The 72,089-nt window shown below is 42.5% G+C and overlaps 1 long non-coding RNA gene across 1 annotated transcript; it reads right to left on the bottom strand.

Moving 5' to 3' along the window:
- Positions 1 to 55,291: 55,291 nt before the first annotated feature.
- LOC113016699 (uncharacterized) lies at positions 55,292 to 56,021 on the bottom strand. The gene is made up of 3 exons (XR_003271288.1): positions 55,795 to 56,021; positions 55,615 to 55,727; positions 55,292 to 55,505 (listed from the first exon to the last, which is right to left on the bottom strand). It is a non-coding gene; the product is annotated as an uncharacterized LOC113016699 (long non-coding RNA).
- Between the last annotated feature and the right edge of the window lie 16,068 nt (positions 56,022 to 72,089).

Genomic DNA, 72,089 nt, shown 5'->3' with positions numbered 1-72,089 from the left:
TCATTCCAGTTCAGTTTGTACAGTAGACATACAAGGCAAATAAGAGTAACAATATACAGCACAATGAAATAAGAAGGATGAATAAATAAAGGGGAAAAAAAGAAAAAAAGAAAAAAAAGGGGGGAATGTGACAGACTTCATAACAACTTTGTATTTGAAAGTTGTGACAGCTCATTCGTTAAACATTTCTGAATGAATTTCAATCAATGATAAACCTTTTTTATTGGAAGTTAATTTAAGAGAGTTTAAGTAATATTCAATTTCAATCAGAAACAAATTAAATGATGGGGTTGAGTTTTGAAATTTACATTTATGTATATGGAATTTCCCTAATAAGATGGAGCGGCCGAAGAGTGAACTGTCAAAAGTACTGAATATGACGTCACTTATTTATGTGCGAATGTTTAATAATTAAAGTCAGTCATATATCCACAAACACAACAAGCTGAAAGTCAGTGATATATGTATATGTGTGTATATGTGTACATGTGTATATATATATATATATATATATATATATATATATATATATATATATATATATATATATATATATACAGTGGGGCAAAAAAGTATTTAGTCAGCCACCGATTGTGCAAGTTCCCCCACCTAAAATGATGACAGAGGTCAGTAATTTGCACCAGAGGTACACTTCAACTGTGAGAGACAGAATGTGAAAAAAAAAATCCATGAATCCACATGGTAGGATTTGTAAAGAATTTATTCGTAAATCAGGGTGGAAAATAAGTATTTGGTTAATAACAAAAATACAACTCAATACTTTGTAACATAACCTTTGTTGGCAATAACAGAGGTCAAACGTTTACTATAGGTCTTTACCAGGTTTGCACACACAGTAGCTGGTATTTTGGCCCATTCCTCCATGCAGATCTTCTCGAGAGCAGTGATGTTTTGGGGCTGTCGCAGAGCAACACGGACTTTCAACTCCCGCCACAGATTTTCTATGGGGTTGAGGTCTGGAGACTGGCTAGGCCACTCCAGGACTTTCAAATGCTTCTTACGGAGCCACTCCTTTGTTGCCCGGGTGGTGTGTTTTGGATCATTGTCATGTTGGAAGACCCAGCTTCGTTTCATCTTCAAAGTTCTCACTGATGGAAGGAGGTTTTGGCTCAAAATCTCACGATACATGGCCCCATTCATTCTGTCCTTAACACGGATCAGTCGTCCTGTCCCCTTGGCAGAAAAACAGCCCCATAGCATGATGTTTCCACCCCCATGCTTCACAGTAGGTATGGTGTTCTTGGGATGCAACTCAGTATTCTTCTTCCTCCAAACACAACGAGTTGAGTTTATACCAAAAAGTTCTACTTTGGTTTCATCTGACCACATGACATTCTCCCAATCCTCTGCTGTATCATCCATGTGCTCTCTGGCAAACTTCAGACGGGCCTGGACATGCACTGGCTTCAGCAGCGGAACACGTCTGGCACTGCGGGATTTGATTCCCTGCCGTTGTAGTGTGTTACTGATGGTGACCTTTGTTACTTTGGTCCCAGCTCTCTGCAGGTCATTCACCAGGTCCCCCCGTGTGGTTCTGGGATCTTTGCTCACCGTTCTCATGATCATTTTGACCCCAGGGGATGAGATCTTGCGTGGAGCCCCAGATCGTGGGAGATTATCAGTGGTCATGTATGTCTTCCATTTGCTGATGATTGCTCCCACAGTTGATTTTTTCACACCAAGCTGCTTGCCTATTGTAGATTCACTCTTCCCAGTCTGGTGCAGGTCTACAATACTTTTCCTGGTGTCCTTCGAAAGCTCTTTGGTCTTGGCCATGGCGGAGTTTGGAGTCTGACTGTTTGAGGCTGTGGACAGGTGTCTTTTATACAGATGATGAGTTCAAACAGGTGCCATTCATACAGGTAACGAGTGGGGGACAGAAAAGCTTCTTACAGAAGACGTTACAGGTCTGTGAGAGCCAGAGATTTTCCTTGTTTGAGGTGACCAAATACTTATTTTCCACCCTGATTTACGAATAAATTCTTTACAAATCCTACCATGTGAATTCATGGATTTTTTTTTCACATTCTGTCTCTCACAGTTGAAGTGTACCTCTGGTGCAAATTACTGACCTCTGTCATCATTTTAAGCAGGGGAACTTGCACAATCGGTGGCTGACTAAATACTTTTTTGCCCCACTGTATATATATATATATATATATATATATATATATAAAGAATGTATATATATATATATATATATATATATCATAATAATGTATCATAATAATCTGACAATACTATAATATTGGCTATATTATATTTACATTACCACAGTGAGATGACTTTAGTCTCATGAACAACATTAACTAATTGTTATTTACTAACTAATCTTAAATGACTGTTCAGCACAGAAATGAAGCCCAACAATCATGTTTTACAGTCCTGTGGTCTCAGCCTCAGATACTCAACTAATCAAAGTGATGTAATGACAAAAATGAATGACTAATAAAACATGTTTCTCCTTCATTTCTGTCAAACAAAGCTGTATGTAACGTGTCTTGCGATTATTATCATGGTTGCTAGGCAACCTGAACAGCGCAACGAAGCGTATACCGTCCCATTTCACAAGCCTCTCACTTCCGCACTTCTCGTACTTATAGTACGCACCGTACGTAGTATGCGTAGTGCTCGTACTTCAAGCGTGCAGATCCTGAATTGGGACACAGCCAAAGACATTGTTTTCAAACTGTTGAAACATGAAATGGTAAATGGTAAATGGCCTGTATTTATATAGCGCTTTACTAGTCCCTAAGGACCCCAAAGCGCTTTACATATCCAGTCATCCACCCATTCACACACACATTCACACACTGGTGATGACAAGCTACATGAAGATGTACATATGTTCATATCTTCTGCACTGACATATCACTAAATGTTGGTAAAAAAAAAAAAGAAAAGAAAAAGAAAACCCAACACAATCATACACTCAAGCCCAGCTGCTACGACACGCCAGGTTACAAAAATCAACACATGCAAAAGAGGTCATGCACAACATTGGACAGAGGTGCTTCATCCAGTACCCAGCCCTGTGGGCGGTTAAGCTGGACTCAGTGGCAGAGTAGTACACTACATTTAGAGAGCAGAGAACTGTTTTTTCCTTATAATCTAGTGACCAGTATGGCTATTTACCTAGCAACAGCTCACCTCATAGACAATGTGTGCCTGTATGACTTCTGTCAAGTCAACTATAAAGGGGATTTTGTGTTTTTTTTCTGTTGTTTTTTCCTATTCCCTGCTGTCATCCCCTTCCCTGTTCCAGCTTCCACATCAACCAATCAACATTTAACCAACGTACAGCGTCATCTACGTCAAGCATCATGCTGGTGGGACTTTGGAGGCTTGAAAATCAGCATGTTTACCACTCCTCATAGGCAACTACATCTACAAGTTTACAGTGTACAGCTATAAATGAATCCTTAAGAGCTACATTTACTAAACAGGGACAAAACTGCGTGTGAGCACAATTCTCCAAATAGCCTTGCTTGTATGGTTGGTCTGCCCCTGCGTGTGAAACCACTCTGGTATGAACTGCAGCTTTTACACTGATCATGGTATTCCGCTACCATAACCACCAGTTACTTTGATAGAAATGCCGATCACATGCATCATAGTAGGCACTGCCCGTGCTCTTCTACACCCTAACATGACCCTGATAGTTTTCCATTTCACATACATCATTATATGGTACATGATGGGGATGGGAGGATCAATGCAGCATGACAATGAAATGATATAAGTCAAAAATGTGGCTCTTCAAATTACCTTTAAACAATCTTAGTAATCTTTCTTTATGTTATGACAATATAGCACATATTATTGCTGTTGTTTATATTTCATTGTAAAGAAATTACCATCATTTTTAACAAATGGTAGAAATAATCAGTATTGTATGGAATCCCCCCCGAGTATGTGATTTCATGCATTTTTTGTGATGTAAAAGCTGATTTTTAGCACATCATTTTATTCAAAAGTCACAAACAGAGACATTTTATTAGCTCACATGTGAAACATGCAGAAACAAGAGACCAAACTATTTGGTTTAGTGTGTTAAAGTCTGTCTCAGTCCTGCATTGCTCGCACGGCCGAGTCAATCTTTGTCACTTTTTTCTAAAAATAGTCTAAACAAACCTTCTCGTCTCCATTAAAAACATGATAAGTTGGTATTATAAGAATAAAAGTCTTTTGTTGTGAGTAGATAAGCTGGGATTTTGTAATAATAATGAGAAAAATGTGCCATTATAGCATGAAAGTATCTAGTTAACAAGAAATATAGTGTAGAGTTTTAGTCTCAGCTGCATACAGAGAAGTGAATTTAACAGACAAATTCAATATGAAACCGTCACCTGGACTCACCTGGTCAGTCTGTTTCTTTGAAAGAGCAAATATTATTAACATTTCGCACACCGCGTATGTGTGTAGCACTCAGGGTAATTTCCCTGAGCCATGCTGGGGCCTGGGTGGGGGTGAGGTTTGCTCCTGGATGAATCATACATGGACATGCTCAAAACATCCATGCTGGGGAATAATGAGACCCAATGAAGTGAAGAATATGAACACACCTCGTCTGCAACAACACCTCTTTCTCACGCTCGCTCCCTCATGGTTTTTCTATTCACTCCCCACCCCCCTCTCCCCTTCATATCCATCACCTGCCCCCTCTCTTCTTCTCTGATCTCTCTGCGAAGGTGTGCAGCACAGCGGCGAGGCGCCTATTTGTGGTGTGAGCACGCATGTATTATTACACACCTACCCGGTGCGATGGATGGAAGCGGCGGTGCGACTGATTCGGCAGGCACCGTTGCTGATTGTGCTTGGAAACAGAGGAGGCCCGGGTTAATACGGCTCAGCTCACGTCAGAGAGGCTGCTGGCAGGGGTCAGAGGTCGGCTGATGAGAAAGCACAAAGCTAGCGCCGGACTTCGCTCTCTGTTTGTGTCTGTGTGGGCAGCGTGGAGGTCAGAATGGTAGGGAGAGTGAGTCACTGCAACCACACAGGCCTACACGCGCATATACAACACGAAATAAGCTCACCCAAGCAAACGAATGCTGATAAAGATGCATTAGATGTGTGCACATGTGTCATAGGTTTTATTTACATAAAATCAATTAAAAACAGCTCTTAGCCAATGGGATGAAGCAACGATACTATTGTGTCAACCTGGTGTGTCTCATTCCAGACTCATCTAAAAATACTGGCATTGTGCTTCTTGAAGAATTTGCACTTTTGCATGAGCTGGAAGTTTTACTCCAATCTAAAAACTAACGTTGAAGCCGTGGTTGCCAGCCTGAGGATCATGACACCTCCAGAGTTTAAGTTAAATTTGAGAGGCAGTGACATGATTAAGAAAGGGAAAAGAATGTATTTCCTCTTAAATGTTGGTAAATGACTGCTTTCTCACATGAATTTGAGTGATATAGATCCTTCTACAGTTGCTCTTGCTCTTTTTGAGTGTATAAGGGAATTCACACTGTCAAGTTTAACTACATGAGTATATCATGGTGTATTCTTAAAGGTCAAAATGCTGAACATGGGGCAGACACGCTTCTCAACCTCACTGTTGGCCATTTTGGTTAAACAGAAGGAGCTGATGACATGACATGCTAGTTAGCTAGCTTGCTAAAACTACCCCCCTCCCCTGCCCCGGCATAAATGTGTTTAGCACAGTGTGGTGATCATGGAAATTATGCTGTCATCTTCATGAATTTATTGCCCTGTGTGGCCAAACAAAAGTTCAAAATATGCATTTTAATGCAGCAACTAGCATTGCTACCTAGCTAACCTGGCACTGAAGTTACATGTGATGTGGCATAGCTTGTTGTTTTTATACATGTTAAATTATTTTCTTTACTTTGAAAAAGTTTAGAACTATTTGTATTCCTAAGCTCGACAAGTTGGCAGTGTGAATAAAATATGACAGCTAGCATGGCAAATGTAGTCAAGGCTAATGAGGCTAACAGTAAATGTTTTTTTGTTGGGGAAATGACATCATTATCATCATCATTAGGTACACATGTTCAGCTGCACATTAATTCTAATATCTAATCATTCAGTCACATAGCTGCTACCATGTAGATGACGTCAAGATGACCTGTTGAAATTCAAACTGAGCATCAAAAAGTAGAAAAGGGCTGATTTTTACAAGATTTTACATGATTTAAGCGCCTTTGTGTGACTGTGTAGCATAGTTGTTGGTATTTCAGAAACTGTTCTGGCAGGATTTTCCCACACAACCATATCCAGGGTTTCTAGAGATGAATTTGAAAATGAGAAAATATCCAGTGAGCAACAGTTCTCTGTGTGAAAATATCTTAGAGGATATTTTTTGGCACAATTTGCATCCCTTAGCAGTAATTGAGCATCACACTCAAACTGGTTTCTTGAGTTCAATAAGTTCACTGTACACAAATGGTCACAGTCACCAGTTTAATAATGCACCTTTGGGATGTGTTGGGTCTGACAAATCTGGAGCAACTGTGCAATGCTATGTCAATATGTTTCCAGCAGATTCTTGAATCTATGCCATAAAGAATTAAAGTAGTTCTGAAGCAAGGTTTAGCAATAACATCTCCATTGAGCGTCTTTGTTCTGGCATAGGTTGGTGTTTAAGCTTAAAGAAAACTTATTAGCTGAAAGCTAATGCATGAAATTAAACAGTGCACAGCTTCATGTGTCACAGGTGCAACACAACATAAGTAAGACGTTAGCAACTCTTAGCAGCCTCTCTTTATTGCTGGTTCAGCGTTTTCTTCAGCCATATAGAACTTTTTAAAAAAAGGGAGATTATAACAGAATAATTTGCAAGAAATCATGGACTAAATTTAAAGGCGATGATATTCTGGAGTTAAGCCATACAAGTACTGAGACCCTTTAATGCAATTCAGCCCTTTTAAATTCATCCTCTCTGTCTAGTAAATGTCAGATTTTGTAATGCATCCTGTCTCTTGTAAACATGTAGCCTCCAAGCGTAGCCCACATGAAGTGTGATGAGATCATTATGACATCATCAGAGTTATTTCCTCCAGCGACACAGAAGACGTTATATGCACTTTTTCAAAAAGCTGAAATGTTGGCAAAAAAGTACACTGCATCTTTAAATGTAATCTTTCTAATGCACAGGGGCTTAATAAAGCCTCAAAGCGTTGAGACGAATATACCAGTAAAATGGTCTAAAAAGCCTATGTTTGCATGTGATTCCCATGAAACAAATAAGCAACAACTTCTTAACCTTGAGCGCCAGCATGTCTCAAATATACTTGCCAAAGTCTCTCCACTACAACGAGAGAAAAGACACAAGCTATGTTTTTCATATGGAGGTCATTTACCGTGCAGTAAACAGACCTACTCATCCAACGTAACCCCCGGCCACCTCTCCCCTCTTCGCCCCTCTGTGAGCTCCTCGCAATCATGAAAATGATCACTATCACGGCAGCAGCCTCCGCAACCGTTGACCGGACCGCAGGACTCTGCCATGCTGAGACAGTATCAGTCAGAAGCCATTTACATAATAACAGCTCATCATTCAAAAAGGTCCTATTGTTTGTGGTAGAACAGGAAACTGTCAAAATGTCATCCTCGGCTGGGTCCTCAGCACCACACTGGTAAACAGGAGAAGTGGTGTATGAAAGCTCGGTGAGGATGAAGAGAAGGAAGAGAGTGAGATGCTAAAGAAAATATACAAATGCTCTGAGATTGATAGAGTGAGAAATCAAAAGCAAAATGGATGAGAAAAGGAGCAAAGTGTTGTTTGGCAGTAGACAAGTGATTAAAAGCGGATCCTTCTCTGAGAGTCACCCCAGCATCCAGAGCCCAATTTACCCACTGATGTATTCCAACCCCAAATTAAGCTCGGCTGAGACGCAAGTTTGGGGCAGAAAGTGGTGAAACAAATTTAGCATCAGAAAATTGTCAATCTCCCGCTCTAAATAATCATTATTGCTTACCTTGGAGCTGTTTACTTGAAGAGTTTGGAAGTGAATGTTGCAATTTTACCTTGGAACTTTGAATTTATTGTGCAGGCATGTGTGTGGAATTACTAACAAATTTGGTAGATGTGGCAGAAAAAGTTATTGTTTCTTACCGGCAGACACATCAATGCATCTGCAGATATACTCTATGTATGACAGATGGCTTACTTTTGGATAAATCGGTATTAAAAAAAATCAAACAATGGCAAAATGCTATGGGTCAAAATAACATCCATGACCCACACAAGGCACTTTTAGACTTTTAGCCAATTTTAATAGTACTATGCAAAAGTCTTGAGCTCCCTGTCATTTCTCATTTTGCTTGGAAACTGGGAAATGGTTGCAGAGGTTCGTTGAAACATGTACAAACAGACATATATAAGGCAAAAAAAAAGTTTGTACAATTCTATCAAGCTTGAAAGTGAATATTTGGTGTGACCACTTTTATTCTTCAGCACAGTCTGAACTCTCTTAGGCAGCTTTCTTGCTATTTCTTTAAGTCGTCTTCAGGAATAGTTCTCCAGGCTTCTTGAAGGACATTCAAAGCTCTTCTTTGGATGTTTCTGCCTTTTGTTCTGTTCTCTGTCAACATGATCCCACACTGCTTCAATAATGTTGAGGCCAGGCTCAGGGAGGCCGAACCATGACTGATAGTGCTCCACTGTGTGTTTTTCTATCCAGGTATGATTTTACTGTATTGGCAGTGTGTTTGGGATCATTGTCATGCGAAAAATGAAGCTTTTGTTAATCAAATTCTTTCCAGATGGTGGATCTGATGGTACTTTTCTGTGTTCATAATTCATCAGTTATGAGAAGATCTTCAACACTACTGACTAAAATGCAGCTCAAACCATGACAGAGCCTCCACTGTGTTTTACAGATGGCTGTAGGCACTCACTGTTGCACCTCTCTTCTCCTCTACCAAATATGGACTCATCACTCCATCAGACCTGTTGCCACTGACAATGGCTTCTTGACAGCCACTGAGACCATTTCTGATGAGGCTTTACTGAACAGTAGATGGATCAGCTGAAGGTCCATATTCATCTCTCAGGTCCTGTGTCTAGTCTTTCCTGTTTCTCAAAGACATGGCTTTCAGATACTGTTCATCTGCAAGTCCTCTACTTGTCCTCAGAGTTGCACACCAAGCTGAGAAATGCCAAGTTTCCAGCGAATAGCTCTTTGGGAATCATCTTGTTGATGCAAAAATACTATTGTATGTCTGTCAAGCTGCATCATCTTTTACATTTTTCATAGATTCAACTAAAGAAATGAGAACAAATTATGTTTTCCTGACAGGCTCCTATTAACAAAGTGCCTGAAATATACTTTTTAAAATTGGTCCTTTGCTAAAAACAACTAATGTCCGAAGAAAGATTTTGAATATTTTGAAATGTATTGTTTAAGCACACTTTAAAACATCACAAAACCGCCTGGCTCCACCAAAGGAAATATATATTTTTAAAACAAATGCAGCGTGGTTCAATACTTTTGCACAACATTGTAGCTGTAAAGGAACTGTTCTTGTGGTAGTATCATCTTATGAGCAAAGAATCTCAATTTATGTTCAACAAGTTCTTGTTCAGTGTCAGTAAACATTAATTAAAAGGTTCTTTAAGGGAAACTCTTATTGAATATGTCTCATTTTGTTGGTTATTGCACCAAAAATGGCCCAACATTATAGTGTAATATGTAGAATAAGGCATCAATGGCTAACCAAGAGAACTTTACTAATATGCATGAATATCCATTTTTACTTATACTTTAACAGATCACGTCCTTTCCATACAAACCCTAATAATTAACTGGTTCTTTAATCTGCTACATGACACTAGTATGTCTCTTATTCATAGCTCCACTCAGCAATATCATGACCAAATATCACAGCATTCAATCTCTATTTATTATGTATCCATAAGATTTCAGGCATTTTTGGTCTGAAGCCAGAGCTAACACAGATACACTTACTCCAAAGCCACATCAGGCACATACACCCAACTCCATTTCTTCACACCTTCCTGTGCACGTGTGACAGGCTATCACCAGCAGCCACTCGACCCAGGAGCGATTTCTCCTCATCTTCGCCGCTCCTCGCGGGCCTCTCAGCATCCACTCCTTCCTCAGACTCGCTCCTCCACGTCTTTTCCACCCTCATTGCCTCTCACATCATTTGACATCAAAGGGGCTGCGACGAGTCTCGCTGTTTACCCTCCCTAGCAGGCGCTCATTACAAAAACATCAAAATAAGCCGTGCAGAGAGGCAGGGCGAATTAATGATCTCCCTGTGCCACCGGTGCCCTTCACCCCCCCACCCCTTACAAACCCGAATGGTGCCAGGCCATTTGATGCAGAACAAATAAATGTGCATGTGGAAGCCAACGTGTAGTTAGATGCATACATGCATATCCGTATACTCACATGCACACACCCACGCGTGCTTCAGTGCCAAGCCCCATGGCTGCTAACGACCATTCAATTAGCAGAAATTAGGGAAGCATTGTGAGGTCCATGCTGTGACCATTAGTTGTTGGAGAGAAGGACAAGGAGTGTGGGCCAGGATTAATCCCTGATGAGAAAGATGGAGAACCTCGCAGGTCACCTTCCAACAGGGCCTTTTGGGTTTCAAACTAATGACCCCCCCAGCTAGGGAGGAGCGTGCTGATGACAGGCCGATGCGTTGTGCAAAATCTGTTTGTTTGAAGTAGCCCTCATTACAATTACGAGGTCTGGTGCAGGTCGGTCTGCGCAGCCTGGGATTCAAACCTCTCACTGCGTTATTAGCAACGTTACGTGGGTGCAGTCAGTCGTTTCAACAGCAGATCCAACAGAAACGCTCATTAGGGGCACAGGCTGAAATTGTCGTTCCACAAAAGCAAACCTGATTGTTAAATCAAAGTGCTTTGCCAATGCATTGTGACACGACACATACATCAGCGTGCACAGGTCGCTCTGCAACACATGGTGTTCTCCATGCATGTAATGCCAGGTTTTTATTTTGAAATTAATTCCTAATCTAATCTATACAGGCCTATTAATAACTATTATAAAGCACACCCCAGTCATGAATTAATCAGGGATTGGTAATTAGTGTAAAATTTAAATGCATGTTGTAAACCCACATTGAGTGTCTGGCACTAGACGGAGGTGCCAAGCCATCGCTGTACTAATTAGTTTGCAATTATGTTTAATAAGTTCTGTGGAAGCCAATCATCTTGCAGTCGGGGAGCAGGGCTCTTCTGATACAAGCGCTGTGGAGCCAACGTGGAGGAGTCAGGAAGGAACATCTCATTGTGGAAAATCTTTGTCTACCCACTTCCCCGGGAAAGATTTGTTGAGTAATGTGTGCTTGATTTTCAGAAATGCTCTACTTCACACTCAGCTAAACCCTTTTCCTGCTGGGACCTTCCCAGTGAACTCATGCTTTCTTGGAGCCAGACACAACCATCATTTCCTGCCATTTCCCTCAGAGGAGGAGTTATGAAGCGCCTTGAGGCGACTTTTGTTGTGATTTGGCGCTATATAAATAAAATTGAATTGAATTGAATTGAATGTGTAGTTATTGACTTACCAGTGTTTATCTTTGTTTTAAACAGCTGATATCTTACTTTTACCTAAAAAGTCTTTCTAAAACCTTTTGGACTGGCTTTGGATTAATTACAGAAAGTGGCAGCAAGGTTTATTTTTTTCAACAAGCTTGTAAAGAGAGTGTTATTCTAATCATCTCACCTTACAGTCCAGATGAAGACAGTTTGAAAATGTGATTAAAATTCACTGGCAAACATATTTAGGTGTTCAAAAATGGATGAATGTGAGTCATTGCAGCAAAGGCCCCAATCATATACAGTGGGGCAAAAAAGTATTTAGTCAGCCACCGATTGTGCAAGTTCCCCCACTTAAAATGATGACAGAGGTCAGTAATTTGCACCAGAGGTACACTTCAACTGTGAGAGACAGAATGTGAAAAAACAGTCCATGAATCCACATGGTAGGATTTGTAAAGAATTTATTCGTAAATCAGGGTGGAAAATAAGTATTTGGTCAATAACAAAAATACAACTCAATACTTTGTAACATAACCTTTGTTGGCAATAACAGAGGTCAAACGTTTACTATAGGTCTTTACCAGGTTTGCACACACAGTAGCTGGTATTTTGGCCCATTCCTCCATGCAGATCTTCTCGAGAGCAGTGATGTTTTGGGGCTGTCGCAGAGCAACACGGACTTTCAACTCCCGCCACAGATTTTCTATGGGGTTAAGGTCTGGAGACTGGCTAGGCCACTCCAGGACTTTCAAATGCTTCTTACGGAGCCACTCCTTTGTTGCCCGGGCGGTGTGTTTTGGATCATTGTCATGTTGGAAGACCCAGCCTCGTTTCATCTTCAAAGTTCTCACTGATGGAAGGAGGTTTTGGCTCAAAATCTTACGATACATGGCCCCATTCACTCTGTCCTTAACACGGATCAGTCGTCCTGTCCCCTTGGCAGAAAAACAGCCCCATAGCATGTTGTTTCCACCCCCATGCTTCACACTAGGTATGGTGTTCTTGGGATGCAACTCAGTATTCTTCTTCCTCCAAACACGACGAGTTGAGTTTATACCAAAAAGTTCTACTTTGGTTTCATCTGACCACATGACATTCTCCCAATCCTCTGCTGTATCATCCATGTGCTCTCTGGCAAACTTCAGACGGGCCTGGACATGCACTGGCTTCAGCAGCGGAACACGTCTGGCACTGCGGGATTTGATTCCCTGCCGTTGTAGTGTGTTACTGATGGTGACCTTTGTTACTTTGGTCCCAGCTCTCTGCAGGTCATTCACCAGGTCCCCCCGTGTGGTTCTGGGATCTTTGCTCACCGTTCTCATGATCATTTTGACCCCACGGGATGAGATCTTGCGTGGAGCCCCAGATCGAGGGAGATTATCAGTGGTCTTGTATGTCTTCCATTTTCTGATGATTGCTCCCACAGTTGATTTTTTCACACCAAGCTGCTTGCCTATTGTAGATTCACTCTTCCCAGTCTGGTGCAGGTCTACAATACTTTTCCTGGTGTCCTTCGAAAGCTCTTTGGTCTTGGCCATGGCGGAGTTTGGAGTCTGACTGTTTGAGGCTGTGGACAGGTGTCTTTTATACAGATGATGAGTTCAAACAGGTGCCATTCATACAGGTAACGAGTGGGGGACAGAAAAGCTTCATACAGAAGGCGTTACAGGTCTGTGAGAGCCAGAGATTTTCCTTGTTTGAGGTGACCAAATACTTATTTTCCACCCTGATTTACGAATAAATTCTTTACAAATCCTACCATGTGAATTCATGGATTTTTTTTTCACATTCTGTCTCTCACAGTTGAAGTGTACCTCTGGTGCAAATTACTGACCTCTGTCATCATTTTAAGCAGGGGAACTTGCACAATCGGTGGCTGACTAAATACTTTTTTGCCCCACTGTATATTTAGAGACCAGTCAGCACCCTCCTGGCAACCACAGGCCAGGGGGGAGAAAATTAGTCACTAACTGGTTGACAAGTAAGTGCAGATTGCCACGGTTGCCCATAGTGTACATTTCTGCAAACACTCAGCAACTGTTCCCCAAGCATTCTGCAACTAGGAAAACGTAACCGTTTCCTTTCAAAGTAAAAGTTGTACCTTTTGAAATCTTTTGATTGCACAACTTTTACTTTGAAAAAACTGCTGTGGTCACTGTTAATTTGTGCAAGAGATGCCGACTTGACTGAAAATGACCGTGAACTAAATGTGTATTCTGCGGACTGGGGTTTTCCAGCATTAAGGTGGTCATGATGATCAAAGAATGTACCTGTGACAAAACACTGCATGGACATCTAGTTTGTGACTTTGCGATTTGTCACAAAACCATAGACCTTTAGAACATGCCCAGCTGGGCTGGACATCCCCTAAAACAGGCTCTGGTTTTTCATCTATTTCACTCTAAAAGGGACCAAAGTTTGCAAAATCATAATCAGAATGCATCAAATAAAACTTGAGAATATTGGTTATAGAACCATAAACTCATTAGAAAAACCCCATGAGAGTCACCTGCTGGGGGGGGGGGGGACCTATATTAGAAAGAACACAGGTCATAAGTTACAAACTTACTTTTAAGTAACTACTTAAGTTTAGTCTGATGTACAAAGATATAATTTTACTCTGTAGGTCTCAAAAATTGTAGAATGTTATCATGTATTTTAGCTGTGTTAAATAAAGAGATAAATAGAGTGTAACTGTATCACACCATTCATGCCACCAATGGGATTACAGACCCAGTCTTCATTTTAATGTCAAATACACATCTGTAAAGTTTTGTGCCTTTGTAGTAGCAACTAAAGTAAATCTCCCGTGCAACATTTTGCCATGATGACAGACAAACTCCCAAGATCTGTCGCTGCCAGTAACATGCTAATTGTCATCAGCTGCAAGCTAAAGAAAAGAAGAAAGAAAGAAAAAAGGCCATATTTTGTGAAGCGAGTTATATAACACGGGGGGAGTACAAATGGTTATGGGGGCCATGTTGCCATACTGGAAGACTGACAACAAAATGAGAGAGTGTAACACTATCACCTCCTAAACCCTGATAAAACAAAGGAAATTATGTTGCCAGATACAGCTGTTTGAATTACACTTTAAAAGCGAGACTAAAGATCAGAAAGGATAAAACACCCACTTTATAACCCTCCAGATAAAAGAATAATAAAACAACACACTGAACAGTACAAATTCATGAACCCTGGCTTGGTATCTGCCAGGCTGAGTGCTACACTGAATTCACCGAGTTGAAAGCATTTTGTGCGAGTTGGCTGTGGACCAAAAAGCCTCTAAAAGGCTTTATGTGTTGGTTTCTGAATGGTCAGCTGCAGGTGGTGATTGAAGGAGGCTGGAAAAAGAAGGATGAAAGGTATCCCTGACCCAAAATATTAAAATGAGAAACCACTGTCTTTCTAGTTTTTCCAAGTGGAATATTCTGTGCAGGATTTGGCAAAAAAGCAGGTGTTTTTTTTCCGCTTTTGTTGGAATGGCATCGCAGACAACGGCTTCAGAGAGCGACCAGGCAACATATTAGTCATTAAAACTCTGACAGCTCTCTACAAAGATCTCCTCCTGAGCTCATGGCAACACATAGGGCCTAACGGCAGGGTTCAGCTGGGACTCTTGGCTCAGGCTCTTGACTCAAACAGGCTGTGCGCGTGTGCATGTGTGTGTGTGTGTGCGTGAGTGTGCGTGAGTTAACAGTCGCTGTGGTGCCATTTGGACTGGTGCCTGACACCCTCCGTGTTAATAAGAGTAATCAGTGCCCCCATGCCTGCTACCAGCCTACATAGCACAGCAGAGACATGGCACAGGCCTCCACTGCCACCTGAGTGTGTTTACCCAAAACACACGCTACCTCCCCCGCTCCATGCACGCACGCACACACACACACAAAACAACCCAGAGGAGCTAATGAGGGGGAAATGCAGTCAATACAGTACAATTGATCAGCATTGTCCGGCGACAGCACACCATCGATTGGGTTTCCCTCGCCAGTAATGCCTCATTAGCCGCGTCTTCGGCACACATGAGCAAACACACAATCAGGTGTAATGCATTGCACCACAAACAAATCATAGCATTTAATTTCCAGGCGCTTGCTTGGCTTTGGTTCATTTCGCAGAGAATGCCTCGTACATTTGCAGCAGATGAATGTGCCGCTGCAGCTGCAGCAGTTCATGTGTTTTTATTAATATCAATTGTGTGATATCAATGTTAGGGCTCAGTGTGGAATTGTGTTTGCCTGTTGAGGCAGTGGAAGCAGAGGAAAAGCAATCAAACAGCAGTTTATAGTACTAAATATGTAACCATTAGTTGATTTGAGATATTTTCACCTTAATTACTTTAGTCTCATAAAATGTTGCAAACACTTGTGGTTTGCACAGAAATTTAATTCAGTGCAATTAAATTTTTTTCCAAATCACAACAGTTGCTGTTGTCTTTACCTCATTTACTGTAAGGTAAACACCCTACAATAACGCAGAGAAAACCCCAATAATCAGATGACCCCTTATAAGGATGCACTTTGGTGACAGCGGGAAAGAAAAACTCCCTTTTAACAGGAAGAAACCTCTGGCAGAACCATGCTCAGGTAGGGGAGGTGATCGGCCGCGACCAGTAGGGGGTGAGGAGAGGAAGACAGAAGAAAGACACATCATGGGAGAGAGCCAGAGATGAATAAAAAGTAGTGTTGTGGAAAATCTGGGGTTTGAAGAGTTACAGTTATGAGTGGTTTATATAGATTTTATGTTAGATACTGTGACATCAGTTGTTGGGTTTAGTATTTTTCTGTTACCAGGCAGTTTTTATTTGGAGCCCGAAGTAATTAAACAAGGAGTGGAGTGCTGGTGTTTAACTGCATGAATAAAATGAACAGGAAATACAAGAATTTCTCAAAAGAACCAAATGCAGGGAGGAGTTGAAGAGCACAGACATGGCATCATTTTAAGATGTTAAATTGTCACTGTGTCCTTTTATTCTAAGCCACTGCATTCTGTTTTACCTGGAATGACTAACAGCCTATCAGAAAATGGCAAAAAAAAAAAAAAAACCCCAAACAAACAAACTGCTTGTTTTTAAACTAACTTTCCAGCCAACTTTCTCAAACATTCAAACTTTTAGGTTTAAACAATAAAAACTTTGCAAACTAGTGAATATTCGGCTTGATAATGACTTACAGAAAAAGCTTGAATATTAGTTGTTCCAGAATTAATTCGTTTTTTACATTTTTTTAATGAGTCTTCACTCTCGAGCCACAGTGATTCCTCCACAGCCCTGAGCAGCTTCAGCAGGTCATCCTGCCCCAAGAATGTCCCTGGTCACCAGGTCAGCAGTTGGTTTTAAGGCCTGTGGACCTTTTAAAAGCATTCAGTAAACTATGACAGACAGCAGGGTTTCAATATGACATCGATAGTTGGGTTGTCACGAGACTTCTACCACGAGACTAAGGACTTGTGGCACACAGCACATCTATTTTTCTCCAGTATTTTTTTTGGATATCTTGGTGTTTTACTTGGCAGTCTTGTCACTTTTCATAATTCTTGCCAGTGTGAGGGTGGAACTGATTTATTTGGAGCATCTGTTGGTCCCGCTGGACTGAAATGCAGCTGTGCACACTGAAAAGCAACACAAACTTTTCTCCAGTGTAAAAGAAATTAATTTGATGTTTTCCAAAATTGTTATCGAGTTAGTAGCCGCAGGATTTATTGCATCCTCTATTCCCACCTCACTGCTCAGAAAGAGACTTGTTAAATGTTTATTTTATCACAAATTAGACCTGTTGGTTGCTGGACTTCCAGTCTGCTTCCGCTTGGTAACACCGAGACCCTTGCGCTAACCTCCGAGCCCCATATCAGATTTTTTTCATGGATCCAGACTCGATTGGAGGTGCTGTAATCTGATAAATGGCTTGTGGTTGGACTCCATGTGTGTAAGTGTGTGTTTGGATGGCGGTCGGGAGGCAAATCCGAGTGTGTGCACATGTCCATTAGTGTGTTTATGTGTGTTTAAATGTGTACCGACGTCAAGTGGCGACTGAAACGAAGTGTGCGTGTGAGGTTTGTTCCAGTGGCCAAACACTGCTCCCATAGAGGTGTCTCCCGCTGATTCCCAGCCAGACCACCGCTTCCTGAGCCCTGCGTGGATGAAAAATATCCCCCATGCATGAGCGCACATACAAACATACAAATCTGTGGAAAGCCCACTTGCCTGCCTGGAAAAACCTGGAGTCCTAAGGGACTGGATTCCCTTAGAAAACACACACCATTCCTCTTACAGTGTGCCCAGTGTGTTGCATGCATTTGGAATCAACTTGTCAAGGAGGAGGAGGAAACCTCGGACAGACGAGAACACTTTCCAGAAGCGTACCTCAGATCTAAGCCTTGAGAGGTAGAAGAGAAGAATAAAAAGATGCACCGCGAGCCCGTCTTTGCTTTTTGCCTTTCATCTCGGAGCCTGCAAGTTCCTGCGGTTCAGAGTGACGCTCCAAATAGCAGCAAGCGTGTCAGCCCAGCCATGTGTGTTTACCTACAGGCCAAGAGTCGGCCTGTCAGGCTTTTCAGTTGTCCTCAGCACTCAGCATGACGACTGAACACATCTTTATAGCTATTATGGGAGGATGGCGAGGTCAGAGAGGTGTTTCTTTGCATGTCAGCAAGCAAAAGTGTGTGCGAAGCAGCAGCAGCAGCAGGAGCAGATCAATCAAAGGTGTCTGATTAAGAGCACGAAGGCTGGTTCCCATTTCCCTCCAAACTGAAGGCAATCCTGCCACATGTAGATTGGGTGTCATTCAACCACAGGCTGTCAGCGACTCGTGTACATAGACAAACACATTAACCACCGGGGCCGATTGCCATAATGACAGTAATAGAGCAGGCCCAATGACAGACAACAGAAAAGCACATTGGCCGAGGCTGACAGAGAGGGAAATAGGGAAACAGATTTCCAGGTTTTTTTTTTTAGAGGCCTGTCTTTTTCTCCCTCAGCTAAAGGTGCTCATTTGCTAAGGTGAAACGGTTGCAGCACTGCAAGTGGAGGGCAATTTCTCTCCCATCAAGTGTGTATTTAATTTTTTTTACTCGTCCCTCAGGGCCGCTTGAAGGCTACAATTGATGTTAACATCTCACTTGATTGTACGATTTCTGTGGTGGAGGCCTCCCCTCGGCCATTACCAGTAATCCTTAAACATCCACACAAGCTCGAGTCTTTGTGTTCTTGAACTTAGTGATGGGTCACAGCCTCTTTTGTCCAGCCAACAACGCCCGGAGATTCCTGCTTGTACTGTACACGTGAAAGGAGCTTCACAGAAGGATAAAGAGATGTATTAGAAACAAAGTTAGTCTAGATTCAGAAATCAGTCCACAATTTTCCTGGTGGTAAAACAGTCAACTCCTACTGCTAAAGTTCTTTTTATAAATTATTTAAGCCACATAGCTTTCAGTTTTAGTACTAATATTTAGTATTATTTAGTAGTAGTATTTGCTTTACAGTTAGGTTTGGATACAGTCATGTAAAAAACTAAGTGCACCCAATCATTCAGTACTTGTAGAACCACCTCTATCAGCATTAACAGCAATTGTTTTCTGTGTGACTTTATCGGCCTCTCACATTTTTGTGGAGCAATTTTGCCCCATTCTTGTTTACAGCATTGCTTCAGTTCCTTGAGGATTATAAAGCTCTTAAGGTCCCACCACTGCATTTCAGACATGTTAAGGTCTGGACTTTGCAGCACTTTGAGTCTTTTGTTTTCCAAGCATTCTGTTGTAGTTTCACTGCTGTGCGTGTATCATTGTCCTGTTTCATGACTCAGTTTGGGTCAAGCTTTATCTGTCAGGCAGATGTCCCCACATTTGACTCTAGAGTACTTTGGTATACAGAAGAGTTCATGGTCAACTCAATGACTACAAGGTGCCCAGGTCCTGTTGTTGCAAAACAAACCCAAATCATCACTCCTCTAACATGACAGCTGCTATGAGTTATTAGTGCTGATATGCCATCCATTATGGCCAATTATCAGGTTTAGAACATATACCTATATATTATATATAAGGCAAAAGCTAAATTTGCACAATTCCAATGAGCTCAAAAGTCAATATTTGGTGTGACCACCTTTATTCTTCAGCACAGTCTGAACTATTTTAGGCAGCGTTCTTGTTATTTCTTCAAATAGTCTTCAGGAATAGTTCTCCAGGCTTCTTGAAGGACATTCAAAGCTCTTCTTTGGATGTTTCTGCCAAGAAAATTATGACCAAAGACTTATTAACTGACAAACGTAGTGCATCCTTGAGTTTTTCCTTGGATGTTACTCAAGGACATTCAAGTACTTATTTTTTTCTTGGACCCTAGTTTCTTCAGTGTAAGTATGTATAAATGGGTAAGAAGAAGAAGGATGTTAGCATTAATATATACAGTGCAGTACTGTTAAAAAGTCCTGAGCCACCCTCATTTCTTGATCTTTTGTTAGAAAAATGGAAAATAGGTGAAGCAATTTATTGAAAGAAGAGCAAATGTACATGAAAATACAGTATATAAGGCAAAAGCTAAATTTGCACAATTCTAATGAGCTCAAAAGTCAATATTTGGTGTGACCACCTTTATTCTTCAGCACAGTCTGAACTCTCTTAGGCAGCTTTCTTGTCATGTCTTTAAGTCGTCTTCAGGAATAGTTCTCCAGGCTTCTTGAAGAACATTCAAAGCTCTTCTTTGGATGTTTCTGCATTTTGTTCTGTTCTCTGTCAACATGATCCCACACTGCTTCAATAATGTTGAGGTCCGGGCTCTGGGGAGGCCGATCTATGACTGATAGTGTTCCACTTTTTACTCCATTGGCAGTGTGTTCAGGATCATTGTCATGCTAAAGTGAAGCCGTTGTTCATCAGTTGCTTTCCAGATGGCATTGCATAGTGGGTGAAAATGTGATGGTACTTTTTACATTCATCCGATTATGTTGACAGGAAGGTCCACTGTCTGGACTGAAAATTAGTGAAAAAGCAGCCAGTGTCCAAAGAAAGCCTCCAGAAAAGCTGGTGAAATATTGCTTTTTTTGAAATAAATCACAAGTTTGGCTCCTTGTGAGCAAAAAATAAAGAAATGAGAGGTGTGTTAAGACTTTTTTTATAGTACTGTAGGTACTTCTGGGCCCAAACTTTACTGCACCACTAGGATACTGGGAGTGAAACTTATCAAAATTCGTAGTTATCATTTTTGGCAAGCAAGACAAAACAGACAGGCCAATTTCTTTCAATGTTTCATGGGTTTTCCACACTATGTAATTGGATTTGCGATGCCGAGATGCTTGCACTGATCAGATTAACGTAAAATAAAAGGCATCTCTTTTGTAATACACTCTGATGCACATTAAGATCACTAAAGACAATTCAACCACTTTTCTCTTGAAGCCTTCTGAAAGCCAACATTATACATGAGTGTGAGTCTGTACTCATTCAAAACTACAAACTCACTTAAACACAAATCTTCACCAGCAGCAGGGGGCCAAATCAAGCCGATGTTCCCCGTTTGATATTTTCAGAGGACGGCCTGGTTGGATTTGACTCTGCGAAGTCAGACTGGAGCAGCTAGTTTGAAGGCAGTGGGAGACAAGGTGGAGTTCTGTGTATTATTAACACAGGGAAGGGTGCATGTGTGCGTTTTTCTGTGTGTCTGACTTTCTGTCTTTCACTCTTCAAATCCAAATGCACTGCACAGCTATGCAGGAGGAACAAAAAAAAAAAAGGGGGGGGGGGGGGGAATCAAAGCAGTGCTGTCATCTGGTTATGCAAAATCAGCAGAGGATAGTATTTGTAAACCTGGGCTAGCTGTTCAAACAATGCATGATTATATATCTGGCCTCCACGCTTTCCCCTGTCCTCTTTTTCCAATTTTTCCAGGTGAGAAGATTATGTGGCTGGGTTGTGTCATTTTACTCAAATTGCATACACCTGACAACCCAGAGAGAGTGTGAGCATGTGTGTGAATGTGTGTGTGTGTGTGCGAATAGCTGCTGTCGTTTGCTGTCTGTTTGCATATCTACCTGCGCTGGGTGAAAAGTGTGTGGGCATCCGTGGGTGTGTTTGTTTTCGTGGCCACTAACGGGGAGCATCGCTGGTGAAAGGCTGGCCTTCCGTGTCGGTGGACCTCTAATTTGTTCCGCCACGGCAGAAGTCGGCTAATGCAGCACACCTGCTATCCCTGTACCATCATTAGCCGGTGCAGAACGGCAAAAAGGTCAAACATAAACAGAGAGATCACAGAGAGGGAGAGCGGGAGGAACACAGGCAGAATGAGAAAGAAGAGAAGAGAGAGAGCGTGTGTGCGTGTGAGAGAGAGATAGCGGGAGAGAGATAAGTGTTAATGTGGGGATGATGAGCGGGCGTGGGCTGCCCAGGCATGGAGAGATGCATGATGGGAATACTTCACACACCCGGGGTGCCTGCCTCTGATCTTGGCAAATGAGCCCCAACACGTAGGCATGAGCGGCGTGCGCGTGCGAGCAGAAACACGCTGACCAACTACTCGCAAACCGACTTGTTTTGGAGTGCGAAGTCTGGATGAAATTCCACACAGTCAGCTGTGCAGATGTGATTTCATTCATTTCCAGCAGTTCTGACACAAAGTAAAGGCGCGGCAGTAATTAGAATAAAAAAAAACATATATCCTTTTGATCATCATACATCTCGAGAACTGTTCACTTTGTAGTTAAGAGGGGTGACTGGAGCGAAGCTTGAACTGGTTTCCACCGTTTAACAAGACTCTTGAGGAACAGTGTGCAAAGCAAGGGTGAGGGGCAGTTTCAGGGGACTGAAAACTGAACTGTAGTTTCTCTAATGGCCACTTGAGGCTGGCCCCAAAAGGAAGGAAACCCCCATATACTCCCATTTTAAAATGCCCACCTTGAACCCTGAAATGAACCTTACATCCTGGTACAAAAATGTATTTTGGACTAACTTGCTCATATGCATTTTATTACGCGTGCGGCTGCTTTTGTTGAGAAGATGTGCCAACATAGGCCGCTATAGTTGACTGCAGTCTTAATTGTTATGACCTTGAATCCCAATCGATGAATTGGACCTCTCTTAAATGTTTGTGTTGGTTTCTTTTGAAGTAATAATAATGATTAGTCAGTTATGCAGCATTAATTAGCAGGTATCTGTGCCTGTCCACTGGACCCATACAGTTTATGAGTGTAGCTTACGGCTCAAGGCCCAGAGACCAATCCATGACTCCCTGGCAACATCTGGTTACTAGGAACAAAATGTGCATTCCCCAACCAGTAGGCGATTACTGAGTCACTACCGTAGTCACATTTACTTAGAGACTGCTTAGTGATGGTAAGCACTGCTAGGGAGAAATGAAACTGTTTGGCAAATGATTGCAGGAGATTTCTTGCTTTTGAAATTGGTTACAAAGAGGCATATGGTGTTATTACCTGCTTGCCATTGCTTTGGTCAATAGCAGGATGCTGTGGTTGCAGGTTTTGCATGAAAGATACCGACTTGTCTGCAAACAGTCACCAACTGCTGTTCTAGTGATCATGAAACTGTAAAAAGTGTAAAGCAAATCACAAACTTCCCTCTGATACCTTTGGTTATTGGCAGGTTGCCACGGTTGCCCCTCATCTGCATGGAAGACTCCAACTTGTCTGCAAACAGTCACAAACATTACCATGTACACCATGCAGCTAGGGGAGTAAAAGCAACCTGTTAGAAACAAAAGCTAGCAGGACAAAGTTTTTGGTGCTGCACACTCGTTGCAACCAGCTTCACTCAGAAACCTCCAGCAACCACTCACCAATGTCGTTTTTTTGGGAAATACACATTTTCCGCACCTACTCTGTAAGCCTCTGTGGCCAAGGCCTTACTAAACATTACCATAAGCTAACGACATGGCACTCCATCATCCGGTCAAAATATGGTCCCTTGTGTTTCCAAAAATCCAACATGGCATCTGCTAAAATCCTAACATTTTTAAAACAAGGATTCAAAATGGGTTCAGAAACCAGTGGGTGGCATCATAGTTGCTACATCATTTTTTATTTACAGTGATCAAGGGATGGGAACAAACAGAAGACGTGCCATTTGTTGTATGGTCCTACTTTGTCTCCTGTCAGTACTACCTGTAACATGACTGATCAGGACAAGCACATGCTGGGGTTTTTTTCTATTGTGGCTCACGAGCTGCTTTCATGTTTTGTTTTTTGTGCGTATTTGGAATCATTGTGTGTGGGTTTGGTGTCAAATCAGAGATTTTTAATGACTTCCTGCCTGCTCGACAGCCTCTTGCTCATCTCACCAACCCCATCTCATAGTGATTTTTCCACGTAATCACAAATGAATTATGAAACCAATTGTGATTATGTAGCTAGAAACATTTGTCAGTAGGCAGTGAGTTATTGGTGTCGGAGGCCACGGTAGGATAGTCAGCGCTCTTTCCCTCGCTGCAATGATGTGATAATGGTTTAATGTCAAAGAAGTTTTTGATTGAAACAAATTATTGCTGAAACGTTCTGCTTTATATCAAGATATGTTAAAATTTATCACCTCCAAAACCTGAGATCTGATCTGATCGTCAGTATTTCAGTGTTTTGATCCCTTTCACAAGTCATAAGGTCATAGTTACTTCTTAGATGTTTATGATAGCATAACAGAAAGTTTGTGAGAAATCTTTTAAAAGTCAGCATTGGTGAATTCATGATGATGAAACATACATCCTCATTATAACTGCACTCATGATGGGCCTCATTTTCAAATATGCCCAGTAAAATGTTCTCCAAATGTGCTAGAAATAAAATGCTGAATCACTGACAGGCTTATTGTCTGCAATCTGTATACCGCAACACCTCAGCTTGATCTAGATAAGGAAATGCATTTGTCCGATGTGTATCATGGAGAAAATGTGCAGATGTTCTGACAGAAAAAAAAAAAAAGGCACCGAATGAAGTTCCGGTGAATTCTCATAAAAAAAACCAGAAAGGAATAACAGACCAGAAGAAAAAGAAGGAAGCAGATGGAGGACAAGCTGATCTGTCAGCTCAAGATCTGAAACTCGCTGCAATTCTTGGAATTCAAAACTAGTATAGCCTGCTGCTGAGAAATGAAGACTTAATGGGCATAGCATATCACTGCATCATACACCAGGAAAGCCTGTGTGGTAAAGTCCTAAAAATGGAGCATGTAATGATCACCGTAACGCAAACCGTAAATTGTATCTGAGCTAAAAGTTTAAATCACCGTCAATTTCAGTCTTTTATGTGGGAAATAGATTCAGAGTTTGCCGACATTTCTTATCATACAGAGGTCCGTTGGCTGAGTTGGGGAAAAGTTCTCAATAGAGTTTTTGAGCTCAGCAAGGAAACCTGTCAGTTCATGGACATGACATGTATGATGCAGTGAAGGCATTTCAAGTGAAGCTGTCACAAATGCACCAGTGCAACTTGCCTCACTTGAACCAAGTCAGCGGACTTTGCTGAACTGCACCTGTGCAGATTCAGATGGAGCTGCAGTGTAATGATACACTGAATGGCCCGCACAGTTTATTAGTTCCATTCCTGAAGCAACGCCCCAGCTCCGTCTACATGCGGCTCCAACCTTGTGTATGCTTTCATTTATTTTTTCTGGGGTTTTTGGCAGCATGTTCATATTTCTAACTTGCATAATTTTGACAGGATATATTTTTATGAAGAGCAAAATATTTAAAGTTAAAGTTTCTTTTTTTTAAGTTTATTTATTCTGGACTAATATACCTGTCTGTTTTTATTCATATTTATGTTTAAAAAACACTGTTTTAGTGCATTCAATAAATGTTTATCTTGTTTGGCCTGAGACCTAAAGTGTGCTTTGAGTTTTGGCCCCCTGTGCAATTGAGTTTGACACCCCTGTTTTAAAAGAATCATAAGCTGCTGTTATACACTTTTGAAAGTGTATCATGTCATGATTTATGAGATTCTGAACACTGAACACACTAAATCACTCAGATTTTTACTTTCCGTACTAATTAGTTAACAAAACAAAACACAGCTTTCAGCTTTTCATATATTTTGGAGACCTGGAATGTAAACCAGCCCGTCTCTAAATCACTTCTGTTGTTTAAATGTGCTATAGGTTATAAATAAAACAGACATTTTTCACTGTGCATGTTGGAAGTACATATTTTTAACAGTTCAGTGGGCTACTTATTGAACTCAGAGCTTAGAAACAACATATTGATCCTGTTGCACTACTATAGATCTGATGGCAATATCAGCGTTGGCATCGATATGATCTACTACGATATTTGGATCAATCAGCCCATCTCTACCTTTTATCGAACTTTGGGTCATGGCTGGAGCATATCCTAGCTGTCCTGGGTCAAGACTTGGGGTTGATCCTGGGCAGGATGCAACAGTTTTCACAGTTAATCTAACATGCATGTCTTCGGGCTGTGGGAGGAAGCCAAAATAACTGAAAGGAACCCACACAGCACAGGGAAAACAAGCAAACGCCACGCAGGAAGACTCCAGCGCCTTCTTGATGACTGGCATCAGTACTAAATGTGTCACCACTAAAACTAGGAAAACAAAGGCTGCTGTGGACGTGACATTATTACTTTAATAAAGATAAGAATCAGAGAATTAAGCTTCACCACTTGCTTACATCAAACAGTTCCTGCAAAAATAAGTCATTGCATTAATTTGTGTGGTAAGGAGGAATAAATACTCCCCTGACTACACTTGGCTTGGCATACACACGCCTATATAGAGTAAACAGACATTTTAAACGCTGTCCCATAAACACACACACACACACACACACACACACACACACACACACACACACACACACACACACACACACACACACACACACACACACACAAGCAGCTAAGAATGAGAGGGAGAGAGAGATGCTGTCCCCAAATACCTGGCTGTGTGGTAATTAATCGCTGTGGTATTTAGGAGTGTTCAGCTAGACAAATATGACAGAGACAGGGACAATTAGTTTGGCTCTTTCAGCTACATTAACTCTCTCAGCTATTACACCCTAGTGCCAAAGCCTAAGTCCTCCCATAGGAAAGCAGTGCGGCGATGGCCGCTCACTGAGCGTGGAAGTACCACAGGAGGAAAAAGAAGAAAGAAACCAGGAGAGGCTTGTTTGTGGTGATGCGTAATTGGGAATAAATTTCAATTATCTGCAGTGTCACTTCCTCAGGTGTGTTTTTGCAATTCTTTGGAGGTATGTGAAAGGTCTGAGGTTGTAAATCAGTTTGTGTTCAGAACGTGTGCGTTTACCACACAATTCTGCATTTGTCAGGTCACGACGGTAAAACCTTGTTAACACGTTGCATTTCAGGAAACCCACCATTTTCCACAAGATAACAACGTATTTTTAAAAAAATGTAATCTGAAGCTTAATTAAAGTGTTTTGAAGTGCAGCAGCAGAGAAACAAGTTCACACTGTTTTATACTATAGCCTATGATAATATGTCTTTCAGTTCATCAAAAGCAGAGATATCAGCATCATTTTGTATCGTGGACTGGACCAGAGAAACTTGCTGTCAGTGAAAAAAAATTGAACTACATGTTTAATCCCCGAGACATCTTAATATAAGAAAAAGAAGTGAAATGTCACATGTCAGTTTTTCCTCACGCTAAAGAAACGCTGCTGTATTAATCTTTCAGCATGGCTCTTTGGGCTTAAACTGTAAGCCATAAATGTCCAGATGATTATAAATTATGATTATAAAACAGAAAAGTCTCTGTTGATTCACAGAAAAAATATACATTTCTATAGTCTGTAGTGAAAAAACAGGAATATTTCTGTTATTTCATTGTTTATCTGCTACTTAATTAAATTGGTGTGTGCATGAAAAGCTGTGAAATGTATTAAAATACAGTTAAAAGTCTAAACATTTATGCTTTACTTCATATTTTTCACAGGCATCCAGTGGGCCAGATCAGAGTCTTTGCTGCTCCAATTCTGGCTCTCGGGCCTTATGTTTGACATAAAGCATCTCCTTGCTTTAAATAGCAGGAATTATTTAACCCCTGAATCCCTAGTACCTTTCATCTTTGCTATATGGGTTTTTGAGACCTCTACATCGGATGTAGCAAATATGATACAAATTAAAATTAAAGGTTTGGATACCAACCTTCATCAGATGATAGATAGATAGATAGATAGATAGATAGATAGATAGATAGATAGATAGATAGATAGATAGATAGATAGATAGATAGATAGATAGATAGATAGATAGATAGATAGATAGATAGATAGATAGATAGATAGATAGATAGATAGATAGATAGATAGATAGATAGATAGAAAATTGATCCCACAAGGGGAATTGTGTTACAGCAGCAGGGTAAGGAATAAAAATAGTAGAGTATATAATAAATAAACAACATTGTTAAAGTAAAAGTGCCACAGGCGCAGTGTGAGGGACTTACACTGGGAGAAAGAAAGAAAAGTGAAATGAAGTTAGTTAAATAACACTGTAACAAAATCAAATTAAGACTGACACTGTGTAAGACAGAAGTGCAAATTGCATTAATAAATAATATGTACACCATAAATCTGAGACAAACAGCTGCATGAATACAAAAAATGTGTTTGGTATCATTTGCCTGACAGGTGAACACAGCTGTCAGGCAAATGATACCAAACACATTTTTTGTATTCAAGACTTATTATAGAGTTTTATGGAGAAAGGCAGGAATGATGGTTGAATCAGTCTCAGGCAGAAGGAGCTCTGCTGCCTCAGAAGTGTGGAGTGGAGCGCGTGTGATTACGTGTCCAAAAAAATAATCTGATTACTTATTTTCAAAAGTAATTAGTTACTTAGTTACTTTTTAAAAACATGATACAAAACCTGAATAGGTAATAAAGCAATAGACCTTTCAGCCCAGTTCTATTTGTTCTGCATAATCCATCATATAAAATGTAATCAAATGAAAAAGTCTCATGTTAAAAATTGTTTTAATCTTTTAAATTTATGGACATTGTCAGTGTCCGGGATCCAGGGGTTTCTCTGTGAATCTCACATTCCCGCGGTACTTGTTCAGAAGTTTAGGGGCTTTTTTTCACTGTAGAATGGTAAATGGTAAATGGCCTGTATTTGTATAGTGCTTTACTAGCCCCTAAGGACCCCAAAGCGCTTTACACAACCAGTCATCCACCCATTCACACACACATTCACACACTGAAAGTTTTCTTACCACGCAGTGAACAACACTAATGTTTTGTCGCTTTTTACGGAATCAAACTCAAAGTAAGGTCAGTACTTCCACGCTTTAAACGTTTCATGGTTGTACTCTCTCCCGCACCCCATATTATCCACGTCTGTTACCATGAATGTCACACGCGCTTACATCATTGTCGTGAGACACTCTCGCAAGCAAAATCACAGTTTAGTAACGCAGTAATGCTTACGGGAAAGTAACAGTAGTCTAATTGCGTTTTTGCAATAGTAATCCCTTTACTAGTTACTTGAAAAAAGCAATCAGATTATAGTAACGCGTTACTGCCCATCACTGGTGATGAGTCGTCCATGATGGAGAGCAGTTTGTTCAGTGACCTTCTGTTCTGACCAATGACGCTTCCAGCCTTGTGGATCAGTTTGTTGATCCTGATGGCTCTCGTTACCACATACTGGTAGAAGATCTCCAACATCTTGCTGCACACATTAAAATTAAATTACTTAGACAGTCAGTTCATGTTCTTCTTGAGGACTGCCCTCTGTGGTGTCCCAGTGTTACTGACCACCACATCAGACAGGGTGCCCCCCTGCATACAAACTGCACCTCTCTGACAAATAATCAGCAATCCAGCAGAAGGTAAAAGTGGAGACATTCATAGAGTAGCTTCTGTAGCACTCCCTCCCCCCCCCCCCCCCCCCCCCCCCCCCCCCCCCCAAAAAAAAAAGAAAAGAAAAGAAACAGCCACCAGTACCATCCAGGTGAGACTGAGCACGCTGCAACAGGTAGATAAGAGCATCGCCCTAACAAGAGGCTAGTCTTAATACCACAGGTGGGAATAAAAATCAAAGGCCTCAAACACGGAGAGATCCTTAAAACCTCGAGTTAGTTGGTCTTAATGAGCCACCGATTTATTAATTGACTCAAGTTTTCTTACAATGTTGTCTCCCATCACTAAGAGTGCTGTAACCTCAGTGTATCCGTCCTGTTGTAGATTCAGTTTACTTGGGTTTAGTATCAAGATCATCAGTATTTACCCAAAGGACACTTCCACGTGCCGACTAGGGGAGCTGGAGATTGAACTACCAACCTTACGCTCTAAGGTCACAGCCACCACACATGCAAAACGTGTACTTGGGCTTTTAACCTGGGCTTTTTGGTCATAATTTTTCCTTTTTAAGGGGAAGCTTTTAGAGGTACTCAAGCTGTGGATGCTTTTCGAAGTTGCAAAATGACAATGCCACAATCACAGAGGAACTTAACTGGGCTGCACAACCTCCATCCCTGCAGCCAGTTCCAGTATCCTTCCATGCATCCTGTTGGGAAATCTTATACAAGATGCAACTTTTAAGCAGCCCCAAAAGGTTGATTCTGTTCATCTGGATGTAGCGTTTTTAGTGGGAGAAAAGTTATCTTGACTTCTTCAGTCTTAGCAAACTGCTGGTTTCCCCAACCTTCTAAACTGTACATTTGCACAATAACTGAACCTAGCCCACGGAATGAACAATGGGCTGTGAGGTCAGTTCCTACCCAACCATTAAGGATTTACTTACCTAGATGATTGAGCATGCATCAAGAAACTTTTAAGCAGCTTTAGCCTACTGACAGTTGCTTCTGCCTCTGCAAGCTGCTTTGCAACCCACCTCCAACCCATGTTCCTGCATTTAATGGTGTCTTGGACTTAATCAATGTCATGTTGTGTAGTTCTGAGCTGGATCTGAGCCATGTATGAACAAGGAAGGGCAGGCAGGTTCCAGAGCAGAGCTATACTGGAAAATATAAATTACTGCAGATGGAAATAACGATCATACTTTTTGCTATAGTGGTCCTTACTACAACAAGCGTAGGTGTAAAGTTCAGTTTTCCACACATTTCCAGTCATGTAGTGTTGCTCTGATACAGCTCACTAATTAGGTATGGGTGGATTGCACTACCTTTAAAAATGCTGGTTAGTATGATAGAATTTCATTATTTTGTGTTGGAGTGGTTCATAATGCTATAAAATTGGCTCTAATGGTTCTCGCAGCATGATGAGAAGAATCACATTTTAAGATGCTGAAAAATCAACAAAACATAGCAATTATACAGTAATGGTATCACTATTAGCAGGAAAAACTGTATTTTTTTGGTTGAGCCAAACACCCATTCATATAACCCCTCTGCCACCAGCTCATCCTCTCTGCTGGCACACACGAGGAGACACCACAGCCTGAGCTTTTTCTGTTGCTCTGCAGAGAAATTTTTAACAAAAGGAAGTCTTCGCCGAACGTCTCTCGTGTGTAAATTAACTCACTCCGTGTAGGGCTAATTTGAATCCATGAATAGATGAATGGACACAATGTTTGAGCTCATTTCCTCGCAGTGTTTGCTCAATTTGCACCCCCCACGTGAGAGGGAAATGGTTGAGTCCGCTGGCCTGCGTTGACCTCTTTCTGAGCTCGTAGTTGGCCACTTATCAAAATGGGGGGTGAGGTAAAAAAATAAAAATAGGGACCCTTGCCAAGTCCTCCAAAAAGTTAGCAACTCGTGCGGCACTCTAAACAACAAAACAATGATTGCTCTCTTGTCCGCATTGCCGGTGCTACAAGGCAGAGGTGCCAAGACTCTTGTGGAAAATTCAAAACAAGTGGGTGTTTGACAAGTAGCAACAAACACATTAACACCAAGGTGGGAGAAATGGTAGCTCAGCAGCTGAGTGTTGGTCAGCACGTGTTTGTTTCTGATAGGTTTTATTTTTATTTTTTTGGATTGTTTGGGCCTGTCTTTTCAACACATTGTGGAAATTGCCGTGAAACAATCTGTTATCTGCGAATAATGCCAACTACAGGACTAACTACCTGATAATTATGCTGTCAGCAGCACCACAAACTGTGCTCATGCAGACCTGCAATAACGGAGACGTTAGAAAAGGTTTCGCTACAACATAAGCAGGATTTCGTGTTTAGAGGGGGTGAGAGAGCCAGACGCAGGGGTAAAGAAAAAAATGAACGTATGAGTGACAGACAGAGGGAAAAGTAGAGTAGCAAGTGGCCGGTGCATTCAGTGTTTCTCAGGTTTATATTAAATTGCCCGAGAGCTGAACTCAGCTTCTTCTTCCACCTCTCGCCTTCAGCTCTTTAAGTGCAGCTCCAGCTCAAGGCCTCGTACCCTGCAGCCTAAATCTGAGAATTTCCTTCCTCTGCAGCTATTTTCTCTGTCCAGAACCAACTTCAGTTAATACACAAACAGTGCATGCTGTTGCTACAAGCTCGACCCTCATTCCCACTCTTCTCTTAAATTATCGCAGATGATTTCTCTGTTAAATAAAAAAAAATTGGGGAGCTGCTTCAGGAAGGTTAACTGAGTATGAACTGGATCTATTTCTGAATAAATCCAAGATGACGGGAAAAAAAGAAAGCCCAAATTCAAGATATCCCGTCATGGGCTGCTAGTTTATGGCGTAAGACTAATGCGGAGGTTCAAATCTGCCCTGAAGCTATCTACTCTGTCTTTTCTCCACTGTCCAATCAGAAAAGGGCTAAAATGGCCCAAATAGACACCCTGTCATGATTGCTCCACAGGCACCTTAATTTAACTGCTGGGCTTAATTAGATATGAGTGAATGAATACCAGAGTCATTTCTAAATACGGTTAAATCAGTAACTGCTTCATAATCATGAGACAAGTACAAGGTGTGCTTTGAAGCACAGGCTGCAGCGATATTTAAGGAGGACAGAGACTAAATATGGGCAGCACCATCCATTTGTTTGTGAACTCTCACTTTGGAGCCTGGCCTTCAGGATCTTTGTTTCTGGGGACCAGAAGAGACCATGTTTGGACTCAGATTAGCTGATTTGAATCCTGAATGGTAAATTCACTGTTTTTTAAGTAGTGCTTTTTACTACAAACTTTCACCCATTCACAGGCATTCATGCAAACACTTTTGTCTATTCCTATCTAATATTCACATTCCAATGAACACATCAGGATCAACTCATGGTTCAGCTCCTTGACCAAAGATACTTGATGATGATACCAACCCTCCGAATGGAATGACCTGCATCCCAAAAATCCCAGCATGCAGCTGACAGTCAAAACAGCCATGGCCCTAATAATAGGAAACTTTAGACCTTGATATGGTTTAACTGGATGACACACACACACACACACACACACACACACACACACACACACACACACACACACACACATGTATGTGTGTGTGTGTAGAGAGAGAGAGAGAGAGATGCACTTGCCAGGCTGTAAATACTTTTATTTTATATTGACTTCTGTATGGAGCCAGCCCTGAGTGGTGGCCAAATCTACTCTGTTAAGGGCTTAGTCCATTTTAAGGTGGTGCCAAGGACTCCTAAAACCTTGATTATACTCTGTTGTGGACACAGGCAGCTAGAGACATCACATCCAGGTTGTCATTCCCGTTATACTCCTTTGAAGTCATCCTAACTTACGAAGGACAACCACAGACCACTCTTTTTTTTTTTTTTTTGCCTGTCCCGTTTGGCTCTTTTGCCATCAGAATTGTTGTCTAAAGGCAAAGAAAGATGCCCAACGGATTTACTTTACCAAATTGACCATCCCAGCCTTGCCGTAATGGTCCATTTGATTCACCTTTTATTGTTTATTTTATTTTCACTTACTGAATACGGGACAGACTTGACTGGGGGAAAGAAGGGGAGAAAGAAAGAGGGAAAGAGAAACAGCTGAGAAGAGGGACGGGGGAGAAGGGCAAAAAACAAAAACCAACAGAATGAGCAGAAAGAAAAAAATAAATAAAAAATGCATATATCAATCACCTGGATCACCTGCTGAGAAAGAAAAAAGAAAACAAGCAGAAGAGAACAAGAGTAATAGAATAAACAGCATCACAATGATATATGGGAATATGACAGTAAATACTAAATATTAAACATTATTGTGCAGCACATAAGATCAACAGAACAGTGTGCTTTGAGGTAGGAGCCAAAAAGGGTGTAGTTTGTGGGTGTGATCACCCGTGTGTACACCTGTGAGCATGGACGCGCTTGTTTTTTAAAAGGTTCCTTCATGTAATGATCTGCTAGAGGGTGTGGGGGGGCCACAGCCCCGTCCTCCAGGGCATGAAGCAGGTATGGAGGAGATCAAAACTCCAGACATCCAGAGGCCCTCAGAACACAACAGACCAAGGAAGACCAACAGAGGGGCAGCCATGCCACTGTCCCAGAAAGAGCTGAGGAGAGTCCCAGATGAGGGCTCACTCAGCAGCCACGGAGCAGAAGCCAGGGGGAGTTGCAGTGACGCGCCCGTGAGCTCCGCCGGCAGCCAGCCGTGCCTGAGTGACCGAGCCCCAGGCCGAGAGGCCGGGGGCACCCCACCTCCGAAGTGGCCCGAGCGAGCCCCAGGCTCCAGGCCCCGATAAGCGGCCGCCAAGGAGTGAGCCGGTGTGTACCTGGACGCCCATCCCCGGACACAAAGAACCACCAACGCACCGATGTCTGAGGGAGTCTGCCACTGGCAGGGGAAGTGGTGGTAGGGGGAGATAGGCCTCCAAACCTTGGAGGGCCTAAGATGTCCCCAGAGAGGTGGCGCCTGACACCCAACCTGACATATAGACACAGAAATACAGGCACACACATATACAAACATCCATTCCCACCCTCATGCTCTCATATGCACTTACTCCACACTCAACCAATGTGGAGACAGACATAAAGAGACGCTGTACACACGATCACACTCCCCAAGCTTACTCTACAAACCAGGTCTAGGTACTCTTGCCCCTGGAGGGGGAACTGCACCCAGACCCAGTTGGTGTTACCCTTTTCCCTGCGGTGGGGAGAGGCAGACCGCCCCGACTCCGCAGCAGCAGGGAGGCCCCACACCCCAGACCGCAGTCGGACGGCCAACTCCTCCTCCTAGCCCCCCCCCCGCTCCAGCAGGTCGGAGAGAATGGGGGTGAGAGAAGACTCCAAACCTCCCTCCACCCGCTCATTGTAGTGTTGATGCATGTGTGTTCTAAGGTGCATTTAAAACCCAGGAGGGCATGGAGCTACCTGCCAGAGAGCAGCAGGTAAGTGCATAGTCCCTCCTGCTAGCCCTCAATGTCTACGTGTATTTAACATTGAGAGGTGGGCAACGACGCCAGGGGTGGGGTGTACACCCTGATGGTACTTTGGATTCCGTGTATCGTGCCCACCCCCAAGATCCTATATGTATGTGTAATGAGAGTGTGAGTAATGTGAATGTCTAAGTTGTGGGATAAAATTGAGGCAGAGGCAGCCCGAAGGGGACAGAGGGGGAGGGGGGGGGGTAGCCTCCTCTGCACCCTGTTGACACACCCCTACTCCAAGGTCCTGCGTGTGTGGGTGGTTGTGGTGGAGCGGGAAGAGGGAGGCAGCTGGAGATGGGGAGGGAAGGAAGGGAGGGGCAAGTGACCCCTCCCTGGGGCCAGCTCCCCCGCTGACCCCAGTAGGCACCCGCATACCACAGACCACTCTTAACCCTATACCTTTTAATGCCATTCAGTCATTAAGTGCTCCGTCGACCCAATGTGTAGTTACATTCCTCGGGAGATGCACATCCGGTTATGTAGAAGGTTACAGCGTAGGGTAACGAGGTCCGAAGTACAGTTACCACTGAAGCATAAATCAGGCATTAAGCAAGCATTCATGTGCGGCGCTGTAAATCTCAACTTCTACATTTCTGACCAAACCCTTCCCTGTCACCCTCCATTATCTCTTCCACCTCTCTGCTCTGTAACCCCACCTTCAAATCCCCCTCATCCACCTTCTTCCAGCCCCTACCCAGAGCTTCATCTCCCGCCTGAAGGCTCCAGCCTTACTCTGGGCTAAAGGCTGCTCAGCAGGTGGGGGGGACGGGCACGTTGGAGCAGAGTAGGTATCTGCTGAGCAGCGTGCCACGGCTGACGCTCAGGGCGACTCTCCGGGGTGAAAAGCCGGCGGGGTTCTGATGAGCTCAGGGTGTCATCTTCAGCTTCCACCACACGGCAGAAAAAAAAATAAAAGGGAAGAGAGAAATAGAGAGATGGTAAATGGAGGAAGAGAGAGGGGATGGTTGAGTGAACAGGCGTGCGTTGTAAATCTCCACAGCAGAAACATGCAACCACGGAGGAGGGAGGGTGACGACTGGTTGATGGAGAACGGCAGGCAGGAAGAAGGAAAGGGAAAAAAAGAGAGAGAGGGGAGAGGTGGTGTAGAATAGGGAGCGGATTTGCCTCACTCACTTAATGCACTGCTTATGACAGCTAAAGGGGAAAGTGCGCTGGAAATTGGTGAGGAGGAATTACCAGCGTTATACCGCTTGCCATCTTACAAATGAATGCCGTTTAGCCTCGGCATATAAATGAGTGGATTTTTGCTTGGAGAGGAAAAGAGAGTAGTGAAATGAGAGACAGAGGAAGGCAAAGTGGCGGCGCAAGCAATCAGTGGCCGGCGTGTTTTTGCGGAGGTGTGCGTGCGTGTGTGTGTGCGCACACGGAGGTATGTTTGTGTGCATAACTGCGGGCATGTGTGTGGCTCAGTGTGAGGCTCTGTGCCGAGCCAGCCGCCTGAAATTATGCAAGCAAGTAACAATGAGCAAATTGAACCCCCACACACTGACACACAAACACACACACACAAGCTCAGCGCAAGGTCAGGCTCAAAGACAAGGGAGTAGGGGCGTTTTAGCAGTGGGTGGGAGCGAAAAACAGATCATGATAAATTGGCTCGCATTTTACAAAACGCTGCCCTTAATGCACCTCGGCTAGCCATGCCCGCTAGCCCGGCGCTGAGGCTGCTTTAATAGCAGCGGCTAGCCATTTGTGATATATGAAGACCAGGCTGTGGCACTAATTGCGCAATTACAAAGCGGAAGCAGTACTGTGTTGTGGCAGCATGGGGAGAGCCAGGGAGGAGAGGAGTGGAGTAAGGTGCACAATGATATCCCTCTCTCTCCTTTCATTTTCTTTTTTAAAATATTTTTTCCCCTCTACCTTGTTATCCTCCCTCCAATCCTACAGTTGCTTCCTGTGTGCCTTTTCCTTTCCACAAGCCTTTTTTTTTTGTGCAGAGAACTCTGGCCAACTGAGCTGTACCCCTGGCATCCTTGTAGTTTATTGAGAGGTAGTGCGAGTGTGCCAGTTTCACTAAACCGCAGGGAGCAGAGGAGCAGGGAGATCCAGAGCATGGTGAAAGCGAGAAAGAGTGCTGTGAGATATGGAGGGGAGGGGAGGGTGAGAGGAGAAGGAAGGAGAGAAGGCAAAATTTGTCTTGCGCGTCGATGAAAGGACAATTTATTAGGAGCTGCTCAGGGAGACAGAATATTTTGCCCCAGTGCTTTACGGACTGTCTGGATGAGGAATGGGAGCATATTAGCGCAGTGCTGGGCCCGGGCCTAGGACGGGCTGGGGCCGAGGCTGGAGCAGCAACAACAACCTGGCACAGCCCCATCACAGTCTGCCGCAAACACCCCTGAGGGTCGTGGATCAGGGGCACGTGAGGATGGGGGAGGGGTGGATTTTATGCGGGGAAAGTGAAGATGGTGGGAATGTTGGGAAATGCATCCAGATATAACCACGACACGGGGGTCATCTCATGATTATAAATCTAGACTGAAGTTTTTCTTTTTTAGCAAGACTAAAACTTTACACAAGATGCTGCTTCCACCACCTGATCCATCATTTCAATAATCAGTCATCTACATGTATCTATTCTCTTCCACTTATCCTTATCCGGGTCTTTGGGGTGCTGGAGCCTATCCCAGGTGTCATAGGGTGTGATGCCGGGTACACCCTGGACAGGTTGCCAGTCTATCACAATCAATCAGTCCATTTATAATCATGTAGACAGCTGTTTAAAGTTGTGATTTACTGAAACATGCAAATATGAATCCCATAAATGAGGCAAAATTCCAACGAGCTTGAAAGTAAATATTTGGTGTGACCACCTTCATTCTTCAGCACAATCTGAACTCTCTTTTCATTTCTTTAAGTCGTCTTCAGGAATAGTTCTCCAGGCTTCTTGAAGGACATTCAAAGCTCTTCTTTGGATGTTTCTGCCTTTTGTTCTGTTCTCTGTGATCCCACACTGGTTCAATAATGTTGAGGTCCGGGCACTGGGGAGGCCAATCCATGGCTGATAGTGCTCCACTTTTTACTGCAATGGCAGTGTGTTTAGTATTTGGTACTTTATAAACAAAACTGAAATGAAAATGGTGGTGGCAGACCATTTATTTGAAGAGTTTTACGTCAGTTGTTAACAGGATACAGAAAGAAATGTATCTACATTTCTTTCTGTGTCATGTGTCCTGCAGAGTAGCGTTAAGCATTAAGCATTAGTTTAGATCAGTGGTTGTCGATCAATGGTTATGAGAATTTGCATAATTATGATTAAGGAACTGGCCTCGCAGCCCATTGTTCCTTCAGTGGGCTGGTGTCAGTCATTATGCAAATGTATAATGAAATGAAACCTGCAGTCAGCTTAGACTGAAGAAGTCACTTGGATGAGTGACGAAATGTTTCTCCGCTACATCCAGATGAACAGAATCAACTTTTGGAGATTCACTTACCTGGATGATTGAGTATGCATCAAGACTTTAAGCATTAGCCACTGCAAACCCTTTAGCCTATGGTAATTTATAACAATTATGCTAACTGTCTCAAAGAAAACTTTAGCACCGTTACCCTGAAATACATGTTAAATACTTCCATATCCCGAACGTTACTATCTATGTTATCAATTAGCCGTAGTCCCCATGTTCCACGTCTGGCTTTACCTGTGCTTCATTGTGTCAGGACAGATTATGTTGCTAACCTGTAGTCAAAATAAAACAAACTGCTCGCCCCAAAAAACCAAGAATGTTGCATTTTCAGAATTTTGATATCAAAAGCTATCGTAAGTATCATTTCTGTTAAAACTTGCTGGTTTATGAAATGAAAAATGATAAAGCAGGCTCTGAAATGACAAGACACTTTAATCCTATATAAAGCAAGAATGTGGCAAAAAGCTGATTTTGAGCAGTTAGTTCCCAAATACTTTAGAGGTGATGTAACACACTCGTAAATACTCCCTTAATCCAACTTTTCTGAAACTTGTTGCCAGCACTGAATTCATAATAAGCATATTCATTTAAAAACATAATTTCTCAGTTTCAACATTTGATATGCTGTCCTTGTAGTGCCTTTAATTAAATATGCAAATCTTTGTATTGTTCTTAATTAAATTTCACACTGTGTCCCATCGCTTTTTAAAAGCAGGTTTGCAACGAGCTATTGTGTTCATTTCAACTTATTTTTTAGCTGAATTTTATTTAATGTACATTTAGAAACCTAGATGAAATTAATCCTGAACCATTTTACAAGGTGAAAATTTGCAGTGTTAGCTTGTTGCAGTCTGTGCATTTCATCATCAGACCTACAAAATCCAAAATACCCTGCAAATGATCCAAATACCAATGTCATGTATTCACTTTGATGGCTTCAGATTGCAGTTTTTTTCCAGTTTACAGCAAAGACTTGGCACTCAGATGCTCACAAAAGTTGTGAATCCTTTTTACTGCCACTCAGACTTTCCTACTTCTTAAAATATAGTTTTGAAACATGCGAAAAAAGAAATTCAAACTCAGCAGTGGAATTATCTCCTGTGCATACAGAGTGTTTGCCCATTCCTGCCGCACTGGCGAGATTAAGGAATCCCGCACTGGCCAGCCTGACAGCACAACAGTGGGGGCAATGCAGCAAACAACACCTGTGCACATCACAGTGGATAGCTATCCCAGGGTAAAAGTAACATTAGCATGCTGCTGTAAACATGAGCCGAGCAGGTGTCTCATCATTCATTACCAGCAGCCGCATTTTGATCGTGTGTAAGTGAGATGATATACAGTATATTGCTGCGCACATTATGGCGACAAAGAGAAGAAAGAGGCTGGCGTCGCCTTCACTAAGGTGTTGTGGGTTAATATTACAAATTCTGTATATGTAGATGAATTATCAGAAGTTTTACTGTCAGATAAAGATAATCTGAATAAATATAAAATGTAGTTTTTAAATTATTTAAATCATTTATTTAAAAGAGTTATCCAAACCTACCTGGCCCTGTGTGGAAAAAGTAATTTCCCCTGAATTTAATAACTGGTTGTGGCGCCCTTGGCAGCAAGAACTGCAATAGAGTTTTTGTGATAACTGGAAATCAGTGTTTCATATCACTGTGGGGGAATTTTGGTATACTCTTTTTTGCATAATTGTTTTAATTCAGACACATCGGACGGTTTTCCAGGTCCCGCCAAAGTGTCTCAATCTTATTTAAGTCCAGACTTTGACTCGGCCACTCCAAAACCATAATTTTGTTTTTCTGAGTCATGCATAGGTGGACTCACTGGTGTGTTTCTGCTCATTGTCCTGATGCATAACCCAAGTGCTCTTGAGGTTCAGGCCGTGAATTGATGGTTGGACATTCTCCTTCAGGATTTTCTGGTAGAGAGCAGAATTCATGGTTGCATCAGTTACAGCAAGTCGTCCTGAAGCAGCAAAGCAGCCCCATCACACTACCACCACCATGTTTGACTGTTGCTGTGATGTTCAGTGTGTGAATGTGTGTGTGAATGGGGGGATGACTGGATGTGTAAAGCGCTTTGGGGTCCTTAGGGACTAGTAAAGCACTATACAAATACAGGCCATTTACCATTTCTTTTTATGAAATGCTGTTAGTTTGATGTCAGATGTAACGGGACTCAAACCTTCCACAAAGTTCACTTTTTTTCTCGTCAGTCCACAGAACATTTTCTTGGGGATCATCAAAATGTTTTTGGTAAATGTGAGACGAACCTTTGTGATCTTTTTGGTCAGCAGTGGTTTTCTCCTTGAACTCTTCCATGGATGTCATTTGTTGTCCAGTCTCTGTCTTATTGTTCAATCATGAACTCTGACCTTAACTGAGACAAGTGAGGCCTTAGACTTGACTTCCTTAGATGTTGTTGTGGTTCTTTTGTGACCTCCTGGATGAGCCATCGAAGCTCTTGGAGTAATTTTGGTTGGCCGGTCACTCCTGGGAAGCTTCCGCACTGTTCCAAGTTTCCTCCATGTGTGCATAATGTCTCTCACTGTGGTTCACTGGAGTCCCAAAGACTAAGAAAGGACTTTGTAACTCTTTCCAGACGGATAGATGTCACTGACTTTGTTTCTCAGCTGTTTCTTTAGATCGTGGCCTGATGTGTTGGTGTTTGAGATCTTTTAGCCTGTTTCACTTTATCAGACAGGTTCTATTTATGTGATTTATTCATTCAACAGGTCTGCCAGTAATCAGGCCTGAGTGTGGCTCGTGAAACTGAACTCAGCGTTCCAAAAAATGTGGTTAATCACAGTTAATTCATGATTTAACAAGGGGGGCGATTACTCTTCCACAGCACTGTATAGGATGGATCATAGTGTCAGTATGAGACAAAAGCAATACATACAAGTACAGAACATTAGGATTCCTCTCAAAGAAGCTTCTTTTCCCACTTTTCTATATGACTAGTAAGCAGCAGTGTGATAGAAAGCACAGCAGCACCAAGGTTAAAGCTATAATTGTTTTTCCTTTTAAAGGCATTTGCTTAATTTTCCTCCTTCATGGGAACAGAGCAGAAGAATAAACAGATGGTCGCAGCAAAGCTAAGCAGCGCTTCTCCACCGCTCCTCATCTCTCCAGCCACCACAGCCGCTCCCCTGGCGTACGCCGCGCCGACGCCTCGACATATCTCCGGTGTAACTAGCGAAGCACGCTCCCTATTTATCTCCCGTTCCACTGAGCTGCAGCTAGCTTGCACGGCTTGGCGTGACCTCCGCTGGGCGCACATTAATTTCACCTCGCTGTTTCTGTGGCATCGATTAATAAAAAGTGACTAGGTTTTCAGCAAATGAACACACGCTGATAAATGAGGGCCCGCGCCTAATTGCTTGGTAAATTAAGAGCTCACAATAGTGACGACGATGTGTGCTGCTTTTAATATTTAAAAACTCATTAAGTGTGGGAACGTTGCACTCAGTTGGGCAGGCGGCCTCGTATGATCACCTTTAGGTGCTATTAACGGCCGTGTGAAATGTCAGCGAGGGCTCCAGGTTTGGAGGTGGAGCGGCTGATCCAATCAGAGCCGCTTTAAGGTGACTCCGACCGTCAGTTTCCCACATTTCACCTGAGAAAACATTCTCTCCGCACCTACATGCGCATACACACACAGGCTTTGCCCTGCACACGTAAAACCAAATGCGATGTTTGGCATCGTCACAGATGCCTGAAATGTGATCAAACATCACACACAGCTATAAAATCCAATATTTTACAATCTGGAATCACACGTGTACACACGAGAAAGATTACTCTTAGCCCACTCTCATGTAAGCACACACACGTACACACACGATCCAAAAACCTCATGCTGTATGTGGAATTACACACGCAGTACATGCACACACAAACACTCCTCCTACTCATGCACATCTAACACACACACACACACACACACACACGCCACAATCCAAATGTCATGCACCATTTGGAATCTGGAGAGCAGAGATGAGCGAGCACTGGCAAATACTGAAAGTATTTATTTCTTTCCACAGATGAACGGGACGTAATCCTCCAAATATATTTAGTCGTGTTATGGATTTGTTGTTGCTTAATTTGCATGACAACACACTACCTTTCACTGCGCACACAAGTGGCAATTGCAGCCGCTGATATCATCTTTATTATTATTGAGCCATAATGTGGCGCTACGCGGAGTGGGGAAATTGAGCAAGTTAAGCCCGGAGTAGTAGCAGACACTTGGCTTATGGTGATGGATCGCTTTCAGTAATTTCTCTTTATTATGATTGGCCAAGATCAATATTTTAACAGTTCAGTTTCGGCCTTCAGTACAGTGCTTAATATGTATTATTCATGACCTTTATCGGCATGGAGCGGAGGCGGGGATGGGTGGGAAATATGGAGTGGAGGGCTGACATTTTTCAGACTGAGGCAGGGGGAGGCCTGCTCTATATGGGACATGAATAGGACTGTGTAATGGACACAAATGGCTGTGTGCATGTACATGTGTGGGTGTACGAGAGTGGCTGCATCCTTGACTGTCGCAGCATAACCACAAGCCAAGAGGCACGTGATTAAAATGCTGCTTCACCCAAGTTACAAAAAAGAAAAACTGCTCTCTCACTTTTGCCACACCTCTAGATTTGAGATCCAGTTTTTACCTACTGTTTCTTGCTGTATGTGTACTTAATTTATGCGTTATACTATAGTAATATATTGTTTAGATAGTGGAAGTATCTGCGCTTTGCTTAAATGGAAGTGCGGGTATTGCAAAAACACTAAGAGTGAGGCCGACCTTCGTGGAGCAGTTTTGCATAGAGGACGGATTCAAGGGCAGCTCTGATGAGCTGGATAACTCACGCGGAGCTGTCCAGCAGCTGGAAGTTGAGCAGTCGTGCGAACTGTATGAAGTTGCTATAGGGGATTTTTTTTTCACAAGGGTGTGATTGTAAATATTTAAAAAGTGGCGTAGTATTGTAGTAAGGACAGCAAATTAAAAGTACAACCAGAAAGTTCTGTGCCTATTGAGGTTTTGCAGACATGTGACCGCTAACCATGTGATGTTAACTTGTTGACCATTTTGGACATGTGACCAGGGTGACAGTGTATCAAGTAAATAAGACCCCAGTCACTCAGGCCTAGAGAATGATCTGCAACCATCTGGCAACCAATGGTTGTGAGTGAAAAATGAGTATTCCCCACCCCGTTGGCAAAAACCTCCTTTTGATAGCTTAGGTTGCTAGCATATTGCTAGCATAACGTTGATTCTGTTTGAGGTCCATTGTGAAGGTGCAGAGGCTGAGTGCAAAAGTTCAGAACAGCGCCTCTAGGCAGGAGCATGCCCAGAAGTGGGCATGGGGTGGCACCGGCCCATGGATTGTTCCCCTAATGAATAAGAACATTAAGTTGGACCAGTTGGAATCTAATTACAAGTTTAATTTGCATCAAATTAAACTTAAGTATTTCGACATTGTGTTACTTTCTGCCTGTACTCTACTATATACTGAACAGAAATATTATACTTTCTCTTCCACACCTTTCATTTAAAATCTTTAGTCACTTATTATTTTGCAAACACATTGTATGGTTACAGTTTAAGCTACCCAGCAATACGGAAATAATTGACATCATCATCATTATCATCAACAGCTACAACAGAGAGATAAATTCACATCAAATAATCAATAAAAATGATCCACTAAAACAATGTATGACTCTGAAAAGTGCCATTCTACATAATAAGTAGGCTTACTATGATATATATATATAATATACTATTAAGGTGCGTAAGTGGGATTGATAATGTTTACTTAAGTTAAAAATAGTAAAAAATAATAAATAACAGTACTACAAAGGACTGTAATAGAATATAATAAACACAGTTAAGTACAGCAATCTTTAAATACTTTTTATTTAAGTTGGCAAAGCAAATATCTAACACTAAACTATATATAACTCTTGTGCAGCACCTTTTTTCATGTCATAATAAGGACACGGGGCTTCACATGAGCCCAGAGATCACGCCTATAATGTATCCATGTCAATTTTCTACACTAATTTTATATCTGATTAAATATTCTGATTTCCCACGGGCCACCCCTGCTTTGTTCCTGTGCCACCCCACTTAAAAAAAAAAAAAATCCTGGGAACGCCCCTGTTCCGAGGAGTGCTCTAAATAAAATAACCTTGAAAGGTATAACAGCCAAAATTAAATTAATGCTTTGATGGGCGAAGTAACAGAGCTTTGTTATCGCATCTCGAAAACTGTAAGTTTGTAAAAGTTTCTGCTGCACATGTATTCCAGAGCACAAAACAATGCAAATACATAAGTGAGTTATTAAGCGCCCATTCCTGCAGAAAGTAGTTCCAATGAAAACCGCTCACGTCAAGGCCATCAACAGCCAACAATGTCTTCAATATGGTGGCACATGTATGCAAGCCTCTGCTTCATTAGATACTTTCATTGTAACATGACGGGATCTCGGAAAGTCTGTTATTTTTAAACCAAAGAAAAAAAACATGGTAATCCTGTAATCCTCACTGGACAGAAAGATGTGACTCTAGCTGCAGATAGATGAACACGTGTCACTTGGATAATGCTATGCTATCCTATATTCAATTCATATTCTGGGTCAACCCTTTGAAAAACAGTAGGAGCGGGGTTCAGGAGAACGACGGGAGCGGACGCTTCATATTGTAGAGCACACATCAGATAAAAAGTGCCGTACTTTCTGCGGTTTGTGAAGCTGTGAGAGAAGCGTCTGGGATTAAGAGCTGTGACATATTCATATCTGACCAGACTTAAAGCTGCTGCCACACGGGAGGGTCTGTCACTATCAAAGCTGCAGGAAATCAGCCAGAGAGGGAAGAAGAAGGGAGAGAGATAGGGATAAAGAGATACAGAGGTACAGTAACAGCGAGGGAGAGTGGAGTCAGAAGAGCAGTGAGGATTTCTTACAAAGCTCCCCTAACCATCTTTCAAAAAGAAAATCCTTTGTACCCCTCTTCCAAACCCAGCGCCCTCCCTTACCTCAGCCCCCTCTCCCCTTTTCTCTTCCTCACCACCGTATTTAAGTCCCCCTGTGGAATGAATGGGGAGCGAGTCCTGCAAAAGTTTGTCTCGGGGAAGGCCGGGTCGCTGTGCAGCTGATTATATCAGTTTCATTGGCGTACTGGTAATAGGCTCCTCTTCGAGCAGCCGCTAACCCTGGCTCTCCCCTGGCAGCCGCCGAGAGTGGAATTAATCAGGCCTACTGGGAGCCTCCTCCATCCCCTCTCCGCAGGCGAGCCACTCCGCAGTCATTTACCAGCCAATCCCACTGTCAACCCACTGTCATTTAGGCCGTTTTCATTATGCCTTCCCCCTCCACACCCTCCTCCCCTCCAATGCGCATCCTCACTCTCTCCATCTCATGCTGGATCTAAAAAAATGAGAAAAATGGAAATGGGTGACAGATTAGCCTAATGCTGGGTACTTTTTATAGACTGCCTATTATGATCACTATCCCTTTGTATCAAAAACACAGAGTAGGATGCTGTGACTCGGCCAGAAACATCAGAGAACTAATAAGAAATCAAAAATGGCTGCTCCCCCCTTCCTCCCTCAATACAGCTTCCATACAGGTGTCTTCTCACTCATTCAATCTGCAATTAGGAGCTTGTTAATGAGCCCACGCCATTGCCGGCGTGGAACTGCCGCTGTCCTAAATGTGACATTAGGGCCAACTTTGTTCATCGCCTATAAAAACCCCAGGCCATAACCACCAATTACCGTAGATAGGTGTCCCTGGGGTGCGGGGCCCTCGTATCAGGCTGGCCTCGCTGGCTAAGCCTGCTTAAGTGACCTATTTTGGGCTCTGAGGCAGTCTGTAAAACACCTCTAAGGTTAGATTATCCCGTGATGAAATACAAGGCTTCCCCGCCACAAATTACCCACGGATGAAGCGCCACCAGGCCATTCCTACGCCTTGCTGATGGCCTTTTTCTTTTTTCCCCTCCCTGTTGTTCTGCCCTACCTTGCCTCCCCCCACCACACAGATCCCCTCTCAACAAGGCAGAAAAATATTCATGAGTAAACAAAAGGAGTGATTTGAAAAATGGCTGGAGGAAAAAGAGATTAATAAAAAGCATGAATTGTGCATTATGGAAGAGCTGAGGAGCCCCGCCATCTCATTGGGGTTAGAGGGAGATTGCATTTGGGCTTTATTAAGAGCGCCGCTCTCGGTCGTAGTCGAGAACCCTAAAGAGAACACCGAGCGAGGTGGTGAGAATATATTTCTGTAAAAGATTCGACTCCCACCTCCCTGTTAGAAATTCTGCACGGATACCTCCTGATGTTTGTACGGCTGGCACTTTGGATGAAGTTAGACATCTCCAAAACATTTCAGAGTGGTTTCGTCGTCGAGCGGGCTGCGGTGACAGCAAAATGAGACCACGTTGGGTTGAGCCAGACGAGAAGCAGACTCTGTGACCATAGTCGCACTGAGAGCCGGACCCTCCTCTGAGACTAGACCAATTAAGATAAGAGGCAGTTAACAGGAAGTGCTTGTTTGACATCTTGTCACGTTAACGAGGACAAGCATAATTGGACTCGTGTATTTAACAGTCGGCGTAAAATGCTGTTAGTTGTCAGCACTTGCATTTTAGTGAGCCCTGGGAAGAAGGAATGTGCTTTCAATTTTGTAAACATGACGGATATTTTTGCTGTCTGTGGTTGCTGAGGATAAATGTCAAGACCTTTCAAGACCTATGAGCACTAAGAAGGTACTAAGGATTGTTCTTTCAAAGTCTCCCCCCATCCCTCTGCATAATACCAAATTAAAACATGAAAAATGTAGGATCCAGTATAAGAATTCAAATAACAATGTGCTTACATTACCTCACTGAAATCAAAAAACCTTCCAGGTTATTGGTGCGAAACCAAAGTCATCTAGCTCCAGTGCTGAACACCTACAGTAAAAGCAGATTACAGTACTGTGCAAAACTTTATATTTTGCTCCTAAGGAGCCAGACTTTCTTGTAAATTTTAAAGTGCTCTAGAGCAATAGTTCTCCAGACTTTCTAATGGTCTTTCTAAGTGTTTATGTGGACAATGGCTGCTTGTTTTACTGATTCTCAAATCGATATTAGCTAGTAGAGAAATAGGAAGAAAAGGCAGAGGTATGCAAAATTAAGGAAGAACTTGACTGAAAATCAATGATAACAGATCTGATGGAGCGATGAATTGAAATCACCGTTAGTCTGTACAGGTGATGTAATGAGTGAGGTACAAGAGTGAGTGTCTACAGCCATCTGTAAAAGATGATGGAGGCTCTGTCATGGTTTGGGATACATTTCAGCTGGTGGTGTTAGAGATCTTTGTCAAAACGGATGACTTATGAACACAGAGGACAGGGAAACCATATTGTTAGAAGCTTCATATACTCTTTCTTCCTGCTGAAGTAAGTAAACAGATAACAGCCACACTAACCAGTATGGGCCCAGAAACTAAACAGCTGGATGTGTAGTACTGTGCAAAAGGCAATTTAACACTGACCTATGAATCATTCAAATCAGAAAGATGATTCCCAAAGAGCTATTAGCAGAAAACTCAGCCTGGTTTGTCTGATCCACTATTTAATACCACCTGGAAATCATCTGTTTAACAAAAGTTTCATTTTTAATCATGACAATGATCCCAAACACACTGCCAATGCAGCAAAAAGTGGAGCACTATCAGTCATGGATCGGCCTCCCAGAGCCCGGACCTCAACATTATTGAAGCAGTGTGGGATCATGTTGACAGAGAACAGAACAAAATGCAGAAACATCCAAAGAAGAGCTTTGAATGTCCTTCAAGAAGCCTGGAGAACTATTCCTGAAGACGACTTAAAGACATGACAAGAAAGCTGCCTAAGAGAGTTCAGACTGTGCTGAAGAATAAAGGTGGTCCCACCAAATATTGACTTTCAAGTTCATTAGAAAACTCTGCTTTTGCCTTATTTACTGTATTTACATGTATGTTTGCACACTTCAGTAAATGACTGCACCTATTACCTGTTTCTTAAAGAAATGTGGGTGGCTCAGTAGTTTTGCCTAATGACCCTCATTAGAGCCACTAAAAGCCACTATGTTGAAATGTTTGACTGGGCTGGAGTAAATCAGTGAAACTGACTCCACAGTTTTGTCTAAGTGTTACATTTTTGCCTTTTTCTATTCTACATCGGGATTACCTCTGTGCTGATAGTCTATGAATCATCTTAGATGAAGCATTTTCTGGTTGCGCAACCTCTTCTGCATTTCCTGCAAATTTCGGCAGCACCATCCTCGCAGAGATAAACCCCGTCTGGCCGGCCCCGGAGCCGTTTAGGCCAGCATAACACTGTGCAGGTGCAGGAGCTGCAGCATACGCTGGAGTTCCTGTTTGTTTGGGCTTGGCCCCGCTTCCAAGCCCCAAGAGGAAGTGAGCTGGCCGGGGTTCTGCTCGGGATCAAACCTCGGCCTCGAGTTGGAAATGGGGGGGTGGTGTTTATTGTAGCTGTGGTTGCCTGGAAGTGACTGGCAGAAAACACGCATGGTTTGTCAAAATGAACAGAGGCCAGAGGCATGAAACAGACAACCTCTTCATACAAGGGAGATGACTGGGACCACACTTACTGTGCCGAGAGAATTACACAAACACGGTATCAGTGTCTGCGCTTTAGAGCCGGGTATGAATTCCTATACATATATCCAGAATCTATTAAAAAAAAATCCTATTCGGGTTGACTTGGAATTAATTGTCCCGTATAAACTCGTGTCAGTGTTTGAATGTGCATGAATGAGATAATAACGTGCAGCTTGTGTAAACACCCCGACGTTAAATATTTGAAAATGCAAGTCACTCATCAGTAGAATTATAGTGCTGAATTGTGCTTCTCTGCTGGCTTTGCGATAACCAGGACATTCTTTAACCTGAGCACCTCCAATTAGAGGACTGGAGAAAGAGGGGATGGAAGGGTGGAGGGAAGGAGGGGGGGTGGGGGTTGGAATCGAGGGGGGGACGCTATTGCTTTGACCCACCCGCCTTACTCGGAGGCGTACTCGAGAGGCAGAGATGTGGCGGCAGGATATCGCAGAGGAAAAACAGGCTCAGCCTCAGATGGCCAGGGGCTGCCTGTGCCTCTCTATCAATGCAAAACAGACTACTTCCTTGGGCAAAGAGGACATTTCACTTTTTATAAGCTTCCTTTCGCTCTCTCTCTCTCTTTTTCTGGGCTTACATTAATTTTGAAAGCAGAGGGGAGCGGCAGAGGGGGTGTAACACAGGACGAGAAAGACACAGGCAGGGGCAGAGAAAGGGAAAAAGAAAGGAAGAGAGGAGCAGATGAAAAGCATCTTCGAGATGCCGGAAACATCTGGTTTCATATTCGGGATAGACCTGAAAGGAAATTGCAAATAGACAAAACTCTTATGTTTTGATTTATTTTATTATTTGATGGCCGGGCAATGCCAGCCGTGCGGGGGGAGTCCCTGCTCGTAAAATACGGGAGCTTGGCTTCGAGATGGGGCATGAGGGATGTCTCCTCGCCATCCCCGGCCTGATTGATACCGCTTCTAATAACATCCACAACCGCTGTGTTCTGTTCTAAATTACACAAAACTGAAGGGCTATTGTTAATTGGATGAATGGATGCAGGAGGAGGAGGGATGGAGGGGAGGAGGAGACAGAGTGGAAATGCAGATGTGAGGGAGCCAGAGAATGAGAACAGTGAGAATGAATGGGGGGGGGGGGGGGGGGGGGGGAGGAGAGGAGATACAAGAGATAGAGGAGGAAAAGAGATGCAGATGCTTTGATGCTATCAGCTCATTAAATTTGGGGTTTCGTGTTTGCTGAACTTAGTTTTGCTTTTGCAAATAAACCGTTTTAATCGGGTTGTCACTGAGGAATTTTTCTTTCCAGTTCAAAGTCTAAACAGCTTGAGCACCGAGCTGATTTTACTCATCTTTTCAGGCTCCTCGGACAAGTATTTCAAGAGTACCTTATTTAAACCCTATGCTGGACTGAAATTTATACAAAAGCAAGCTGGTTTTCTTTAGGTAATTTTCATAAAAACTGCAAAAGGGACACTGGTAGATGGGAAAAGTTGTCTAATACCAATAAAAAAAGAAAAGAAAAGAAAAGGGGGGCCCTGGTATAGGATAACAACTGGGGAGTCTAACTGGGTGAATTAAAAGTCTGATTGGGTATAAAAATCTGGGAGAGGTTGAATCTTTCAGAGATAAATACGTTGGGTGTTGCGGACTGGCCTTTAAGGTGTCACGGGTAAATACAACAAAATAAAACTAGTACCGGTACTGAAAAAAAAGAAGATTTATTCATAACACACGTGAAAAGACCCAGGAAAACCAAGTTAACGATAAAAACGATAACAAAATAACGCTGAAAACCGATAAAAACCCTGAAAACCATACATTTCACACCTGAGCCTCAACTCTCGCGGCCCGGTACCAAACGACTCACGGCCCGGTACTGGTCCGAGGCCCGGGGGTTCGGGACCGCTGGTCTACAGCATGGTCCCATAGAGTCTGGGTGCTACACTGGCCTACCTTCAGTTCAGAACGAATGGTATATTATTAAAAGAAAACCATGACAACGAGGTGCCAAACTGGTCAGACTTGGAAAAGTTTTTGCTTCTAAAACGACAGCATTTTTTCTCCTTAGTTCCAAAATACTTGGGTGTTGTTGGAAGAAGAGGGGATACAACATCACATCAGATACAAAATAAACACATATTTTTCAAGCAAAAAAAAAAAAAATCCTCAGTTTAAACATCTGATATATTCTTATACTGTTGTTTAAACACAGGCTTAAATAATCTGCAAGTCATTGCCTTCTTTACATTTTACATGCCAACTGTTTTTTCCAAGTAACACAGTCGAAATATTAAGTTACAGCCAAATTTAAATTGTCAAAATGTTGCTCTGATGGCATTAAATGTGGCAAAGCGGGCACTGCCCAAACGATCCATTTGGAAAACCAGCCCCATCGGCATGGCTGCAACATGAGGTTTTTATTTTGACCCTCACAGCTGTGGAGGAGGTACAGTATGTTCAGGGCAATAATACTGCCAAAAATCTCCAAGTACAACTGCAAAGATACAACTTGTACTACTTTATAATGTAGAGGCGTGCAGTAACCTATGAACCGGCCTCCAACCAAGAACACAAGTAGGTGGACTTTTTTTTTTCCAAAGAAATTTAAGGTCAAAATCCAGACTTATCCATCCAACACATGAGATAGATGTTTCATCCTTTCTGTCTAAAAACCTGCATGTATCATTTATTACACTTATTTAAGCTGGTAATAATTAACCTCACGTTAAGTACAACAGAAAAACAGCCAAGGTAAACCCTGATTGGTGAATTCTCTTTAGACCGACTTATTTAAACATCAATTATTATTCAAGTTTAGGCACCAAAACCCACTGCGGATGAAGATTAAGAAAACATCTAATACAGAGATAAGTGTAAATTGAAAAAGTGTTAGCTCAGAAATCAGATGAATTAATGTTTCGCTGCTAAATATGCTGTAGATCTTTCTGAGGGAGCAGAGTGATTGCTGCGTCTCAAAGTGTTGACTTCCGTGTGTGAATTACTGCTGTACATGCATTCATACTGAAAAGTGCACTACAAGTATCCAGAAAGTTCACCTATAATGGTAAAAAATCCCATATGTTCAGCCTGTTGGACAAGGACACTCTGTCAGAGCTAGTCGCTAACTCACTAACAGCAGCAGATTCGATTTTTTTCTCCTAGAACGCTACAAATGTCGTTTGTGGCGTTTAAGTTTGAGAGTAATTTTTCACTGGTCCCTTATTCACGAGGTGACACCATATTGGTGACACCACCGCATTTTATCTTCAAGATCTCAAACTGTTTCCTTTCTTTAATGTTTTATTGTTTTATGAACAATGCTAATAGATAAATATCCACTTGCAGAAATTAGTAAATGATTAAAGACAACTGTTGATTGATCACAGTCCATGAAGGCCAAAGCAAAACAGTCGCCCGCATCAAGCGGGGTTTTTCCCCTCAAAGATGTTTGTTGGGCAAGGATTTGGGCAAAATGGTGCTAGGTTTATTTACAGGTTTATATACGTACACGTATGTAAACCTGTACATACACGTATGTACGTATGCACGCAAAACCACAACCTTCCGGGCGGCGCTAACTACAATAAATATCACAGACAGAATAAAAGACATGACATAAAACACAACCATTAGCAATTTTAGTTTGAATTTTTTTTTTTTTTGCATTGACGAAAAGTTGAGTTTTGCTAGTATATGCTGTCAACAACAGTTCGTAGAAAGAAAATCAGAATTGGCCAAAATTCCAGTCGGTGCTTCTTTAATATTTATTCACTGTGGACTTCAGCTACCACAGCTGAACAGTGGGAGATTTTGGAACGATGTGTTCTCTGTCACCGTCACTGAAAAACACTGCTCAGGGAATATTCTGGAAGAAAGGAGATTCAGCCCACCAGGAAAGTTCTAGACACACCAGGGAGGTCCAGAGTTGCTCTTGATGCTCTTTATTAAGAAACTTGATGTCTCTGTGCCAAAAACTGTGAAAACTTTTTTTGGGCAGATTTTGGCACTTTTGCAAAAAAATATTCAGTCCAGTTTGCATTATCATGCTCGTATGCAACAATAAATAACTCTTCTCTACAAATTTGACCCCTCTCCCCCAAATGGCATGTCATGTCAGTGCAGAGTAGCTTGTACATACAATGCATCCTCTGCATCACCCGAGCCTGTCTCCGTCTAACTGATGTGCTCCTCCTCAGTTGCACAAAGAACGAGCCTTCGTGCGAAAGCTGCATGAGCCAACAGATGGGAGGAGGTGAACTGCGGTCGCCCTCTAGGCCATTCTCTTTTCTTCCCACTCTAGAAAGCAAAGATTTACTGCAGCGGCGCTGGGGAAAGAAAAAAAAATAACAGCCTGAAACATCTGGAGAGCCTAAGCATGGTTGGCGGTGACAGTGGCTAATTTAAAGGTAGTAAAAGTGTTAGCAGGGATGAAGTGGAAGAGTGATGGACAGCTGTATTCCCGCGGCTGACCGGGGTGTGAAGACACTGTGGAGCAGAAATTAAGGCCCTGAACAGGCTGGAAGGAGGTGATGGCTGTTGTGGCTGTTGTGGCTGTTGTGGCTGTTGTGGCGGTGGTGGCGGGGTCTCATCGGACCAGACTATTCCCACCAGCTTTAGATTCATTAGCCTGGAGAACAAGCAGGGAGAAAAACTGAGGTAGAAGGAGAGAGTGAGAGCAGGTTGAGACAAAGGAAAAGATGAAACAAGACAGGCAGTGAAAGGGAGAGGAGAGTGATGAGTGAGAGAGGGAGAGGATCAATCAGGACTCACAACAATAATGGAGGGGGGTGACACCCCAATCACAGGCAAAATCTCACTGTAATTCTGTTTGCCTGCCTCAGAATATGAGCGTAATTGCCACGATCGTTTATGGGCGACGGCAAATCTAGCCCCGGATTATTGTTTTCCTCCGACTGATATGAACTATTCCATTTGTTCCTCTGTCTGCAGAATAGTGTGTACTTCCTGCAGTACACCACGTCTCGCTCTCTCGATGCCATCCCTCTAAAAAGAGTCAAAAGACAGGTTGTCGCAGAAGCTAGATTTCACCACAAAACTATGAATCTAGGATAAGAAGAAGAAGTAAAAGAAAAAAAATCATATTTTTTATTTCATTTATTTATTTATTTTGGCGTACCTGTCCAGAGAGCATGCATATGCATGAGCCCATATGGATAGTGGGAGGAGAGGTAGGCAACTCGATCCCTGCAGTTGAAAACTAAATAGCGAGGTTGACCCATTTTATCTTAAAAATCCATCCACGGTAAGCGAATACACCTAGAGCCTGGTTGTTTTTTTAGCCACAAGCATGCGCGTATGTGTGTGTGTGTGTGTGTCTTTTCCGACACTCCCAAAACACACACTCGTTTGTTTCAGCCAAGAAGGGTAATGAGACAGCCTGCTTCGGCAATAAGTTTAATGTCACAAAGAAAGGTCTTTTTTGTGGGTGTTTTTCATTGAGGGAGTTAATTGCTGAAGAGAATTAATTAAAAAATGTTGACTGGAGAATTGTACATTGATTACTGTAAATATTCTCCGGAGTTTTGCTCTACTAATTGAGGAGCATTCTGCCTGGTGCATCTTATTACGTGGGCTACAGTATTAGCTGCCGTGCATCCTTGCCAGTATTGATTTTTTTTTTTTTTTGGTTTGCTTTTGCTTTGATGAAGTGCATTGCACTCAGATCACTAAAATATCTGAGAAGCACAAACACAAGTTGAAATTATGATATAAGATATAAAAGTATTTTACATTTAGTGCTGTTTTCTCACGGTTTAGATAAGAATTCGTACACCCGATTTATACCGGTACTAGCCCAGAAAGGAAACGAATTGTTAAATGGTTGTGATGGGTTTGTTGGGTAGTAACAAACCATGCAATCACAATATAGCAATCCTATGTGGCAGGCTGTAAATTCATCTAGCTTGCTCATTATGTTGATGTAATAACGAGTACTGCATATCAGTATAAGTAACTGTTGCTCAGGATTTATTAGCTCCATTGATTAGCTCACTCATCATGGCTGATACATAAGTATAAATAGAAGCGGTGACACTGCCCACTATGGCGTAGTCTCTAGGGGCATTCGATGTGATACTGGGATGATAGAGTGAGGTATCTACCATCTGGAAGGCCGGTGGATCCATTCTACAGTTACTTAAGTCTGCATGTCAAAGTGTCCATTGGGCAAGACTCTGAACCCTGAGTTTTCCACAATGCATCCATCAGAGTGTGAGTGTGTGCACAAATGTTAGACAATGTGCTTAGGTATAGAGCTTGGATGTGTGTGTGATTGGGTAAGGTGTGTGTTGTAAGGTAAAGACCCTACAATAATACAGAAAAAAAACCCAACAATTACCACTTGGCGATAGTGGGAAGAAAAAACGTCCTTTAATAGGAAGCAACCTCTGGCAGAACCAGGCTCAGGGAGAGGCCCCAACCAGTGAAGGGTGTCGTCCTGCAGAAACTGCGTCGCTATTTGTGGATGCATTTTAGAATTTCTGGTTCCTGTCTGGCTGAGCTCTTAATGTGAATTTCAGTTTTATGTGTATTTCTGTGCATGTAGACACCAACAGATTTGACAGTTTTTGACTTTTACTCTCTGCTTAGGGCTAGCGGCACATCATTATCCTTCATCAGCGCTTTGCCATCACCCTGTGAATAACAAACGGCCAGGTAAAGACTCCTTGGAGTTCAAATATGAACAGAATTCACTGAGACAACATAAAGTACAAAAGCTAATGGTAGAAATTGAAATTCATACCATTTACAAGAGAGCAGAAGAGCCAGAGTGGTGCAGGGAAAGCATTCAGAGTGCATCATTATCACCAGTCCATTATGCCAGTGGGTTTCTGTGTCCAGATACTTGGTCATGTCCTATAAACAGAGACAAAGTGAGCTGCATCTGCATGTACTGGGTATACACATTAATCTTTCTTTGTACCTGGAAAAGCCACATTAACACCATTTGAACAAAGCGTCCGTCTGAACGAATCAGACTGACGCTCGCTTTAAACCTTGAGCTCCGCGCTACATCCGAGCACGCACGTCCACGTTAACCTTGTAGGACGTCCACGCTCAGGAAGACAGACAGGCCGACAGGTGGAGGACTGAGGCCTGGTAATGAAACATGACTGGTGACGGGTGAACAGGCAAGCAAAAGGTGGAACATCAAGCCCCACCACCCGGTACCCGACCCTGGAGACAGAGAGAGATGAAAGGGGAGGAGGGGGAAGAGAGAGAGAGACATGTCAAAGCTGCATACATTGATTCAATAAAAATTCAATACAGCAAAAGGAAAAAAAAACACGTAGAAGTCTATGAGCTGCACCTCCTACGGTGAAGACAGAGGAAAGATCAAGGATGCTTTAAAGTGAGAATTAGATGGGAGATAAGACACTGGAAGGAAGAACGAGAAAAAGAAGGAAGCAGGCTTAAATTAGATGGCAAAAGAGTCATAGGGTCAGATTACATGACAGTGGCCACAAGTGACCGCTTAATCATTTGGGTCTATGCCACTGAGATCACTGAGACTAACATCTAACACACCCAGTCATTTTGTTTCAGAAGCAGGCCTGAAATATGACAGAAACCACTGTTTCACAAAAGACAGACAAGGGTTACCTCTGGGGAAAGTGTTAAGAACTCGCCAACGTTAGGCCTGACAGAAACACATGATGGACTATGAACACAGCCAAGCAGACTAAGACCCGCTATAATGCAGCCAAAACCAGTACTGTACCTGGAAACACTTGCCAAGCACCAAATATCAACAGATCTTTAATTTCATGCAAGTCAGGTCTCTTGGTCTCTTGTTTTACAGCTGTATTCCTCAAAAGACCTGCCTCGACTCTGCCTCTGATTGACTCTGGCCCTGTCATATGTGCCTAACCAGTTATCTTAACATACCTCTATGAAGCAATGAATACTAGCCAATCAGAGCAGAGGCAGGACTTGGTACCGTAGATCATGGAGAGAAGCTCGTGGTTCCAGAGGAGTTTCAGTTGATTAAAAGAGTTAAATGATTTTTAATAATAATAATAATAATAATAATAATAATAATAATAATAATAATAATAATAATAATAATAATGGATTGGATTTATATAGCACTTTTCAAGGCACCCAAAGCGCTTTACAATACCACTATTCATTCACTCTCACATTCATACACTGGTGGAGGCAAGCTACAGTTGTAGCCACAGCTGCCCTGGGGCAGACTGACAGAAGCGAGGCTGCCATATCGCGCCATCGGCCCCTCTGGCCAACACCAAATTCTATTTTGATTCTAATACACATTTAATGGCACATAGGGTTGGTTAATTTCCGGCACTGATCACGGAAGCCCCTCCCACTTTCTGTTCAAACCATTTGTTTGTGAAAAGCAGCCAATCAAAAGAAAGCCTGCTGAGAGGGTGGAAGAAGGCAGGCGAAATTAACCAGCACCTTCATATTCTAATGGAAAGAACAGAAACCAATGTATGTGTCACAAAAAAGGCTGTTGACGATTTTTACCTGATGGACTCAAAAGATATTTTGAGGTTGTTATGTTATAAACTCCTAATAAAAGAGAGGGTTGAGAACCGATGGATGCAAAAAGATCTTTAGTCCTCCCAGATTCAAACAATTGATAATGTGAGTGCAACACTAATCCACATGTGCAAAAATAAAACAGAGTTTCTTGTCAACTAAATTCACTTTTCATTCTTTTTTTGTGTATATGAAACTTTTCAGGGGTTGCCTAACTCTAGCCATTTCCTCTAAGCTTTTTAGAATTTTTTCATTGCAATTTCACTCCTTTTTACTCTCTTCTTCCTTCCTCTACCTCTAACCCCAAACCTGCCCCTTGCCTTTTTTCCTTTTTTTCTTTTTTGATTTTTTTCCCCCACCTTTTCTCCCCCTCTCCATCTGACTGGGAGTGTATCTACCTATCCAGGCAGTAGTGCTGGAGGGGTCCCCTCGGGGCTCGAGTCCTTTGCTCCTGGCTGTTTGATGTTGAGCCGGCACGGATGAGCCTCAGCCCCCACCCAGAGTTGGCTCCCCCATCATCAAACACCCCGGCTGGGTGCCAGGCCAAGGCTGTGGCCCTAATCAAACACGGCGCCTCTGCGGACCCCCTCGTACACTCCAAATGGGAGAAAAAGTCTAATTATCGAGGCAACCTTCAGCATCGCTCAGAAATGTCTAACACTCATACAAACTCCTGCTTCTTAGCATTTAGGTTAGGTGTGTATTAGAGTTTATTTTGCAAGGTTATGTGCTGCTGGTAAAGGAGGCAAATATTACAGGCAGAGATAGGGATGGGTATTGATAAGATTTTCACGATTCCGATTCCATTTTTGATTCTGTTTAACGATTCGATTCTTTATCGATTCTCTTATCGATTCTTTTTTTTTTTTTAAAGGAGAACACTAAGGTCGATTAGCTTAGAACTTTGTTTTATATCTTCTCTTTGAACAAGATAGAAATTTAGGAGTAACATGGCCTTACAAACCCAACAGTGAGATCTTAAGAGATCCAGCCTACGGCTCTTCAATGGGGTGTCACAGGGTCCCCAGGAGAAAAAATTGTAAATGTAAAATAATAAAATAAATATTCTTCTGTAGCAATAACAAAGTATAACATAAATTATTCTGTAGCAATTACACAAGAATATCCAGTAATGTCCCTGCCTACAATTAAACACATTCACTTACCGAAAATCAGGGCATCTGCTGTGGTACATGGGTGCAAACCTTTTACCACAAACTTAGTCACTGCTCGGTGACATTCGTCTATCCTGGCCTGAAAGGAGACGCTACCAGTAGACTGCAGCGAGAGCTGCCAGCATCTGAGCCAGACTCTGTCTGTCTCTCTCATCATGGTCACCTAAATGCACAGTAATGGCAGGTTTTGTAATATGGCAGATCGCACTAACATAATATGCACTGTTAGTTTATTATTTACCTGCCGCATTAACGGGAGAGGACGTGCAAACGTTACCGCTGCTGCTGGGTTGAGATTCACTAGTCCGGAGCAGAATTAAAAACACGACATTCATTTAAGGTCATCGTGTGTTTTGTGAGCAAATGCTTTTGCATATTCGTAGTGTTTCCTCCCTTAAATGAAATATCTACTTTGCAAGTATTGCAAGTTGCCCTGTTGTCATCCGTTCTCGTAAAGTATAACCAAACTTTTGAGCGTTTAAGCCACTTAGGCGCCTTGTTTCCTGCCAGGTAAATGTCACTCCGCAACGTGGTGACGTCATTCGGAGCAACTGGAATCGATAAGGGAATCGTTTGCAAAAATGGCAAACAATTCCAAGGAATTGAAACAATGGGAACCGGTTCTCAAAAAGAACCAGGTTTCGATACCCATCCCTAGGCAGAGAGGACACTTGGGGAAAAAAAACCTGCACAAAAAAGTGTTAGCTTAGTAGCCTGCAATAGTGGTCAATCTAAACATTTTTTATCATGCTATAGGAAGTTTGATGTTGTTATAAGAAGTGCTTCAAAATCAGGAGAATCAAGGGAGGAAAACTGGCAGAGGAGGAGAAAGGCAGATGGAGAAGCTGAAGCTGTCCTTGGAGAAAAGGCGAGCGCTCGATTTTCTGTTTGCTGCCATTTGTCTTGAGCTGCTAAGAGAGATCAACAGTCCTCGGCACACAGATCAATATTCTCTTAACCCGCACCTAATCTGGTGAGAGTTTCCTCCAATTTCACCTTCCATACCTCCTCCTCCTTCTCACCCGCTTACCCTCCACTTTTATTTTCCCTCTCCTCTCGTTTTCAGCAATCATTTTTGGGTGTTGGCGTGACAACCATTTTTCATGCTCCTGGTCCGAGCAGGTGACACAGAAGGGAATGATGTTTCCTGATGCAAACAGAGAAAGTGTCTGTGTGTGTGTGTGCGTGTTGGTAAGGAGGGAGAGTGATGGATACGATGTATTGGTAGGACGCCGGTGCCGCCATCAGGGGCCCCCTGACGCTGGCGAGATAGACTAGCTGCCTAATCGGGCGCATGACATCGCAAATTCAGCCCCGCACACCTCCCTCCTCCTCGGCGAGCATTCCTCAAGGCCGTATCATGTCTTCTGTGTGTCACAGCAACTCCCAGCACGCTGTTCAGGCTGTTGTCAGAGCTGTCCTGTCTACTAAATGGAGCACTGTCAGTGTGTCCCTTCACTGTGACATTATTAGAAGGAAGGAAGATGAAAGTGTGGATAGGTTTTGGATGTGTGTTTGGTTTTGTTTGAGGTTTTGATGAGCGGATGTTTTAATAGGTTCTTTAAAGGTGGATTTCGGTGGATTGAAATTATGAGTGAAAGAGCGTTTCTCTCGCAGTCGCTAACAAAACTGGAATTGTAGTTATTTTTTCTTGTTTTATTGTATATATATTCATCTATATGATGCTACACCTTCTGTTGCTTCAGTCTGATCTCATTCAAATGGCAAATCTCAACTAGTGTGCACTATTTAAGGCCTAGAGACCAGTCAGCAACCCCTTGGCAACCTCCAATCACTAAGACTTATATCATGCATTTTTATGCTAAATGAGTACTCAGACTGCTTTCTTAATACAAGTTTCATTCACCTCATTCACTTAGTCATACAAGCACTTTTTTTCTGTGTCTAAGCGCTTTTAACCTAACATTCACACACTAAAACAGTCTGCATCCAGGGCAACACGAGATTCAGCTTGTTGCTCAAGGAGATAGAGGAGCCAGGCAAGTACTGATTGGTAGATGGCCCGCTCTACCTCGTGATCAACAGTATTGTATTTATACAGTGTGTGTGTTAGACATTATGTTTTTTTTCCCCATTTTTAGGGATACAGTTCATGAGTTTGCAGAGGTTATGGACATGTCAGTGATGCAAACCTTCAGAGGTCTAACCTTCTACTTGCTCTACCCCCTGACCACCGGATCCTGGATCTTTACTTTTTTTGCTTCGTCATCAAACCAGATAAGTTAATAAAGAAAACGCAGATATGCATTTTCTCCATGCTTGAAGAACTTTAAGTCCTGGACAGCCTCTCCTCCCCTTCAACAAGCCAGGGAGTGATTGGCAGGCCGCAAGAACAAAGCTGGTCTTTCACAGACATGGCCTGAAGTGTAGGCCTTCATCCATGGACGTACGTCAGCTGCCCCAACAGACAAAGCCAGCTAGTGTACGCCACATGTACTCAGGGGCAAGCGCCACACACAGACACAGTAACAGGAAGACAGCAGCTTCAGTTACCATGCAGCCGCGCGGATGATGCTCACGTATGCATTCAAACAAGAAAGCGTCCCACGCGCTCGCCCACACCACGATTGCATACGTGCACAAAACAAACACATACTGTACACTATGTGGAGGCATGCAAGCCGGTACCTACACACAAACACAAACATGCAAACACACACACAATAGCTGCTTTCTTTCACTTGCTGGCACAACAACAGAAGCCAGTCCTGATCCTGGTATACTTTGGCCCACATGCTCCAGACACACGCTGCTTACAGGATTATGTCACAGACGAGATGTTGTGTTAGGAAGTATTTACAGAATTATAGCAAGAAGCAGTCAGTATTTACCAAATTTCCACAAAAAATTGTTTATGATCAACTGAAAACTTTTGTTTTTACTCCAACTAGTCTTTAATTTAGTGTTGTTGTACTCACACCCCAAAAGAAAATAAGTTGGTATAAAAAAAAAGTAAGGAGAATGCACCAGAAATGTTGATCATAAGCTTTCAATACAACACTGAACTGTGTCTCATCATATTACATCCACTTATATACATCCAAGTCCAACCAACAAGTTGATCTGTAAAGAGGAAAAGTATCACACTGCCCCGATGAAGACCTTGTGAGAGCAAAACTTAATTTCAGACCATAACTATTCATAATGTTCATCCAACTTCACATCATAATAGGAACACCCACCTTTAGGGCAAAACAAATCTCTCTTCCACAGCCTGCCAGCTTTATTTTAGACAGTTGGTACAGTGGCGCTTAAAGCCAGCCAACTCAGTTTGTTAACAGCTGCTAGCAAAGCAAAGAATTCATACAAACACATTAGCTAAATCGCACCAATCTGTCCTTCTCCACACCAAATCAACAATGGTGGGTCAGCTGAATTGACTGAAAATATGTTTTTGACAGTTTAACTTTACAAAGCAGTAAAAGTTTGAAATGTCCTGCAACACTATCTGTATTGACCGATGGATTAGTGCTAGAAAGCTAGCAAACATTACCCAGTTAGCTTTACCATCTTGTCCTCCATCTCTTCCACACCTCATCTTCTCTTTAAAGAACGAAAGTGTGAGTGGTCGGCGGCCTTTGAAGCAGCAGTTTCGACAACATCGCAAGTTCATCTCACACAGCTGCAATAATTTGGGTCATGTCGCGGTCTCTAACCACCCGTGACTGTGTCATAACATGTTTTAATTTTCTTGCTTTGAGAGGTTATATTCATACTAATGTTTTTAAAACACATGGAAAGCTGACAGACAGGCATGTGCTGTTGACTTCTGGGGTTCTGGGACGATCAAATGACTGAAATCTACGAGATAGACAAGCAAAACATCCCCATGTCTGGAGTCTATAGTGTTCTTATTATGGATAAAATGGTGTCTAAAACTACAAAGTAAAAAATAAAGTTGAAATTTCTTTTTCTGAAAAAAAAAAAAAAAAAAGAAATTTCTTTCTAAAACAATACATCCTTAGTGTAATGCGTCCAGGCGAATATGAAGAAAACCATTCACGAGCGATGATGAAGTCCCGATGAGACAAAACAACGCAGGTGTACATCCAGCTACGCGAGCACAGATGGTATCTCTGCCATTCTGGCACACCATTCACCACAGTTTTTCAAAGCTGGTGCATGACAACATTGATTCAACATTTAAACATTCGCTAGCTTTAGCTGCTACATGTGAATAGATAGCTACTGTACTGTCGGGAAGTGGGCCTGCATCCCAGTTGGCAAAATGACTATTCCAGACTGAGGGGCCGACGGTAAGGAGCATACAAATGAAAATAGCAGCAGAGAAAGGCGCTTGTCTCTCTCAAGCCAAGCATCTGCTAAGCATTTTAATGGGGATCAATGGAAGGGCAGGGACAGGAGATCGAGGGGTTGATTGGCTGGCCGGCCCGGCGCTCACACAGCCGCCGCTCTCCATACTGCCTGCACTGCTGTTTACAGCCAACACAAGCTGCTGCGACCTGCCTGCGCGCTCTGCACCAGCTGATGTGTATATCTGTGTGTGTGTATGTGTGTGTATTATAGGGATCAGTGAGTGTGTGTGCACAGCAGACTAGGGTGACAGTTGATATTGTTTGTGTGTGGATGCCATTTTTAGCCTTAAAAATAGAATGCGTATGCATGCGTTAACTGCATTAGTCCATGCGTCGATAAATGCGGGTGTGCACTGTGCAGATACAGCGGGTATTGTGCGTATTTGTCTAAATGTAAATCATCAGAGGGCATGAGCGACAAATTGCTCAATGAGTGTATCGTCTCCTGTTTGTCTGCTTTCCATCTCAGTGTATAGTTTAATTGCACACGCGCCCTCTTTCCTGTCATCAGCGCACACGCCGGAGCAGCACGGAAACAGTTAAAGTGATGCTTCCTGGCGTACCAAATGAATCAGATTAATATTAGCCAAAGCGAATGTCATCACTTCTCCCCTCTTCCTCCACCTCTCTACATCATCCCCCCCACACACACACATACACTACCTTCCCTCCCTCTCCTCTACCTCCTCCTCTCCTTGCTGCTGCTGCGTTTGGGTTTCTGAGTCCAGGGCGGTAATGAGGGAACGTTATGCAGTGCCATAAACGGAGGGGCTCGCTGTCAGTGTGCATAAAGGATGAGACAGAGAAGATGGCGTTGGGGTCAGAGGGGGAGAGAGCGAGGGAGAGAGAGTCGAGGAGGACGGGATGGAGAATGTGTGTGAAGCCCGTTCCCTTGTCAACCATGCACACACACACACACACACACACACACATACAGAGTGAGTGAGCACTCAACAGCAAGGCAGAGAGACAGCCTGGTGACAAATAGGCTCCCCTCTGTGCCCGTCTCACAGGTGCAATGCAGCACATGCAGCGCCACCTATGCTCAGCCGGCAGGAAGTGATGAAAGAAGAGTGGAACACCTCCCCACCCCCAAGTGGATGTGCTTATGGTCAACCTATCAAGAGTTGAGCAGCAGAAGAGCAAATAATTCTTGAGAAATATTTTCTAGGTTAAATCCTGAACACTACAGTGGACCTAGGAGCGCAAACACAGTGCAACTTAAGAAAAACAAGTAAAAGCACACAAAACACACCAGAGGTGTTTTTGGGGAGACAATAACGTGACGGACCAGCTGCGGAAGTGACAAGCTAACAGTTAACGGCTAATAGCAGATATGTATCTAGGGGATTACATGAATAATGTGATTACAACACACATTACCTGACATCTTTTTCTCCCTCACAACGCCTCTGCTTCTTTTAAATGTGTCTCAGTCCTTCACGTTTTGGTTTCTGTCACTTCTGCAGCTGTTCTGTCACGTTACTGTGTCCCGAAAAAAACACTTCCGATGTGTTTTCTGAGGTTTATTTGGTGGGTTTTTTTTGTTTTTTTTTTGTATTTCCATGATGTTTCATTCAACTTTTGTTCTTGAATATCCATTATTTTAATTAGAATTAGCATTAGAGTTCATCTGGACATGCATATTGATTATTTAGGCAGTATTTAATCACATATTCTAACCATATTCAGTTGATATTGTATTTTAGATCTCTGATTATACTCATCAGCATTTATTTACATCTGGATTTCTTTTATCAGAGCAAACATTTTCTTTTAAAAGGCAATTCTATTTTAATCAGATTGCAAATACCAACTTTTTAGTTAAGCTAGTCTTTTCTGTGAACTCTGACTCTTACCACTCTTACCATACCTGTTTAAGTACATGCTGTAGTTTACTTCAACTTCAGCTTATCGTACTGGGTCCTTAATTTTGAAGAAAAACCTTCATTAGTCCTGTGACAGGCTGACGGCCCGTCCACAGTGTAACATGCATCTCACTCTATGACAGCTGGAATAAGATCCAGCCCACCTGCGGCACAAAAGCTGGATAAGCTGTTAGGAAACACATGGATGGAAAGTCTTCTTTCTCACCGACAGTGCTGTACCTTTCTCCTGCAGGTACTCGGATTTCCTCCCACGGTCCAACGGCATACATGTTAGGTTAAATAGTGATTCTAAATTGGCCTTGGAGAACAACATCCTGTGTAATGTAAAAAATGTGGTTTGTATTCTAAATGCATCCATCCAATTAATTCAGGGTCACGGGAGAAAAGTGCCATATAAATGAATATCAGCATTGGCCTCTGATATCAACCACCAGAGTGTTATTTGTTCATATGCTGCTATCATTCAGCAGTGTTTCAATGTACCAATGTCCAATCACTATATCAGTGCATCCCTACTTTCAGCATCTCCCTTATTCATAAAGGATTACCACAGCAGGAAGCTCTGCATCTTTGATTTGACTGTTTTTCACCAGATGTCCTTCCTGAGAGGAAACCCTCTTTTGCTTGTTAGGCAAATGTGTAAACTACTACACCATGAAGCCATTATATAACTGTGGGATACAACAAAGGTAGATTGGGTCATCTACTATTCAGAAGGTTGGTAGTTTGATCCCCAGCTCGTCTAGCATGCATGTTTAAGTATTCTTGGGTATTTACTGAAGGTGGTCACAACCATAAAGGAACCCGGAACAGTTTGTATGTGACAAAGTAGCATCTTTTCTTATAGAGCTCCAACCTGCATGTTGGTTTTGTGTCTTTGGTCATGATACTGAACACGGCTGTAAGTGTGTGAATGAAGCTTGTAGAAAGAAAGAAAGCCCGACTATGAGTCTATATACAGTGTATATTTCATGAGCTTGCTTCAGCTCTCTAACGGCTCTTCACAATCTTCAAAACTACATCAACATCTGGACAAATAGATGCTTATTTTTTCCTGGTTTAACTGTCAGCTTTTACTTTTGAGGTATTGTTTTTATTAGCACATGCTATTGTGCTAATAATATAATAATATAAATAAGCAGCTCTTTGATTCCTTTGTCATTATCAAATATGAATTCTAGGATTTAATGACTGTCCTGTGTATTAAAATGTTTAAATTGTTACATTATAGTATGAAGCAGGTTCTTGGTTTGTGAATAAAAGTCACTGAAATCAGAGTTACAGGCCGCATAAACATACTGTTTTAACCCGGATAGCTTTTCTGCAAATGACCAAATCCACACTCGCTGGGAGAAAAATGCAACCTGCAGTACATAAGCCCAAGAAATCGATCTGACAGATTAGCAAATATGAGCATTCATTGGCTTAATTTAGCTTGAAAAGTAACCTGATTTATAGGTAAAAAGGGTGTAAAATTAAATTAATTTCATACACGAAAGCATAGCTTTTGACTTTGTAGCTTTCACTTTGAGCCGGCACTCTTTCCCCGCTAATCGATGTCTGTCTGGAAGAAATCCAGCTCTCTCTCTCTCTCTCTCTCTCTCACACACACACACACACCTTTAGAAAGCTTTCGATATCATTAGCTGTCATGTTTCACGGTAGGTAACACAACAGTGCGTGGGGATACACAGCTCACCACCGAGTCTAGAGGGTATAGGCTGTGTATTTGTGTGAGCGTGCGCTCACAAACAAGGATGCATGGTGAGTGTGTGAGTGGATTACACCGGGTTCACAGTGTGTATGGGGAAAGCGTGGCAGCAACTTGGCTCCATAATGGGATTTCTCAGTACTTCTGCACACGTACACACAAGCAGCAACACACAAACACACTGAGCTCACCCCAAACAAGCAGGTTAGCAGTAACAAAGCAGAGCACATATCCTGTCTTAGCAGTAAGAGGTAAGCTGCAGCAGAGCTCCAGCTCAGTTAAAGACACATATCCCCTCACCTCTTCTTCTCACAAAAGCCAGAGAAGAAGGATAGAAGGAGAGAGAGAAGGAGAAGGGGGGAGGAATATGTGCAGGGATCAGCTACATTAGACAGGGATGAAGAACACTGTAGCAAAGCTGGATGAAGGCGAGAGGTGGATGTAAAGGAGAAGCTATAGCGTACAGTAGCTACTTATACAAAGCAGAGATTTGTGTGTGAATTCTGGTGAGAGGTTCTATCAAAAGATTTGACTTTTTCAAATGATTAACGGCAGGATTCCTGCACTGTGTGACATATATGGTGTCAGGTGCTCCCTGTCAGTCAAACAGCTTGAGCTGTACTGCGTGAAACTATAGTGGTATAACTTTTATCGTTGCTCATCTGTCCTGGAAAAAACAGAAACCTATTGAAGATGTCGCTGGCAACAATGCAAATGATTTAGTGAGCTACATGTTAGCCTCACTGACAGTTGGTTAGCAGTAAACTGCACAGGTACAATAGACACACATGTATCTGCTAATTAGTACCAGATAGAAGACAGGCTGTAGTTTAATAGGCTGTAAACGTGCTTTTTAATGCTGTTAACATGGGAGTGTAGAGGGCTTGACTCATTTTTGGAGTCAGCCTCAAATAGCCACTAGAGGAACTGCAGTTTTTTGGCACTAAATTAGTAAACTACCATTTTTTTTTGATTCAGACACTTCATAGAGAGATATGCAAACGCAGTGTTGCAGACATTAGTGCATACCAAACGTTTTACCAGTCCTGAAACAGTCTGAACTCTCTTAGGCAGCTTTCTTGTCATGTCTTTAAGTCGTCTTCAGGAATAGTTCTCCAGGTTTTTGAAGAACAGTCAAAGCTCTTCTTTGGATGTTTCTGTCTTTTGTTCTGTTCTCTGTCAACATGATCGCACACTGCTTCAATGATGTTGAGGTCCAGGCTCTGGGGAGGCCGATCCATGACTGATAGTGTTGCAGTGTGTGTTCAATGATTTTACTTCATCTACAGTGTTTTTTGGATCATTGTCATGCGGAAAACTTGAAGGTGTTGTCAATCAGATGATTTCCAGATAGTATTTCAGGGTGGATCACATTCTGACTATACTTTTCTGTGTTCATATTTTATCAATTTTGACAAGATCTTCAACACCACTGGTTAAAGTCCAGCTAAAACCATGACAGAGCCTCCACCATGTTTTACAGATGGTTGTTGTACCTCTCTACTGACGATGATTTGAACCTAAACAGTTAAAATGTGGATTCATCACTACACCAGACCTGTTTCCACTGGTTTTCAGTCCAGTTCTTGTGTAATTTTTATACCTCAGTTTTCTCTCCCAGTTTCCCAGCTTTAAGAACAGCTCCTTGACAGCCACCCTACCACTGAGACCATTTCTGATGAGGCTTCATTGAACAGTAGATGGATCAAGTGATAGTCAAGATGCGTCTTTCGGATCCTTTTAATTCTTTGCTGGATTTTTTTCTGTTTCTTAAGGACATAACTTTCAGATACCTGACACTTGACAACATTTTTTTAATTGTGTTTAGGTACAAGGATTGGACTGAAAATGAGTGAAAAAGCAGCCACTTGCCAAAGAAAATTTTTATAAGACCTCCTTTACGCCTGGAGAACTGGTTTGAGAAAAAAGTAAAAGCTGCTTGGAAGCATAAAGAAATGAGGGGTGCCATGTTGGACGTCGAGTTTTAGCTGGAGTGGCGATTGACGTCACAACATTTGGTATAGAACCCTAACTCTAGTTCACTGAGTTTGTTCCCAGCAGAGAGACATTTACTGCATATTCTCATTCTTATTAAGGGGATTTAATCCAAAAACATCCTCATTTAAATGCGTCTTCTGAGCTAAAATATTGATTCATCATTGTCAAATCACTCAGGCTAGAATTATAATAGTTTTAACACTTTCCTCTTTTTGAGTGTTTTTGGTCAAAACTCTGCCTTTAACACCCATGAAATGTGCAGACGTGTGCGATTACAACAGGACAGGTTAGGAGAGATTGACACCGGGGAACAGGGAGGAATGTGCACCTCTGTGGTGAGGACTAACCAACCACAGGCCGTCTAGGAACAGCGAGTGCCGCTAGCTCTATTTAGCAAGCTTTCAAACCACATCATTAGCCCTCACCATCCAGCTCTCCTCCCAGGTGTAGTGGAGAGCCAGGTGCACCTCTCCCTCTTTGTCTTTTTCCCCTTTCTGTTTGTCCCGCTTTGCCTCGCCGTCTCTCAATGTGTAACACGCACCTGGAGGGAACGCAGCCAAACTATCACTGTGAATGTCCTACAGGCTGTAGAGCACACAAATTACACACACTTTACTCTTCGAGGGCCAAAAGCAAACAAACACCTGAGCATAATGTGAAAATGTGTTTCGGGCGCGCCGTGTTTCTACCTTATAATTCCAGCTGAGAAAAAAAAAACATAGGGGCTCCAGCGTGGCCCCCCAAGATAGTTTTATCCTTCACTCTGCAATTTCCGTCAGTGTCTCTCCACATAAATTGTGGCACCATAGAAAGCATTGTGGGTAAATATTGCACATAGGAATCTGTTTAGATTGAGGCAGTTTAATCAAAGCCTCCTTTTAGGGGCAAAGAGCTGGTGTCAGCCAAATACAGCCTTTTTTTTTCTCCTCGACTCTGAGAAGCACAGAGAGGTGAGAACTCGATGTGCAGAACAGAAAGAAAGACCCAGCAACCGCCCCCCAACCCCAGCCCTCTCTTTCAATCTCTGCCCCTCTTTATCTTTTTCTGGTTCTGCGTTCATCCCTCTCTGGCTCCCGCTCTTAACTAATAACTCAAACACGGCCGACGTCCAGCTTTCTCTTTTAACTTTCTCCTCATACTCCCTCTTCTCCCGCAGAGCCGAGGAAAAGTAAGCAAGGAAATTCTCCACGCTCAGGAGCTGGGGAAGACAACTGTCCCCCTATGCTTGGGGCTAAAGCGGGCCAAATAAAATAGCAAGTGCAGCACCAGGAAATGGCTAGCCAAACACGCAGGGCCATGAATCTGGGCTTGGCAGAGTGTAAGGATTTCTCCATGCACTCCCCAGACATCCTACATGACTATAGAAGTCCTTTTGTATTAGAAGGACGTCTCCCATATGGGTTTTACAGCAATCACAGTCAGAGACCATCACTGCAGATTTATGCCATCATTCAATATATTTCAAGTGCTGCCGCAAAGAATGCCAATGCTAATATTGATTAATGTAATTTAAGAGGGCTGTCTTTTTCTTCTCCCCTCAAAGGGAGGGAGTATGTAATCTCTTCAGTTTGTTTGTCAGTTTGTTAGCGGTGTCGCAGTCACAGTTTTCAAGATATTATGTTGAATTTTGTTTGATGGTGGTTACCAATAACAGCTCGGGCTGGTTTAATTTTGGTGAAAACCCAGTAAAGGTCACATCAGATATGCAAAATCAGTAAAGACTTCATAATGTTTTATGGATCGTCTTCAAACTTCACAGCAGCATACTAGGCCTCGGGGGACAAGAGTGCCTCAGTTGGTTAAACATTTCACCTTGACCTTCATTGTTGGCGTCACAGTGACTCTTCACTGTCTCTAAGATACAGATGTAGGCGTTGTGACATCAGTCACTGATTTGTAGACTCACATTAAAGCTTCAGCTGCAGTTTTATCGTTGTTTGTGAAACTAAACGAGTATGATTTAACAAACACAGGTGGGCACAGTTAGAAAGTTTCATCCATTGACTGTCTGAGTGCTAATTTGTGCCACGTACCATGTCACATGTGGGAGAACTGTGGTTGGAGAGTGCAATGCTATTAAATTACTTTGACCATGGGCTGACAACTTCCAGTCTCATTAACTTTGAAATGGTTACTTGTGAGACAGGGACCAGGTCAGCAACAACTTGCAGCCAATTGTCGTCTTACTTTAGGCAGCAATAAAATGGCCACAAGACGGAGTCGGTCGACTACTAGTTTGCAATCAAATGGGGTCAAAATAGCAATTACATGTGATAATACAGATTAACTGTGTCAACAGCCAGAATTGCCAGATGTTTTGCCATCTGCATACACAGAAATTCACTTTAAGTGCTTATATTCAGAGTGTAGCCAGAAACTCATAGATTTGAAACAGAAATTCCTCCACAAATAGTGTCGTATTTGCTGCAGGATGGTGGTGTAACTATAAAATGACATAGGCATTCTGCTTGTTTTTATATAAGAATATAACCAGCTGAGTCCAGTCTTCTCTTGGTTAAAAGATTCAGTTAAGTCAATTGAATCAGGTGAAGCTGAGCAGAAAGCTAAAAAAAATCACTCCTGAAAAGTTGCCACGGAGGGAAAATGTATTTTTTCTTGCCATAAAGTTGGGCATTTTAACACGGAAGTCTATGAGGATTAACTCGATTTTCGAACCAGCATCTAGTGACCACAAAAAGAACTGCAGTTTGCCTATCATTTAATAACATTATTTATTTGCCAAATCTTAAGTTCTTCAATATTTGGCAGTTTTTAACCTGTAATTTGAGCTTTTATTTCAGTAAATTGTGCTTACCGTGCTTTTACGCCCCCCGTCTTTCGATGGGCACAAAAGAGACAGACCCGATCCACCACTGCAGGCATCTGAAGATCATCTGGAGCCTAGAGAAGCCATACACATGTGTGGATAAACCAGAGTGACTATGCTGTTGGTGATGGGTGAAAACGAACTGTTACTACCTTAAACCACCATTTCCATCTCAGCCCTCGTAACTTCTAAACCTTTTGTGTGGCAGAAATATGTTTTCCGATGTTAAGCGTTTAAGGGGGAATATAAAGAAAGCCACATAAGATACCATATGGCACTAGAAACTCCACCTTTATGGAACAGAACAAGAAAGCATCAGCTTTTTCCCCAACCCATGCACATTTACACCCTTTTTTGTTCCAGCAGGTGTGACAGTGACATTGTAATAAGTCAAAAATGAGGACTCGAGCAATCAGCCAGAGTTGTTCCCTCCAAATATACTCATGCAAATCACTAGACGAAGAAAAAAGGTGTTTAATTTAACGCCAGAGTAACAGAATATTTTGGTTTCCCTGGGGCCACCCAGTGCGAAAGAATTTGACACCGAGATGCTGTGAGGTGCTATACCAAACACCGCATAACACAGGCAAGCAATTGTGTGTTAATTTAGCTGACTGAGTTACTCTAAACAGGAAATCTTTTATTTATTTATTTTGTTTACACTTCTCCAGACATTTCTGGAGACTCTCTGCTCATCCCACTCACCTTCCCTCACCTTAGCCAGTGAGAGGGGGGCTTCTGTCCAAGACTTTGCTGTTTGCAGAGGCGACCG

The sequence above is a fragment of the Astatotilapia calliptera genome, chromosome 23, assembly GCF_900246225.1.
Source record: "Astatotilapia calliptera chromosome 23, fAstCal1.2, whole genome shotgun sequence".
NCBI classification, from domain to species: domain Eukaryota; kingdom Metazoa; phylum Chordata; class Actinopteri; order Cichliformes; family Cichlidae; genus Astatotilapia; species Astatotilapia calliptera.
Note: the sequence above shows the minus strand (reverse complement) of the source record. Positions and strands in the feature narration are given on the sequence as shown.